General features: G+C 32.7%; 2 protein-coding genes across 2 annotated transcripts; both read right to left on the bottom strand.

The window, feature by feature from the left end:
• Positions 1 to 51,868: 51,868 nt before the first annotated feature.
• Positions 51,869 to 52,794, bottom strand: LOC108456130 (cyclin-dependent protein kinase inhibitor SMR6-like). The gene has a single exon (XM_017754727.2). It carries the CDS (start codon positions 52,568 to 52,570, stop codon positions 52,244 to 52,246), a length of 327 nt encoding a protein of 108 aa, XP_017610216.1. The 5' UTR covers positions 52,571 to 52,794; the 3' UTR covers positions 51,869 to 52,243.
• Positions 52,795 to 54,727: 1,933 nt separating this feature from the next.
• On the bottom strand, positions 54,728 to 55,560 carry LOC108455721 (40S ribosomal protein S17-like). Its single transcript, XM_017754259.2, has one exon. It carries the CDS (start codon positions 55,348 to 55,350, stop codon positions 54,925 to 54,927), a length of 426 nt encoding a protein of 141 aa, XP_017609748.1. The 5' UTR covers positions 55,351 to 55,560; the 3' UTR covers positions 54,728 to 54,924.
• Positions 55,561 to 72,089: the final 16,529 nt, after the last annotated feature.

The raw sequence follows: 72,089 nt of genomic DNA, 5'->3' as shown, positions 1-72,089 counted from the left end.
ACCAAAGTTCCGACAAGCGTGAAATCTCGGTTGAACTTTAGGAATAGATAGGATACAAATGTCATGACATTAGGGTTACTGAGATTACATGTAAGACCATATCTGGGATATGAAATCGATATGAGAATTCGTGTAAGACCATAGCTGGGCTATTGGCATCGATACGAGATTACATGTAAGACCATATCTGGGATATGACATTGGTACGATAATATGTGTACGAGATTCCTGAGTATCCTTTAGTCCAAGGGGTTCAACAAGTAATTTAATGAGTATGTCAAAGGTGAATTGCATGCAAATCCAATTCGAGATGACTCAAGTATGAACTTAAAACTAATATGTAATGAGCTCGATATGTGACAAACCCTCGGTAATGTTATAATTGAGTAAGTTATGGTTATAAGACCTTAGTAATATTTATGCCATTTATTGTATGTTAAATATTTGGATATGATGCTTATTATTTGCATGGGAACTTACTAAGCTATATAGCTTACTTCCCTTTCTTTTCCCTTGCCTTATAGTGTCACCAAGCTAGCTCGGGGATCAGAGACAGTCGGAGATCCACTCACATTATCAACTTATTATTTTGGGTACTAATGAATGCGACATTTTGAGTCATGGCATGTATAGGGGACTTGGTTATTTTGTTATGTGTCATAATTGAACTGGCCTCTATTGGTTGGTAATTCATCTTGTAAATGGCCATTTGAAATTGGCTAATATTGGTGTAAGTATATTCATATGATGATGTTTTTTCATGGATGTGGAAACTTGCATGATTTTAATTGATATGTATGAAAAGTTTGTGTATGATAAATGAGAGTATGTGAATGAGGTGTTAATGTCTTGGTTATGGCTAAATTGGTATATAAATGTTTGGATTGGTGTTATGTTGTGTTGTGTAGGCGTGTGCAACAAAGGGTGGCAAAATGGCTTGGTAAATAGCCTTATTTTTGTCCACAAGGGTAAGCACACAGGCGTGTGTCTAGGTCGTGTATGACACACGGCTCGCCCCACAGGCATGTGTTTAGGCCATGTGTCCCCTGCACCCTAATTTTTACAAAACAGAATGCTCAGATTTGAACACACGAGCAAAGATAGGGGCGTGTGTCTAAACCGAGTGGATGACACGGCCTCAGGCACGGGCTGTGTCCTAGGCGTGTGAATTCTGCACCTACTTTATGAAAAATCATAATTTTTAAATCGACCACAAGGCCTAGCACACAGCTGTGTGACTTGGCCATTTGTCTTTAATTTTTTCTTAGGTGACAAACAGAGAGTTACACGAGTTAGGGACACGGGCGTGTCTGACCACACGTGTGACAGCCCTAAATTGACCCTAGTCGGAAAGTGGTTTCGGGACCACTAAACCGAGTCATAAAAATAATTAGCTGTCATAGTGGGTGCTCATTATATGTACATATGCATGTGTGAAAATTTCATGTTTGAATTTTGTTAATTGTAAGTGAATTTTATCAAATAGGACTTATGTGAGAAAATTTAGAAATGTGCTAGGCAAATGTAAAGTGGCCTATTAATGCATGCTGTGAAAATGATGGGCTTGCATGTCAAATTTCCCTAAATTAAAGCCTAGTGGCCGGCCATGACAAAGGGTGATGGGCAAAACATGTCATAAAACATGTTGTGTAAATGGTTTATGCTGGAATAAATAAAATAAGGAGTATGGGTAATAAAGAAATGGAAAACGGAAAGAAGGTGTGTGATCCCCCCCTCCATTGCCGTGAGTTGAGGGAAAGGAAACAAAAAAAAAAAAGTGTGTTCATCCTTTTCATTTCTTTTGGCCGAAAATTCTAAGGAAGAAAGAGGAGTTCTTGCTCCATGTTTGGTTTAGAAGAGGATTAGGAGGAGGTTCGGCCATACTTGTATCAAGATTAAGGTATGTTTGATGTTGTGCCATGAGATTCATGCATGTTTTTAGTTGCTAGCTTGATGTTCTTAGTAGCCCATGGTTCAAATCTTTGCTATGTCATGGGGATGGTATTCGGCCAAGGTGGATTTTGTGTTGATATCATTGCATGCTAAATGTGAAGCTTGTTAATGATGCATGTGATGGTGGATTGATAACTCTTGAATCTCCTTTTAGCATCCTTGAGTGAGACATTAAGTTCCTTGTTCAACCATGACCAAAATTGAAATGGTAAGGTGTTGTGATGCATTCGGCCATGGTAGGATATAGAAGAGAAATAAGGTTGTTGTTAGATGAAGTAGAGTCTAACAAATGAGCTCGTATGTGCATTAATTGCTAGATGGAGAAGAATCGGCTAGCAAGTTGTGTGCTAAGGCCGAATGTAATTTGGTATATTATGGGTAATGCATGTGTTGAATTAGTGTAAAGGGAGAGGATGCTTTAATAGTGTATATATGTGTATTAGCCAAGTTTTGAACTTGAAACAAATGGTGTTTAGTCAACACAAGTGACCATACTTGTAGAATGTATTAAGTGTTGCAATCGGCCTTAGCATAGATGTGTATGTTCGGCCATTGGTAGCCTATTGATGGCTTTAGCTTGACTTAGAAAATTCGGCTAAGGGGAAATATTAGCTAGTATGTTGAATTCGATTCGTGATTCCGTTCATATGCGACTCTAATATCTAATGTATATATGGGCTAAGTACCTTGAGCTTCTCTTTTGATGTTCGAATGAATTGTATTAAATTGTTGATGTGATTAAAAATGCGTATGATCATTGTGTATTTGAGCTAAAAGGTGGCCATATGACCTATCAAACTCCTTGTCATATTCGGCCATAAGCTAGCAAAATGAGACTTTGATAAGTTAAATTTGTTTGAATTAGCTCAAGAGCTTAGGGGACCACAGTTGGATAAGGGAAAGGAAAAAGTGATCGAATAGCCGTTGAAGCCGTTCGACAACATCCGAGGTAAGTTTTTGAGCAATAGAACCTAGATTATGATTCAATTAGATTATGTCACAAACAAATCAAAATCATGCTCTTTGAATGTGGCTATTAAGCCGAAACTTGTAAGTGTGATAAGTGTCTTGTGTTTGAACTTTGGTAATGAAAATGAAACATGGATGTGTCATGATTTATTGATGTATGTGCATGGTTATTCGAATGATATCCGGGCTAAGTCCCGAAGGCTTTTGTGTTAAGTGACTATATCCGGACTAAGATCCGAAGGCATTTATGCGAGTTACTATATCCGGGCCAAAACCCGAAGGCATTTGTGCTAGCGACTATATCCGGGCTAAGTCCCAAAGGCATTTATGCTAGTGATCATATCCGGGCTAAGACCCGAAGGCCTTGTGCGAGTGGTTATATCCGGTTAAATCCCGAAGGTACGTGATTCGGGAATGAGCGATCTTGCTGTAAAAATTTCAGTTAATACGCTTGTAAAGTCCCAACAATGAGGTATGTTTCGTATGTGCATTGGAATAGTCGATCCCCTTCGAATAATATTCGCTCAGTCGAGTAATGAGCCTCCGGTATTTGGCTAAGATGATCCCTTATGTATGAATATAGGGGCTGGAATGTGAAGTAGGAATGATTTGAGAATATGTATATATGGAATTATCCGTTTAGTTATATGAATGCTATACTTCCGATGTGCTTAAACTCTTTGCTCAAAACTTACTAAGCATTAAATGCTTACTCCGTTTCTTTAATTCTCTGTTTTATAGATTTTGGTTCGTCAGCTATCGGACTCGGAATTTTGAAGTCGAAGTCGCCCACACTATCAAAGCTCCTTTTGGTATATTTTTGGTTGAACTTTGAAATGGCATGTATAGGACTACCCTTTTGTTGTAGGTCATGTACCTTTCGATTTTGTGTAAATTTGGATAGCCATGCGAAAATGGCTTAAGTATACTTTGGGCATGGTATTATAATCATTGTATGTTGTTCATTAAGAGGTATGGAAATGTTTGGAAACGATTAGCCATTGGGATGGTTAATCATGATCATATTTTGTACTATTTATGTTAAAGGGCTAGTTGAATCATGGAAACTATGAAATAGGTAAAGCCTACCTTAAAGACAGATCTTGACAATTGACAACAGCAAAGGACATGGATGTGAAAAATCACTAAAAATAGCAGGAATGGAATTAAATAGTGAATAAATTATGTAAATGAACCTTGACGAGTCTATTTTCATAGGAGAGTAACGAAACGATCATATAAACAGTATGTAAGAGATATTTAAGTTTTTGTGAGACAGGGCCAGAACGGTTTCTGGAGTCCCTGTTCCGACTTTGGAAATTCATTATAAATTGACCAGAGATAATTAGAAGTCATGCCATATATGTACAGATTCATTTTCGAGTCTAGTTTCTATAGAAACAAACGGCATCAGTATTGAAGCCATGTACAGGGAGATATCCAAATCGTAATGCATGAAGGTCAGTGTAGTCACACCCTGTAACAGGGGAGACTTTAACTAATAAACTGTACTAATTGGCCTGACCAAAAATTCTAGAAAAAAATATGTAGATGGACATCTCAGGGAAAAATTACGAAACTAATTTTCGAGTTTTGGAACTCAAGATATGATTTTTAAGGTGACAGTGACGCAGTTAGCCAACTGCCTGGAAATTTTAAATTGGACTGTGAAAGTAAGGGGATTAAGCCCGTTAACCCCCGTGTCCGACTCCGGCGATGGTCTCGGGTATGGGGTGTTACAATTTTATTGGTATCATAGCTACGGTTTAGTCAATTTTAGGACTACCGTATTGTGTTTGGGTCTAACTATACATGCCATTTTATGTGATTATTTGATAGTGTGGTGATTCTGACATTTGCAAATGTGTTTATTTATAGTAATGGATCCCGATCCTGACCGAAGCGGTAGTGATGATCTTGAGAGTGTAGCGCTTTGCTCCCAAGACAAGGGACAGCGCCAATGACTCTCAACCTAATGCTAGTAATCCGAATGAGGAAGCTAGACAAGCTTTCTATAGCGTGATGAATGATTGGTTCAACCAATACATTCGAACTAATATGGCATTCCACAACCTCCATTCCCGACAAACACAACCCCAAGACCTACAATACCTCCCAAGAATCGACCAAATAAGGTTAAATAAGCCCCAGTTGATGAATTCAAAACACAGTACTCTGAATTTAAGGCTACGGATAACGATGATGCCGAGCAAGTGAATTCGTTGGACAACACTATTCGGTACTCAATGAGCTATCTTGCACACCGATGAGTGCCTAAAGTGTACTATCTCCTTGCTACGTGATTACGCCTACTATTGGTGGAATACGTTGACTTCTATTGTGCCTAGAGAGCAAGTAACTTGGGAGTTCTTCCAAACCGAGTTTGAAAGAAGTATATCGATCGAGATTCATTGACCAAAAGCGGAAGGAATTTCTTGAACTCAAACAAGATTCCATGTCGATACCGACTATGAACGAAAATTTGTGAGGCTTAGCCAGACAAGACGAGAATGCATTTCCTCGAAGCCGTAATGTGTAACGTTTTGAGGATGGACTAAATGATGATATAAAGTTGTATGTTGGCATCTTGGAAATCCCAGAATTTGTGGTACTTGTTGAGCGAGCTTGCAAGGCCGAGGAGCTCAGTATGGAGAAAAGAAAAGCTGAGGTGGGAGCAAGGGAGTTTCAGAAGAGATCTTGGGAAGCCCTTCCCACACCATCGAAGAAATTTAGAGATGGCTTGGGCCGGTCTAGGGACACTTCGGGCTTATCTAGACGAGATCGCGATCGACCCCCTGTGAGTGCGCGAGTCACTTCGATCACCAGTGTTGGAAATGACCATCGAGACAGAGCGGAATGCCAGTATTGTGGTAAATGGCATTCGGGGAGTTGTAGGTTCCATGACCGCTCCTGTTACAAATGCGGGTCAGTTGACCACTTTATCAAAGATTGCCCGAGGTTGTCTGAACAGAATGCAAATCAGAGTGGGAAACCGGGTGCTACCACTGCTCGAGGTAGACCATCTAGAAATACGGGCAATGCTAGTGGTGGTCAGAGAGGATCTAGGGATGCTACAACCAGATCTAAGGCTCGTGCTCCAGCTAGGACTTATGTTATACGCGCACGCGAGGATGCTTCCTCGCCAGATGTTATTACCGGTACTTTTACTCTCTTTGATACTAATGTGATTGCTTTGATTGACCCTGGTTCTACTCATTCTTATATATGTGAAACCTTAGCCAACTGCCTGGAAATTTTTAAATTGGACTGTGAAAGTAAGGGGATTAAGCCCGTTAACCCCCGTGTCCGACTCCGGCGACGGTCTCGGGTACGGGGTGTTACAACACGGCCTGCCCACATGGGCGTGTCCCAAATCTACACGGGTGTGTGACCCCTATTTAGTGAAAAATTTTATAAGTGTTGTAAAAATTTCTAAAGTTTTCTGTTTAGCCCTAAATCACTTCCAATGCATGTTTTTTACCGCGTAGGCTCATATTAAGGACCTTATGATTGAATGCAAAAAGTTTTAAAATTGGATGAAAATTTATGGCTGGAAATGTCTGGTTGCTTGTGTTTAAGTCCGGTAATGCTTCGTACCCTGTTTCAATGTTGAATACGAGTAAGGGGTGTTACAACACGGGCAAAGAAATGGGCATGTCTCTCAGTCGTGTGTGACGCACGATTAAGTACACGGCCGTGTGCTAGGCCATGCCAAACCTGTAGGGTATACTGACTTATGCCACACGATCAAGTCACACGCCCTTGTGTGAGGCTGTGTGGAGCATACTGACTTGATTTCAATTTCAACACGGCCGTGTAACCCAAGTCAGAGAGTTACACGGGTTGGACACAGGCTGGGACACGGCCATATGCTCACATTTTGAATGTCCACATGGCCTGTGACACGGGCGTGTGTAATAGCCATGTAAGACACACGGCCTGGCTACACAGGCGTGTGTCCCGTATTTTAAGGAAAATTTTCTAAGTTTCGTAAAATTTTCATAAGTTATCGATTTAGTCCCGAACCACTCCCAAAGCATGTTTAGGGCCTCGCAGGCTCATTTTAGGGACAAATTGATTTATATTGAATAATGAATGGTTGAATTGAGAAAATGTATGCTAAATGAATATTTAATTGTATTGTAAGTCTGATAATGCTCCGTAACCCTATTCTGGTGTTGAATACGGCTGAGGGGTGTTACATAAGTTACATTCATATCAAGATCTCAACCATTTTTGAGCCTATTAACTCATTATTGCTTAGTTGGCCTAAAGTTAGTTCTCAATTCTATTTGCATGATCTTTCACATTTTGTCGTATACCACAATTCAATCACATTTCATCTCAAATATTGTGTATTTATAACCCTATTAACTAGACACGGACTCAAACCGGATACACGGGTTCATCACCCAAGGTTGCCTGGCAATGACGGCACTATACATGTATATAATACCACCTCAGGTTGCCCAGCAACGATGGTTTTCACAATCGGATTATTCTGTCACCCTGGTTTGCCCAAAAACGATGACTATCTATAAAATCTACCAACATGGGTTACCCAGAAATGATGGTTTTCAATCAATATTATGACCCTATGGCATGCCACCTAAATCCAACTCAATTCAAACAGCTAATAGGGTAACCAAAATCCCAATTCATTATATAGTTCAATTTACATTCCAATGTTCTTAATTCATCAACATTTCTCAATAGCATAACATTTATAACATGTTTCAACCCAATCTCATACCAATTATCACATATCAAGTAAGTCATGCAACTTTCTATTCTATTCTATCCAGTCTTTGTCTCAATATTCAATCTCAACCATAGCAATTCAATTCAAATAATCATTAAAAATTCACCTCAAAATTATATGAATATGAAGTAATTAAATTGGTCTTGAATCATAGAAATACAAACTGAATTTCGAGTCACTTGTTGACAACTTTCATTTTTTCTCTCCTTCTCGAAGATTCTATGTCGGCGTTAGCTAAATATAGTCACAAAACATATATCACCATCAATTTTCGTTCAAATTACCATCAATTAAAATATCAAACATTTTTTCTAATTTTTTCAATTTAGTCCCTAAACTCGAGACAAACATAACTTTCGATCTAGAGTTTCAGATTAAAATCAAATTTCACATATATTCAATAGGGACCTACTATTTTCTATTCTAACTAAAATTTTATAATAAAAATTTTGAATTTTATTCAATTTGGTCCCTAATGTATGAAATCAACAATTAAGCTTTACAATTTAGTCATTTTCTTAAACTAAGCTTAATTTCGATCAATTTCACACCTAATTCTTTAAGAAATCAACAATAGGAACTTCCTAAAACTTTAACAGATTTACAAATTAGTACATGGGCTAGCTAAATTAAGCTCTCATGAATCAATTTTCCTAAAAATCAAAGAAAAATGGCTAGGAGCTTACTTGAATTAAAGGTCAAATATCTTAAAATCTAAAAACGGTGTCCTCCCATTTGGTTTTTTTGCTTTGGTTAGTTGGAGAATATGATATTTCATTTCTCCTTCCACTAATTTCATATATATATATATATATGCACACACATATATTAAAGGTTAATTAACTTAATTAATTATGTTTTATCTTAATTAATCTTATTTTACTTAATTAATCAACATATATCATTATTGTCCACTATCTCATAATTATAAACAGTTTAATTATCATTTTAGACCTTTGGCTAATTGTAACTTAAGTTCCCAAGTCATTTCCTAATTAAAATTCTATAGCGATTCAAATTTTACAATTTAGTCCCTATGTCTTAATTAACTATAATTTCGACTAAATTACTTATCCAAGTTTCAATTCACCTATACACTAACTCTGTAAATATCCCTATTTAATATTTACTGACTCGATTTACAAAAATGGGGTTTTAAAATAGTATTTTTTATACCATTAGAAATTGAGTCGTTGCAAATAAGATATTTAGTAAAGTTAGGCCTAAAAAAATTGACAATTAATTGTACATTTTGTTATATGGGCTAACCATTTGTTGCAGGGTTTTGTAAAAATGCCAATGGGGAGATTGTTGGGGAAGTTGTTGTTGCTCGTTTCATGTCATGTTATAAAAAAATTGTTTCTCTACTTGAGCCATTGAGTCAGGCCTTGAATAGGTTTCGTTTATTCTAAATTTAGTCCACTTGAGTGTGGCATATTTGAAAAAATAGAAGCATGAATCGAATTGGGTCAACTATGATACTAAGTCTCTCAATCGAATACCTTGAGGTAGTTTGATAAGCATGAAAGTCTATTATCTCTTAGAGGTTGAAGTACTATTTTTTAATAATAAATGTCAGATTTATTCAGGGGAGTATTTCAAGCTGTTGGGGAACTTTTTTATAAAGACTATTATGAGATAAATATTGAAGATAACTAATGGATAAAATAACCTTTAAATGAGTGTTTCAAACCTATCAAAACACTGATTGTTGATCACATTGGAGAGCTTATAAATAGGTTGTTTATCGACACTATTCTTTAGCCTGTGTGGGGTGTCTTTAACGCGTCCTTGTGTAGGGATTTGTTTTGTAGAAAAGTTATGTAAAGTGAGGTATTTAGGGAAGAGTGATTTATACAATTAGGGTCAATATTAGTGTTGCAATTACTTCGTTGTATAAGATAAGGTTTAAGCCAATAGGTAATTTGGGCAATTGGTGAAGAAAATCATTCTCTAAGTGAGGCTCCACAAATGTAGGATTGGAAAATGCAAACTGCATTAACAAATATCGTGTATCGATTCTCTCTTATCTCTTTGACTCACTTGTGTTTTGGATTTATTTTGCAAACTCTCTTAATTCTGTCTAGATTCTATTCTAATAATAGTTGGAACAAAATTGTTTTTCAAATGATTGTTAACCAAGTTTTTCAGTTCCACCGTTAATCAGATTATCACAGTTTAAATGAAGTGCAAACCGAAATTTTTTCACTTTTTATTAAAAAAATAATATTAATGTGTAATAGTATACAAATTATTAGAAAATATAAGTTTCAACTTTCAAGTAGTTTGGGGATTGGAAATAGAATATTTTAAGTTCCGAAAATTGATTAAGATGATGATCGAAATTTCATTGGAGTTGCAATTTTACATTGTTTCTATGGTTTTCTATTTCCTCAAAATTGCTACAAATTTGAACTTGATTTGCATTTAATTTATTGTTTATTTATTTATATGTTATTATAGATTTTTATATTATATTATATGTTATATTCAATCTATTATTTTATTTAGTATTTTATATAATTTATTATAATTTTGTATTATATTATATGTTATTATATGTTATTCATTCTATTATATTATATGTTATATTCATTCTATTATTTTATTTAATATTTTATATAATTTTTATTATGTTAGTATAATATATTAATACAATGCTACTACATTCTTAATTTATATTTTAGTATGATATATTCCTCGTGTACATAATACTCATAATTTGCATTCCGTAAATTTATTTTGGAAAAGAATTTCATATTTTTTAAAAAAAATCGTACCTTTTAAGGCTCATTTATGTCGGACCATTGGAAGGAAAATAAGTCAACCAAGTGGACGTTTATGGAACCTGTTAAACAGGGTCCACCATGATCCTTTTGACGGTTCAGATTCAAAATCCAGTGGAGTCACTAATTCAGCCTACAAGTCAAAAAGTGGCAGCCATTAACCTTTTACAATAACCATTAATTTTTTGCATAATCACTTATTTGGCCCTTCAATTTTATAAAAGAATAATTTTAATCCTTTATTTAAATTTTCATATTTTTTAGCCATAAAACTTGCCTTTTCTCAGATCACCCGAAAATAATGGAAAAATTAACATTCTTTAACTTTATTGACTAGACTTAATCATGGATTGCACCACTCACCCAAGCCTAAGGGCTCGTTCGTAAAGTTGTAGGGTTTAGATAAAAATATAGGCTAAAAAAATGGACTTAGACAAAAAAAAAAGGCCGTTTTCTAAACCAATCAAGTCTCGAATAGGATTTTTTGGCCTAAGCTCGACTCGGCGTGAAGTAGTTGCTTTGCTGTTGTTTCACTACTATTTTGTTGTCATTTCACTACTGTTTTACTACAATTTCGCTGTTATATTGTTTCTATTTTATTGTTATTGTTTAGGTATTGTATAACTTTTTTTATTGTTAATTTTGCTACTATTTTAGAGGTACTGACTTGCTAAGTTACAACTAACTTAATGTTATTTAATTATAAAGATATTTTTTAATGCATTTTCAATTTTTTTGGGAACATCTATTTTAATGTTTTTAGTGTATTTAATGTATTATATTTTTAAATTTTATTAAAAAATAACATAAAAAATTAATATGGGTGGGCAGGTTGGGCTCGAGTTTAGTATTTTTAATCTAAGTTAGGCTTGGATAGAATTTTAGACTCATTTTTCGAGTCAGACCAAGCCGAGCCTAAAAAATGGGCCTAATATTTTTGCACCAGTCAAGCTCGATCCATGTTCAGGCCTATTATTGATGTGGCAAACACATGGATTCTCACATGAATGACATGTCAACATTTAATTAATTTTTAAAATTTTAAAATTCACTTTTTTTTAAATTAAACATCATTAAAATTATTTAAAAGTAAAAAAATTATAAAAAATATTTTTATTTTTAAAAAATAATAATTAAATGTTAACATATTATCCACGTGGCAATTCATGTGTATGCCACGTCTAACAAAGTTAACAAATGTTACATTTTCATCCATTTTAAAGTGATTTAACAAAAAAAATATAATCTAAAAGCTAAAAATTAAATTAAGGACTACAGTAAATTTTTTATAAAATTAGAGGGCCAAAAAATTTATTACGCCTTGATTTTGTTAATTATTTGGCGGGCAATAAACCCTAAACATTTGTAATTTTCAAAAGCAAATTTCCCGCCAATTAAAAAACCCCAAACAGGGCGGGGCGGCGGGGAAATCAAAACCGCGTCGAACCGTAAAACTAAAAGCCGATGATTGGTTTGTCAAAAAACTGGGTACCACATCTGTCACTGTAGATATTTATTTATTATCATGGGTTTAGAATCTTCTTGTTCTTTGGATTCCTTTATTCTTTATGCACATTGGATTCCTTCGTTTCCTTCAGACCAAAATTTTCTTCTTCTTTTTCCTTTTGTACATTAATTATCTCAATTTTATGAAGGGAAAATTTTCAATTTCTTGTAAACTGTGTCAACTAATTATGACGATGTAGAAATGCAATTAAAGCCAATAAAAAAAATAAAATAATTAGCTGACTTTTTTAGTTGATAATTTTTAAAATAGACTATTTTAAATTTTTGATATACTTAATCAGTTGTTTTTCTTGAATTTGATGAAGATAATGTATTTTTTTAAATAATTCGATTTATAGACACTAATTAAAGCTTATTTAATTAACAATTTTGTTTGTCCTAAATATATTAATTTAAGAAATTTTATATATACGATTTAAGTCTATAGTACTTTTCTTCTTTTTATGAAAAATTATTTTTTTAAAAATATTATAGGAGAGTTATTGATTATTTTTATTATTAATTTTTTAAAAATTATTTGTGAAAAAGTTTTGAATTTTTTCGAATGATATCTAAATACAATAAAATAAAATTTATTTTGTTAAAATAAATTCAAAAATTTAAATTTTAAAATTATTAAAAAATTGAGAACCAAATCAAATCATCACATATGATTTGAAAAATATAAAAGAATTTATCAAACCAAACTGAACACCCATATTAGTACTGGAAATTTGTTTAACTTCATAAGCAGATTAAACTGTTGTTATAAGTTCCATTTATTTTTAATTTAGTGTTTTATATACTTTCAATAAAAATATTTTAACCTTACAAGCAGGTTTCAAATACTACCGCATGTTATTTTTTAATACTTTAATTTAAAACATTTTTACTATCCTTTAAATAAAACGTGTCACTCGTCAAATTTAATTTGTGGAGTCTAAAACTTTATAATATGAAATGATTTTTCTTTATTTACTTTAAACTATCATTATGTACACAATTAATGGAAAAAAATCCATAAGCAGAGTTTAGATAATGACTATCTCTATTAAGTTACATTTAACCATATAAAATATAAATAAATGGAGAATATTTAATGTTTTGTGGATACATAAAGTCTTATGTTCTATTGATAAATAATAATATAACATTTCATCATTAAATAAAAGAAAAATAGCGGATAACCTATAAATAGATACTAATACATTTATTAGAACATAATTAGATAATAATTAATTATAAGTAAATGCTAAAACACTAAACCTAAAACTTGGAGTTTATGCCCAAGACTTAAGACCCTAAACCTAAAACCTAGACATTATGCCCAAGACCTAAGACCCTAAACCCTTAAGTTCAATATCCTAAATTCGATAGTTATTATTATTTATTTATAATAGTTACATTAAATAAAATTATTAGTATTTATTTCCAAGTTTTTCATTTTTTATTTAATTTAATGATTATGTGTCATGTTATTATTCATTAATGGTGCATGAAACTTATGCATCAACGGTGCATCAAATATTATTCCACAAATAAACACACATATTATCATTTCAACCTTTATTGGAATTTTTCTAGGCTAAATTAAAAGATTACCCTTAAACTATAGTCTCTTTTTTTATTACAAAATGATACTTAAAACTTTTTTTTAGTCAAATGTGATACTTGGACTAATATGTCGTTACTCATTTAATCCTAGATGTTTAACACTGTTTGGTAAAAAAATTGTCTAATTAGAAGCAGCCATGTCACTATGCAATTTTCCTTTTTTATATTTATAAAAAAATTAAAAATAGTGAAAAAAGAAATTATTTTTATTTATTTTATTACGGTAATTAATTGTGACGTGGATGATCAGTGTTGCCAACAACCTCCCTCTGTCGCCTATGAACAACCTGTACTGAACCAACTTGGAGGAGTAAACTCCCCTCACAAGCTTTTTCGACACGAACAAACCCATGAAAAGGATGCCCCAAGCGCAGCATCTATCATGCAAATGGGCAACCTTGAGGGGCTCATCGAACTTGACTTTATCGGCCAATTTGTTGCATCCTATCAAGACTGAGGCAATCGCGAAGTCACAAATGATGGTGACCCATAGTTCAAACATCGAACAACCTGAAACGATGGCGATGAAGCCATCGAGTAAGCCACTGCAAACATTGATCATCTTTCAATTCCCTATCAAGATCTTTTTCCCAAAAAAGTAGTCAACGCCACCGTGCATCCAGCTACAGTGAGTGGCCAATGTGTTCTTCCCATTGCACTTTAATGCCCAAAATAGCTTTCGAAAGTGTAAAAACTTGAGATTTTGTTAAATGAACTGGGGTTGAATCCATACCATACCAACCAAACCAAGAAATGAAAGTTCCAAGAAAAATGAACATCACGCTATTATTAGAATAACAGATTAGTTAGTTTGGTTTGTTTGTTAGGGTTGTTAGCAATTAAGTTAGTTAGTTTTGTTACTTTAGTATTTGTTAATGTCATGTATATAAACTCTAATCATCTTGTTTACATGTAGAGCTTTTATGATAAACATTTCTTCATATGCTTTCTTTTCTTTTTACTATTGTTAGCTATATTCAGACATGGTATCAGAGGTCTCTCTCCTCATGGTTTTGATCTTTTGAAAGACTATGGAGTGTTCATGGCTTTTTCTAGCAAGTCCGCTACTTCTATTGCTATACCAATAAAGGTTTTTGGTTTCAATGATGGTGTTTTTGATAGTTGCTTCTTTTCAATCAAGAAGATTAACATTATTATTAATGATTCCAATTATTTTTTGTGGCGACAACAAGTACTACTTGCCATCAAGACTCACAAACTTCAACATTTTCTTAATGGTCGTACAATCTCTACTCCAACGCTTGTTCCAAATAATGATGGTGTACTTTAAGAAAACCCTGACTTTGTTAGATATGTGCATCAAGACAGTGCTCTTGCCTTCTAGCTCTTGTCGTTTGTTAGTCAATGTGTGTTATCTCATATCATTGGCATGAATTCTAGTGCTCAAATCTAGAATACACTTGCTAATATCTATCGCAACCAGACCATATCTAGGTTGATGTTTTATAAACGTGCACTTCATTCTCAGCGCAAGGGTGATTTGTCGATGAAAGATTATTTTGATGAAAATCAAAGGCTATTTTGGTAATCTTGCCAGTTATGAAAAAGTCATCAGTAAACATAAGCACGTCACCACAATTCTAAGTGATCTCTCTCTTGAGTTTGAATCTATTATAACAGTTATCACTGCCAGTCAGGTGTCTTATAATGTTAAAGGCATTACTACCATGCTTCTTAATGCTGAAGTAAGGCTGTAAACTACAATGGTTGATGTGTCTAACTCAGGTAATGTTGTTACACTTCATCAAGTTAACTCTATTGTTGTAAGTGTGTCATCTCTTACTTATCGTCCTACCTCAACTTCTAGACATCCGCTTGATCATGGGCATGGTCGTTCATCTGGCTCACATATTCAGTATCAGATATATGGGAAAACAAGTCATCTTGTTGATCGATCTATCATCAGTTTGATGCTGCCTATAAAAGTATTGGTTATAGGCCTCCTCCCCAAGCGAATGCGTACATGTTTGGTAATAGGTCACCAATGTCATCATGGGTGACTCCATTTAGTTCGTCTATGCCTACTTTTCCCTCTGCTGCAAATTCACAAGGCAGTTAGGTTTTCTCACCCCCGTTAGCGCATAGTTGGTCAAATCTATTTCATGCATCCTCTTAGTCTGTAATTGCACCTACAACAACTCATACCTTGAGTTCCAATCCTTAGGCTTATATTGCTACTCCTGACATAGTTGGAGATAATGCATGGTATCTGGATTCTAGTGCAACACATCATCTCACACACTTTGTTGCCTCAATGGGAGAAAGTACCTCATACAGTGGTCTAGGTAAGGTATATGTGGGCAATAGTACTACCTTACTTGTTCTTCATACTGGTCAGTCGTCATTACTTACACATTCTCAGCCATTATACATGAGATCTCTTTTGTTTGTGCATGGTATAATTAAAATTTTATTGTCTATTTCCAAATTTTCAAAGGACAATCAGGCACTATTTGAGTTTTTTCCTGCTAGGTGTCAAGCTCATGATTTGAGAACTCAAGAGGTGCTTCTACAAGGATCGGTTCATAATGGACTCTACAAGTTTCACTTAAATGGTGTTGCCAAGACTCCTATGATTGTTGTTTCAGCCCAATGTTTTATTGTTGATAGATCCATTCCTTTAAGCACGTGGCATTTTAGATTAGGCCATCCGTGTATTGTTATGCTTAAAAAAGCATTGCATCATTATAATGTGTCATTTTATTTTGATAAAAGTGGTGTTGATTGTGTTTCTTGTCATTTGGGCAAAGAACATAAGTTGTTATTTTCTACTTATGTGTCTGAGTGTACCGATCCTCTTCAAATAGTGGTTGTTGATGTTTAGGGTCCAACTCCGGTCTATTCAAATGGTTTTTCTTATTATGTTACCTTTATAGATTCTTATACCCCATATACTTGGGTTTATTTCTTAAAGAAAAAATCAGTTGTTGTTACTATATTTCCTCAATTTCACCAACAAGTTGAAAGCATTCTTGGCTACAAGCTCAAGACTCTTCAAACGAATGGGGGAAGTGAGTTTCAAGCATTGAAGTGGTATTTTTCACAGAGGGGTATTATTTATAGGCTAACTTGTCCCTACACCTTCGAGTAAAATGGTCTAGTTGAGCGGAAGCACATCAGATTGTGGAATCTGGTCTCTCCATGCTTGCCCATGCATCGATGCCTTTAACTTATTAGTATGAAGCTTTTAGTAGTGCAGTGTACTTGATAAACCATTTACCTTCTCTACCTTTAGGTAATATCCCTCCCTATGAAAAGTTATTCCATGTGAGACCCAACTATCTGTCACATAGAGTTTTTGGTTGCTTGTGTTTCCTTAATCTTAGGCCCTATAATACTAACAAGTTGCAGTTTAGGTCAACCCACGTACCTTTTTAAGCTACTCTCCTTAACACAAAGGTTATAGATGTCGTGATCATTCAGGTAGAATTTATGTGTCTCGGCGTGTTACATTCTATGAAAATGTGTTTCCTTTTCAAGCTATTTTGAATACTTCCAAACTGTCTAGTCATTCCCCACCATGTTTAGCATCTAATTCCAAATTAGTTGTGTTATCATTCTACTCCCGTCACTAATTTGTTGCCAACTATATCCACTAACTCACCTTCACTACTGACCCACCAATTACTTCAAACTCTATAACACCTCCAAATATCACTTTACCTATTGACTCTATTTCTATCCCACTTGTACCTTCTATGTCATGTCAATCTTAAGCTCAACCATCTAATATAGTCTACACTCATCCTATGATCACTCGTAGCAAGGTAGGCATTTTTAAACCTAAGGCATATCTTAACAAGGTAACCAGTTTGTTTAATTCTACACCTGCTGATATTCATGAGTCAATTTTGTCATTTCACTGGCGAGATGCGGTACATAATGAGTTACAAGCTCTCCTAAAATACAACACTTGAAGTATTTGTTCTCTCCTTTCATCTAGAATATCCATTGGCTGTAAGTGGTTGTTTAAGGTGAAAAAGAAGCCTGATGGAACTGTGGACAGTTATAAAGCACGACTGGTTGCTAAAGGATTCTCTCAAAATATTGGGTCTAATTTTCATGATACATTTAGTCTGATAGTTTGTGTTGCCACTATTAGATTCATTCTTCTTATTGTTGTTATGAATGGATGGACACTAAGGTAAGTTGATGCTAATAATGCATTTCTTAATGGCACTTTGGCTGAAGAAATTTATATGGATCAACAACTAAATTTTAAAGCTCAATGTGACAATGGAGAAAAGCTCGTGTGCAAGTTGAATAAGGTATTATATGGGATTAGACAGGCAACTCGAGCCTGGTTTCATACTTTGCAGCAACATTTAGTTGAAAAACTTAGTTTCCATGCTTCAAAAGTTGATCCTTCATTATTCATTCAAACAAGTGTAGATGCTTCACTTTTTCTCATAGCCTATATTGATGATATAATCAATACAAGGAGCTCACTTGAGGAGGTTGATAAGGTTGTTCATTAGTTCCATAGCAAGTTCTCTCTCAAAGATATGGGTAATATTCATTTCCTCTTTGGAATTGAGGTTCATCACACATCTCACGGATTGTATCTCATTCAGAAAAAGTATGTTTCAGAATTGCTTCACAAGGCAGGAATGGTTAAAGCAACATCTACCCTTACATGTATGGTAGGCACTACAAGTTAACTGCATCAGATGGTAACTCATTTCCTGATGTTCATCTATATCGTAGCATTATTGGAACACTTCAATATATGTGTATTACACAGCCGTGTATTGTATTTTGTGTCAATAAATTAAGCTAGTACATGAATGCACCCCATGACACTCATTGGAAAATTGTTAAAGAAGTGTAGAGGTATCTTAATGGCATTATGAATCATGGCTTGTACTTCACAAAAAGTCAGTTTGATTTGGTTGGCTACTTCGATGTTGATTGGGTATCCACTGTTGAAGACAGACACTCGACCACAAGCTACGACATCTATCTTAGATCTAATCCAGTTGCATGGTGCTCCAAAAAGCAAGCTCTGTGTCCAGGTCCTCATTAGAAGTTGAGTATCGCAGCTTGGAGAATTGTGTTTCTGAGCTGCTAATTGAAGTTGGTGTGTCCATAAGGCAACCACCAATGGTGTGGTACGACAACACATCTATAGTGTCTATGGCTGCTAATCCTACTCATCATACTAAGGTGAAGCTTGTGGAAATTGATCATCATTTTGTTCATGAAAAAGTGCTCGACGATGTCTTGCAAGTTAATTTTGTTCCCTCAGCAAATCAAGCGGCTAATTTCCTCACAGAGCCAATCACACCAAAACAGTTTACTTCATTTTGAGATGCTTTGTGAGTTTTGTCCCTGATTGATGCTGTAAAAACTCAACAAAAGAAAAAAAAAACCAAGAGAATGTTAGAATAACAAATTAGTTAGTTTGGTTAGTCTGTTAGGGTTGTTAGTAGTTAAGTAGTTACTCTTAGCAGCCTTTAATGTCATGTATATAAACCTTAATCATCTTGTTTATATGCAGAGCTTTTATGATAAACATTTCTTCATCTGCTTTATTTTCTTTTTACTATTGTTAGCTATAGTCAAACAAGTATGACCACACAAGGCTACTGATCTACCCAAATGATCGAACCGTTTGATTCTTGGTCCTTTAATAAGCCCTTACACTGCTGACGATGTGAACAACATCGGAGCCAACAAAATCAATAAGCCAAAATAAAAAAAAAAGATTAATTTATTCATTTACAGTAATAAAAATAAAATTAATTTCTTTTTTCATTGGTTTTTGTGAACTTCTTGTAAATTTTTAAAAAAAGTTGTATAGTGACGTTGCAAGTCCTAAATAACTTTAGACGTTTGGGGTTATAAACAAGAGTAATTTATAAGATAATTTTTTAATTAAGCTTTTTTCTAGGGTAAATTTTAAAAAAAAAAATCGTTTTTCAAAAGTTAATTAGGGATTTAGAGCTTTTAAAGTGTTTTCTTTAATAATTTAAAAGTTTGACTTTTTAGTCAAATGGTTAAAAGTTAGTGATTTTATTCTTAAGTCTTGGGTTTGATTTCTCTCCAACTCACATTTGCACTTTTTATTTCATGATTAATTAAAAGCTTGAAAAATATATTTATTAATTAAAAATAAAAAAATTCAAAATAACATGAAATAAAAAATTTAAAAATATGAGTTGGAGAGGAATCGAACCAGGACTTAAAAATAAAACCACTAACATTTAGTCATCTAATAAAAAAGTTAATATTTTAAATTATTAAAGAAAATGCATTTTGTAGAACGTGTTTTCAGACACGTCAGTAAAAATCATTTTCTGCAGGGCGTATTTTCTATTTCTCCCTTTAAAATTGACCTATTTTCTTAAATATCGAAAAAAAACTTAAACCCTAATTATTTTCTAAAAACCAAATATATTATTAATTTATCCCTTTCTTCTATTCATTTACAGTGTAGCTAATAATAATTTGTTTGGTTTTTTACGTGAGAGTTTTCTATCTCCACTTGTTTTAAAAACGTACTAAATAATTAAACAATATCTAGTGACCCTAATTAAGAAGATATTTATAAAAATATAGAAAATCAAAGATTTCAATAAAATCATGCATTAAATAAAAAGCACATAGATTTTGCCATTGAAAGATCCTTCAAACCTGACAGCCTTGTAGGTCAAATAGATTTGAGACATAACACTCCATCTCTTCCTAATTCTACCAGGGCAATCAAATATTTAAATAACAATAAAAAAAAAATGACCATCACTGATGGTTTGGGTTAATTTTGACTTTATTTGAAAATTTTTGCAAAGATTGAAAAGAAAAAAAGTTAATGGCTGAAGTGAAAAAAAACCTCAAAACATTCAGGGTGAATTTTGCAATTATACCTTAATATAATTAGTATAATTGCATCCTTATTCAATTCTCCGATTTGTATATTGCACTCCTATATTTTATACATTATGTTATTATTTTCTTAGTCAATTACTGTTATTAACTGTACAAATCATATAATCAAATTTTCAATGCTATTTTTATGCTATTTAAGTACCATATACCTAATTTCCCAAATTTAAATCCTTAATATAGTACCATGACAAACGGGGACAAAACCAAAAGTGTATTTTTGAAAGTAAAATTAAATTATAAAATTTTAAAGAGATTAAAATATAATTTTTCGTTGTATATAATTATTTTATTTAGAATTTTAAAAAGATTAAATTAAAAATTTTCATATTTAAGACGATGAAACATAATTTTACTATTTATTTTTAAAAGTTATAATTTTGGGGCTTACCTGCACTCTTGGCTCTATCCCTGATGACAAATATGTAAAGAATTAATTCTGCCAACATATTACTTTGAATTAATATATATGATTTTATAATAAAAATAATAAATCTAAAATAGGCCTGGTTTTAGGGTGGTTTGAAGGTGTAGTTGCCCAATGTTCAAGGTTGAAAGATGTCTAAAATAGTATTTTTTAGTTTTTAGAGCTCAAAAAAATATATCAAAAAAAGACGAGATCCAAAATTATATATAATATACTACCATAATTTAAATCCCTAATGACAATTAGTGATTCCTTAAGAAAGCTAATATTCTTCCCTTTATCAAGGATAATGATTTTTGTTCCCTCCCTTTTTATATTCCCACCATTTATTATTTTTGTTTAGTGCTTTCTTTTACGCCAAAAGGTTTGCAAAATTTTATGATAACCCATGCTCTGTTTTATAGAGAGAAAAATAAAGAATCCTATATGGTTGTAATGAATCTATTAAATCCAACCTAATTACTAATTTTTCGTATTTTTAGATATATTAAAGTAAATATTAGCCAAGAGTTATTATTTTTTAAAACTATAGTTTTAATACATTAAAATCCTCTTTTGCATTATAAATATACTTTATTTTATATTGTATTCAAATCATATATATCATATAAGGTGAAAAGAGCCCTACATAAAGTTCATTCTAGTTTTTCAACTAAAAATTGCTCCAGATTAATTCTGGTACAATAAATATTTATGATAAATCATGAAATTATTATAATTTATCATTTTCAATTACCCATGATTTATCCCATAAAAACCTAACCATCCCCAAAAGTCCATGAATTTTAAGTTTGTATTCTTCAACCACACAGAAGTTAGAAAATATATAGATTTTTCGGGATAGTTAACTTTTTTGAGCTGTGTCATGAATATATTAATTGGATATGATATATTCCGTTTGAATTATGAGTAATTTAATTACAAATTATAATTATATAATGATTTGAATTAAATTTTAATATATAAAAATAATTTAAACTATCAGTAAACTTTGACTTATTATATTACAAGGTATATATTCAAAATGGTAACTCTCTTTAATCAACACCTCATCAATTATAATATTAAAATAATCAATGGGCCTATTCTTAATTACTAATATTTAACAATAAATATTTTAACATTAAAATTCATTTTAATTTTATATTTAACAATAATGTTAAAACCATTTTCCTTTCTTAAATACACTATCATTTAGTAAGAAAATAAATTCATATACCAGTAGGGAAAGAGATTAAATTAATTAACAAATTAATCTATTTTCTAAGACATTAATTATAAATTAAGCCAAAATTGGGGCTTTAAAAAACATGGCATAACCATTTATTCAATCTTCTAACTTCATTAAAAAGAGAGGTTATTTTAACTTTTCATTTAATTTTTCATTTCTTTTAATTGTTAAATTTACATTGTTTGTCAAATCACCCTTACATAAATGGAAAAGTTAATATCTATTAACTTTATTGATGTGACATCGACGTGAAAGTCTATGTGTATGACACCTCAATAATTAATTAATTTATTAAAAATTAAAATATTTTTCAAAATTTTAATAATTTTATATTTAAAAATTAATTAATTGCTAACATGACATCCATGGGTATGTCACGTTAGTAAAGTTAATAAATATTATTTTTTCATTCATTTTAGGATGATTTGATAATCAATGCAAGTATAGGGTTAAAAGAGATGAATAATTAAATGGAAGACTAAAATAATGTTTTTGTAAAATTGGAGGGACAAATAAGTTATTAGGCCCAAAACAACAATAATAGGAAGAATTGGATAATAATGGTCTAATTAGTGTAAAATTCTAATAATTGGCATTTATCTTTCTATATCATAATTAAAAAATAATAATACTCTTTACAAATTTTAAAACATATAAAATATTCTAATATTAAAATGTTTTAAAATAGTTTTTCAAAACTAAATTGAAAAACAGTTTCTGAAAAGCGTATTTTCAAGTATAAAAGTCTAATACATATTTTTTAAACATGTAGATTGAATTTAAATTTATAAATTTGAATACTAAAAATACTAAATTTTTAAAATTTTTCATTTTAAAATCCGTTAATTTTAAATTTAAATAATAAAAACAAATAATTAAATTATTTTAAAAATATTGAAAAAATGAGATTTAATTTCAATATATAAAGTTGGTATATTATACTTTACAAATTTTCACATTTATAATTAATGTTTAGTTTTTACATATAAATTAATTTAAAATAAAAACTAATTAAAATTATTTTGTGAATAAAACTAATGTGTAACTTAATGTATATATATATTTTTAAAAGAAACACAAAATGCAATGATAGAAAAGTAATATTAAACATAAGGTATAATAACTTATTTGATCCTCTAACTTTATATAAAAAATTATTTTATTTTTTATTTATTTTTTATCTTTTATTTTTAAAATTACATTATTTATCAAATCTCTCCGATAAAAAATTTAACATCTATTAATTCACTATGTCTAAACATAAATCGGTTTTCTTTTGAATAAATTTATTTGAGTGAAAATTAAATAATGATAACTTATTGGATATGATAAAAATATAAAAAGAAACATGTAAAGTAGTAAAATAATTCACTATTTTTTAAAATATTTGAACCTATCGTAATTAATGGAACAATAATTCTCCTATGGATGCTAAACAATTCAACTTCGAGACAAGCACCCATATTATTGGTGTCTTATCGGTTTTTAGTCAATTTTCAAACTTTGAATAATTAGCAATTATTTAACATTTTTTCTTTTGAATTTTTTAGAGGATAGTCTAGCACTATAATATTGTTACAATATTTAATTTTATCGCTACTACTACTTTTACGCTAACTATAAATAAACACACCATTCATTCAACTCATTCTAAATCTCATATTAAAAGTCCAAACATTTTACCAACAATAAATTGCATATAATTATTAGCATCAATAAACACGATTATATGGCGACAATGTAGCTCTATTATTGTGATTCATAAATGCAAAATTGGTTGCTAAATAATGTCATGGAAAATGTAAAAAAAAAAAGTTGTCAGTCTCTAAATTTAATCCCTTTGTTGTGACAATCTATTAAATTCGTAATGATTTTTTTATAAAATTACTATGATGGAATGAATGCATTGAAAATTTATATTAAAGTGTAAACAATTGGGTTAAAATGATTACATTAAAAAAATAAATTTGTATCTTTTAAATACAACAACTAGATTTAAAACTTCATTAAAAATACAACATATTTTGACCCATTAAAAATGTTAAAATTGTATCAACAAGTGGTTGGTTATAATCATAAGGCATATTACGCTCCTAATGAAAGAACATAAGTTCGAACCTTGGAGATAATATCGTTAGGAGGAATAGTCACGAACCTTGAATATGAACCGTAAAACGAACATACATTAATTAGATGCCATAATATTTCAAAAATATGTTATTATTTTTATACACATTCTATATAATTTAGTATAATTTTAGCATATTCAAAAATTGTTTGAAAAAATTATAATGAAAATGGGAATTACAATATTGTTATATATATTGTATTAATACTAATATTGAAATAATTACAATTGTGTTTCTATTTAATTTTAAATTTTAAATTTAATATGTAATGGCTTGATCTTTTCTTGTGTCGAGAAATTTAGCTTTGGGATTAGATTTCTTAAATTGACCATTCCAAAAAGTCTAACCAAGAGGTTTCTGAAAGTAAGCATGGTAGTGATCAATTAGAAGTTTATTAGTTAATAAATGGGTATTAATTAGGATATTCTCAATATTGAGAGTTTAGTAATTAAAGCATATGAATTAAATTGTAGGGTTACCAAATTTAATGGGGTCAATATGAGATTATTAGAATATGATTTAGGAAAGAAGAGCTCCTTAATTAGTAAATTGTCCAAGCCTATATAGCAAATATTCCATTTTGAAATTTTGTTGGGTGGAACGGTTTTCTCGCTAATTTTTGCTTCCCCCTAACAAATTTTCAAAATGGAATATTTGCTATCATAGATTTGGGCAATTTCTTTATTATGGACCTATTTTTTTCCTAAATCATATATTTTTAATATTTTTACATTGACCTCACTACTTTTGTTAATCTTACAATTTAATTTATAGGCATTAATTACTAACTCTCAATATTAAGCAAATAAAAATTTTAATTAATACCCATTTACTAATTAATAAATTTCTAATTCACTATTATGCCTACTCTTAGAAACCTCACAGTAACACTTCTCGGAATAGCTCGATTTAAGAAATTTGGTTGAAAATTTGAATTTCTCGACACAAAAAAAAAGGGTTGTTACATAATAACTTGCCAAGCATCTAGCCAAATGCATAGGATGGTTGGTCATTGAAGGGGGTAAGAAGATTAGAATAATTTTTTTCATACTTTGGCGTGAGATGAGAGAATATAACAAAGAAAATTAAGAGAAAGTCATACCACACATTTGGCAAACTAGATGGGGAGGGGGAAGGAAACTTGACTAAACCATGATAATTCTCACCCCTTTTTAATGAGTTTTAACTTTTACATTTAATGAATCTATCACTAGGCTTACCTAGTGTTGCTTGTCATTGGAAGAGAATGTAGAATTAAAAGGAATTAGGTAAAGAGGAGTTAACTTTTTATAGCTAAAGTGTCCAAAGGAAGTGAGGTAAGAATAGGATCAAACAAGTGATATATATTCAAGTCCTTATTAGTAGTTTTATGTTATGTATAATTGTTATGGTGGTGAGATAGTGATTTTTATGTGTATTGATGAAGAAAAAGATTAAGTAGAGGTTTAACTATGAGGAGAGAAAGGGGTTAGAAGTGTTTGAAAATTTGTAACTCATGTCCAATTTTTATTTTCAATATTTAGCACATATGCTAGTTTGAATAATTAGAGATTTGGAATTAAATTAAGCCTTAATTGTGTTACTTTGCAAGGTGATCAAGAGAAGGAAGTTGTTGGCACTCGCAAAGGAAAGGAAAAGCTAGTGGATTAAAGCTTGTGATGTTCAAAATTTAGTATGTTCTCATTGAATTCTAATTGCCTTGATTATGTGTTTGAACATGTTAAATATGCAAATTTAAACCTATTGATAATATGGCTAACTAATTGAATAAGTAGTCATATTGGCAACCAAGAACTATTATTGAAATTGACTGTAAATCTAAGTAAATATGGTACGTTGATTTACTAGGTAATACGCTTGTTTGAACATTAATAAATGAATCGTCAATAGAAGTACATAATGGTCTAATATGTCTATAATGAACTTATGAGAATCAAATTGGATAATTAGTAAAATGAATTGCTACCATGAATGAATTTAAAATGGTAAATTATAAGAAAAAGTTATATTGAGAATATAGACGATTAAAATGGTACGTGAATAAGTAAATTGTTAAACTAATAAAAAACTATGACACATGTTATATTGAGACTTAAGAACTACTTGATTGAAATCTATGTTTACATTTGTATGCAATTTAATTGAAATCAAGAAAGTATGACATTGAGCTATGAAATTGGGTGTTGTGCTAAGCATATCTATGGCTAAAAATTGATTAGAAATGCCCTAGTAAACAATAGGAACATATTTAGATATAGTTGGCATGCCAACGAGACCTTAGCAGTACTGCATATTTATAGTGTATGGGGATAAGAGAGTATACATGATACATGTTATGTATAAATTTAGAGTGATGGAGGACTTTGCATAAGCTTAGTGAATTAGTAGTGTGATGGTTGGGGCACTTAGTGCCATTTGTGTGATTTATGAATTGTTTTGGATATTTGGATTAACATTCCTTTGTTGTTTACCACGAGCTACATAACTAACCAAATTGGCATCACATGATACTAATATATTAATGCTATATTGATGCATAAAGAAAGTGAACATCCTTGTAAAATAGATGATAAAGAAAAGCTATCCTAAATATAGCATATAAAGCATAATGAAAAAGAAACTAATGAAATATATGTTTAATAGACTCTTAACCATAATTGAATAAATAAATAATGGTATTTGGGATTAAAAGTTAGTAATGTAATTAAGATAATAACATTGGCTATTGAAAAATAATTGTAAGCTAAATGAATAAGTGACTTGAAAAACAACAAAAGTTTATTTGAAATAAAAGTTAGTCAAAACAAAAGGACTTGCATACAAGTATAATTTAGTATACCTAATGGTAAAGAAAGTGCAATGAATTGGTAATTAGAATTGAATAAGAGTACTTTGTTTTTATGTAAAATTTGATAATGACAAGTGTAACACCCTATACCTGACTCGGTCACCAGGTTCCAGCTACAGGATATCACATTCGTTGTCGGGACAACTATGATAGACTACATTTCAAATTTACAGTTAATACATATTATTAATATTAAAATATCATTGCGACATGTTAAACAATCATATACGAACTTTATATGAGCTTATGAAAGCTTTTTAGGAAACTTGAGGTTGAATAAGAACCTAATTAGAAAATTTTCAAAATATCGGGTTGACGTCGCGACTTCAAGGATTCCAGGTCATGACACAGCTCATTGACTTGTCTTCATAACAATATTTTTGATGTCGTGACATGACTGTCTGATTTCAAAAGGGTCCAAATGGTACCAATTTATAACACCTAACAAGCAATTCAATATTTCAATACAACTATTTTAGCTAACAATACCATCCCCATATACTTTATTTCTAACCTTAAACACCATATATACATATACATTACACAAATGATCATTTCAACTTCAATAAATTTAGCAATTTCCACAATTTTCAACCATTCAAGCCATCTCAACTACTTATGATATTTTCATATATGTACATTTATAAAATTATAAACTTGACTCCAACCACATTGCCAATTTAGAATTCAAAATGACAGTTTCAATACAAAACCAACTCCAATCCTAGGTACATGCCATTTATTGAAAATGAAAAGAACTAAACAAACATTGCTGAGTCGTAGGCTGCAAGTTGGATGCTGAATCACTTTTTAAGGTTTCGAGAACAATTAATACCTACATACGGAATAAAAAAAACTGTACATTGAGCGATAAAGCTCAGCTATACTTCTACGATTCAAGTCAATAACATTAGCATTAATATGAACTAAACAATTCACTTCATAATTTAGTCATAACCATTTCATTTTAACCCATTCATGCCATATGCTTAAATTCACACGTTGCCACAATTAACAAATCTAAATGAATATATCATGTTAACATTTTACCTTCAATGATGCATATATTACCATTTCAATTCATATATTCATAACTCATATGATAATTCCATATACTATCTCAATTGATAACTCCAAGTATACATTTCATGCCATACTTTCTAACAACAAAATACAATCACTTCCATTTACAATTCATGTCAATTCAATTCATCATTCATGTATATAAGTATATGCCAATTTGCTATTCAACCTCATTTTACTCTTTTATTCTCTCTGGAGTCTCTTGACTCGTACATATTCAAATCGGCCTTCAGGGCTCGTTTTAAACCAGTTCGAATGATCTTTCACATTTTATCATTTTTCACATATCACATATGTACAAAGTATACCAAATTCAATCTCATTTCATTTCAATTATCATATAACCAATTTATGCTTTATAAACCCTATTAACCAGACCCAAACTCAAAACGAATATAATGATCTATTACTCTGTCATCTTGAATTGCCCAACAATGATGACTATTAACATATGTACATTCTACCACTCTGGGTTGCCCAAAAACAATGGTTTCTAATAATTATACTGACCCTATGTGTAACACCTCTCACTAGACCTTATTGCCAGGTCTGAGTTACGGAATGCTACAGTTGTTGTAGGAGCAACTACCATAAAAAATAGTGTAATTAAATCAATTAAACATTCAAATATTCCATACATGCAATCATTATATGCTAAACAAGTTTTACTGAGATTCAATTGAACTTATAAAAGCTCAATTACTAATTCGAACATGAAATAGACCAAATTGCAAAGTTTTCAAAGTTTACAGAATAGGTATCAATACCCCCATAAAGTATCGGTACCATTTTGGTTCTCGATGTTTCAAAACCAACCTTAAGGTACTGATACTTTACTTTCGTATCCATACCATTTTAAAGCTTGATGTTTGAAAAATTAAAGAAAAACCATTTAAGCATCAATATGTAACACCCTTAACCCATCTCCGTTGCCGGATTAGGGTTACGAGGTATTACAGTATAATTTAGAACATGTAACTTCATATAGAAACAATTATTCAAATTTAATACTAACATTCAATTACACATTTCATTTATAGCATAAATGTACATACAAGCCTTACACTGAGCCTATGGGGCCTTAAAAATAGTTTGGGAACATTCAGGGACTAATTTGAATGGAAAAAGTGAAAAATTTTGGAAACAGGTGTCACACAGCTGTGTGGCCTGGTCGTGTGACATAGCCCAGGTCATGTGGCTCAAAGACATGGCTGTAACTATGTACAATTCAAAATATGGGACATATGATTGTGTCCCAACCTGTGTGTCCGCCCGTGTGGGTATTCGAAATAGGGTCACACGGCCGTGTTGCAGGCCGTGTGTGTATTCGAAGTAAGGTCACATAGCTGTGTCACCAGGCAATGTAACTCTCTGTGACCATATGGTTCATCCTACACTTAAAATTTAAATGACACACGGCCGTGTGTGGCACAGGACCGTGTGACAGCTCGTACCTTAAGCCGTGTGCTTCCCAAATGACCCCTAATGCAAGTCAATTCAACCTCAATTACTTAGGCACCAAACCAAACTAGTTCCATACACATTCATATGAATTAAACACATTCAAACACACATGAAACATGCAAAATCATTCATCCTATGTTCCTAACCAATATGCCATCAATTGACACCACAATTTACATAACAAAATAATTCAATTTAATGTCACAAATCCATATATTAAACATACATGTCACACACCATTTAATCACTTCATTCACTTTTCATTATATCAAAAGCCATCTATTTTCACAAGGCATTTATAAGTGACCAAAATACATATATACACCAACATTTGCCAACTAACAACTAAGGATATATAAACACAAATAAGCTTAGCATAAACTCAAGCCATACCATATTGCCAAAATAACATTAAAGCTCCTATTACATGCCATTTATAACCATTACAAAATTAACCAAAAACTACCAAAATGACTGGCGGATTATGCTCTAACGAGATTCCAACTGGTCAAGCTTTTCGATGATCTACAGAAACGAGAAAGAAACAACTAACATAAGCAATTAGCTTAGTAAGCTCGTATAATGAAAGCTTAAACTTATTGATATATTAAGTTTAAAACAACCAAACATAATTTCATTAGATCATGAGCACACTTTTCTTTCTTATACACACCACTTCACAAGGTTAGTAGATGTATAAAGGAACATATAAATCCAAACATTCATGGAACATATCATAATAAGCATTTCAATAAATATATTTCAACCATCATACATTCAAATAACACCATTTTCACTTTAAGTACACATATCAACATTTTACATTTCATCTTTCAATATTATTGAACCAAATGGAATATCATCGAGTACTCGGGAAATGCTTACACACGCTGTGACTGTAACATGTAACCATATATGCTCACACAAGCTGTAGGTCGTGACGTTAAGCTACCCAATGCCGCTCACATGAGTTGTGGAGAATCCACAACAAATATAGGATCTCAATCATCAATATTACATCCAAGACCAACACGTGAAACTGTATAACCCCTAATGACATGTCATTTGTATCCTAAGTATTCACGATGTTTAAATGGGACCATTGTACCAATCTAAATATTTTAATTGCATTGCATTATACCATTTCAAACATACTTCGGTGAAATGCACATTTTTCAATTATAATATTCAATTTAATTAACATTATAATTTGATCCATAAGACTAAAACATCATACAACTATCAAACTAAACTATACTTAGCATAATATTTATTAACATTACATTCAAAACATCAATTAATAAATTTAATCCTTATACGAACTTACTCAACTAAAATGATTGCAAAAATAGAGTCGACAACTAGTCTAAAATTTTAGTTTTTCCTCGATTTAAATCCGGTTGATGCGTTTCTTGATCTAAATAGTAATTTAATTCAATTAATACCATTCCAACACTTAAATCGATAGTTTTATACAATTAAGCCCTTCCATCATCATTTTACAAATTTACCGCAACATTTTACTTTTTTATACAATTTAGCCCCTAAAACTAAAACTTGAAAATTTACCATTTTTAACCACCAACCATGCTAGCTGAATTTCTTAGAGGTTCTAATCAACCCATATTTTTCATCATTTCATAAAATTTACATGAACTTTTACTATTTTCACAAATAAGTCCCTAAACTTTAAAATTACCAAAATTCACTTAACAAAATATTTATATCTAACTATCAAGTTCATGAATCTATTATCAAAGTTCAAAAACACACTATAAACATCCATGGTAAATCCCTAACTTTTAATAGTTTCACAATTTAACCCCCGAGCTAGCTATATTAAGTTAATACAAACTCAAAAACATAAAATTTACCAAAAACGGGCCTAAAATTACTCACATGCAAGCTAGAATGTGAACTGAACAATTCCAAGTTTTGTTTCAATGGAGTTTCAGTCAAAATGGGTTAGAACAAAGAAGATGATCATCTAATTGTTTTGTTTAAGTTATTTTATTTACTATTTTATTTACTAAGTCCATAAATCTTCCTTTTCGTATCTATTTGACACATTTAACTAATAAACATAAACTTTTATAGCTTTTACAATTTAGTCCTTTTAAACATTAAAATTTCTTGACCAAAATTTAGTATGGCTTTAATAAATAATCGAAAATATTAAATTAATAATATTTACTGACTCGATTGTTGGAATTGTGGTCTTGAAATTATTGTTTCCAACACCACTGAAAATGGGCTGTTACACAATACCCCTATTAAGGTATTGATACATCAAAGGCAGAAGTGTCAAAACTTGCATTTTGGTACTCATTTCATGCCCAAACCAACTAAAACTTAAATGGTGCCTATAAACATACTTAGAACCTGCATAAGAACTGTAACCTCCCTAATTTGGCCCAGAAGTTATGGTCGGATTCTGAAGGCCACATTGGCCACTAAGATGGCTCAGTAAAAAAAATAATCAAATTCATATAGAATTTATTCTTAGAAATAATATTGCTTATATTTTTCAGGAAATCGGTAATGGGTTTCTCTTTATTTTATAAAAACATTAGTTTTTGCAAGTTTAATTAAAGTCTAATTAAAAAGTGGCTTATTAATTTTACAAACATACTTTATTATTAATTTATTATTCAGAGTTTCAAAAACCAGTTTTGCAATGGAAAAACTTGACGTGTTTAATTTGTTAGTAAATTAGTAATTTATAATTTAAACATGACCAATTATTAAATTAGTCCAATTGTTTAACGTCGAAGCATGAAAATACTAAAAATATCCTTAAATTGAATCTCATGCCACAATTTGTAAAATAAATTATTACAAAACCAAATAAATAAAAATATAAAATTAAAATACTTTATTTAGCAAATCCGAGATGATACCTTCAAATTGTTGAATCCGAGTTCTAACCTTGCGGATTACCTAAAAAGTGTTAAACTAATGGGATGAGCTTTATAGCTTAGTGTAAGTTTCAATAAAAAATAAACAGTGTATTAAGACCATAAAATCATGCTTATTCACATAGTCAACAACAATAGCAACCACCAATTACTATATTTAATAGAGATTATAGAATAATGAAATTCCAGAATAAAAATACATGATCATGAATGACAATGCAATTCCTACCCATCCATCCACTACACACCATATCAGGAGTCGTAGCTTATTGTGCTTTAAGCACCGGTAACAATATAATCGCAATTATACTGTCAGTCAGATTTTGTGGATAAACCACCATAATAGTGTTGCGAACGAACTGCCAAAACTCTAAATAAAATTCCTAAAAAAATGTGAATTTACTGTCAGAACGCCACAAATCTCCTCTATCTCCAAAAAACCCAACCCTGACGTAATACATAATGTCATTTTTTCAGAATAGCAAAATCAAATACAGTGCATTACAGAAGCAAGACATATCATGTGATCAGTAAATCAGAACAGTGGCATGCTTTACAGTCATGCTAACAGAAGATACAAAAAATAACAGCATGCTTATCAAGTATGCAATGAGGTAGAACAGTGGGCATGCATTCATATATTCATTAAAACATGTGATGTCATTATAACGACATACATTAACAGTTTGTGCATGTCCGAACATAGCCAACAAGCCAATAGACAATTTGGCCAACTTAGTAAAATACATACAAACATAGTCGGTCAACTATAGTTACTTGAGCATAATCAACCAACCATTGAAACAACCACACACACTCGGCATCCAAGTAAACACATCCCTCACTTCACACTTGGCTAATTAAGTAACCACCTTCGCATTCAGCCAAGCATCTAAAGATGGTCTTACGCATTTAAACCCTATTAAAGCAATTAACACATTCGACCATAGGCTAATTAGTCAATTAAGCGTTTGGCCATAAGCAAAAAGGAACATTAACACTCAACCATAAGCATAAGAAAGACACACACTTACACCATTCACATTAAATTAAATCCCACACCTCGTTTCCTTTAACGGAAGCACTAATGATTGATTGGAGCACAACTACAACTCAGGTTTGCCTCGATTCCTTCCCGATTCTACTAAAGATAAAAAATGATGCAACAATAGTGATTTTAGCAATCAATACATTTGGCCAAGGGAAAATAGGAGTAAAAATTCTAACAACAAATAAAATGAAGAAAATAAGGAGATGAGGGCTTCACTGGACGACAAAAAAAAGTGTGGAAAATAGTGTGCAGGGAGCAAGGAGAGAAAAACGACAAAGGTGGATAAATGGACAACAGAGAGGCGGAAAAGATAACCAAAAATGGCAGCAAGGTTTGGCTATTCAAAAAATAATTTTAATGGAAACAAGAAAGAAAAAGATGAGCAGAAGGATAGGATTTGCAGCACAATAGAGAAACAAAAAAGGAGTGAGCAGAGAAAGGTGATGTACGTCAATGGTGAAGCAAAAATTAGCAGTAGTTTTTCAGTAATGATGGAACAGAAATTAGCAGAAAAGATGAAGAAAGAATGAATGAGAGTAGCAACAATGGGTGAATAGAGGGGCAACACAAATGGAAAAAAAAATCTAGTGTTTAAGGGCTTCAACAATGGTCTAAAAGGAAGAAAAATGAGAGAAAATGAAAGGGAAAGTGAAAGGGATGGTAAAGAGAGGGAACGGAGTGAAAAAGAAAAAAAAAGAAAAGAAAACCTCAACAAAAATTTAGTTTAATGTTAGAGATTTTCAGCATTTGAGTTAGACTAAAATCTGAATAGATTGGCTAGAATATGGACAGCACAAAGCTCAACTGAAAAAGAAATGTGAGCGAGGGGAATTGAAGTTGAGTCTTAAAATCAATTACACTATCTCCTTACTCACTCTTAACCAATAAGCCAATTGCTCATTCTTGTTATAACATACCAACATAACCTTAAGAGTTAGGGCTTTACAACTTTCAATTCATTAACCCAATTTCTTCTAGCTTGATTTTTGGGATGTGACAAGAACTAACCAAATTCATACCAGCTTGAACATAAACCATTTATAACTCATCCATTTCAACAATTCAACCAATTTGGCATCCAATTTCTCATACCATCCTATACAAACTTCATTTTCAAAATCATACCATTTTACCTTTCATACTCTTCATATTAACCTTATCCACATTCAAATTTGCCACTCTTTCACATGCCAAATACATGTCATTTATCCAAATCTAAACATTGACTCCAACAATCCACAATTTACACCAAGTCACTTCAAACCTACTTGTACCATTTCAAGTTAAACAACCACAATTGACTCCAACATGGCATTCCCTTGGTATCCTTATGCATACGTATACGACTTCACAAAATCACCAATAGGTTAGTCCATTAATACAACAAGATCATAGTATTTAATTCATATACAAGTACAACCATATCATTTTATATTATGCTATTCAACTCTGCTCATTTTGTAAACATATCAATCTAATAACTTGATACAATTTAACTTGTCATAGCATTTTACAATAAGTTCAACGTATAACAAAGTAACATAGCATTATAACATGTAATATATTATTCAATATATTACCATACACATAAATTCTACAATATTATACCATTTGTATCATGTATTCATCACATAACCATTTGAGCGTGAGACTCATATCTTTTCACTGTCATTCTCCTTCCCGATAATCCTGTAGCTCAATGAACTACAATAATTAGGTTCAGATACAAGGGTAACTACACCATATCAGATTGCTCGTTAGAGCAATAACTACACCACACCAGGGCACCAAAGTGCAAAGCTCACAGGCATCTTATAATTTGTAACAATACATCACTCCACCATACCAGTATAACTCAGTAATCCACAACAAATGCTGGATTTTGGTATAACCTGTAATATTTCTATACAATATTTTGCTCTGTATCATCTTTTACACATATCTCGTTCCAACGCGCAATTAACCCTATCAATCATATCATATCCTTTAATACATCTACTCGGACACTTTTACCATATACGATTCATTCATTTAATTGTAATGTATTTAAACACATCATTCAAGTATATTAACATTCCATATCCATTCAATACATCGTATTCATTCATAATAATAATTCACATACTTTACGGTTTAGTTCATAGATGCCAAAATCATCAAATTATATTAAATCTATTAAAAGATATTATAATATAGATCAAACATAGCATAAACAATGTAGTAAGTTCCATGTGAACTTACCTGGCAAAAATAACAACAAACAATGTGTCGGGGACTAATATGTAATTTTTTCTTTTCCTTGATTATCTTTAGATTAATTCAATTCCTAATCTATAATAATTTATTTCAATTTATCAATTTCAAACATCATATAACAGTCTATCATAAACATATATAAATTCAATTTCATTATTTGGATTCCTTAAAGTTTTTCATTTGATTCAATTTAGTCCTTAAAACCAAAATTGCCATTACTATGAAATTTAAGCCTTGATTTCAAAATCTCTCTCAATTTCATCCTTCTACAACCCTTTATTATCTATAATTATAGAAATTTATCAACAATTTCAAAATATTTACACTTTAGCCCCTATGTTCACAATTAACAAATTTTACTTTATAAATTAGTCCATTTTCATATCTAAGCTCAAATTCTAACAAATTAATACCAATTTCATCAAGCATTCATCAATGTAAACTTTTAAAAAAACTTTAATAATTTTAAAAAATGATGCTTGAGTTAGTTAAATTGAGCTGTCACGATCTAAAAAATAAAATAAAAATAACAAGAAATGGACTAAAATGAACATACCATGGAAGAGATTAAAGTTGGCCGAAATTCTTAGTTCCTTAGCTATGGAGAAACGGTGGTGAAGAAGAATAAAAGTACCTCATCTTTCTTTTCACTTTGTTTCTTTTATTTTGTTTTACATTTTAACATTTTTAATTATAAATTCTAGTAAAATTAATGCCAAAAATGTGTTCTAACCGTCCATTATGTTATACTATGGCCTAATTTCCATTTAAACCTTAGTTTAATTACTAAATAAACCTTAGTTTAATTACTAAATAAACCTTTTAACAAATAAAAATCTATAGCGATTAACTTTTACAATTTAGTCATTATACCTTAATTAGTCACTAATTCGAAAAAATTACCCATCCAAAATTCAATTCACCTATATAATAACTTTGTAAATATTTAATATTTATAGGCTCGATTTACAGAAATGAGGTCCCAATACCTCATTTTTCGACACTACTGACTTTAGGGTCGTTACACTTGTACATTAGTTAACTATCCATTCAATAAAATTACTAGACTAAAATTCAATATAATACCATAATATACTCATAAATATTAAATAATAATATTTAAAGATCCGATCATCAAAAAATAGGGTTCCAAAACCATTGTCCTTGGTACCACTGAAAAACGGGCTGTTACATTATAGCATGCCAACTATATTTGACTTTTCTTGAAAAACTAATAGGGTAACCAATATTTCAATGAAATATTATAAACCAATTCATTATCATAATTCCATACCATTTCCATAAACGATTCATATCACATATCACATGTCATTTAGCAATTCTTATCATACTCGTTTCTGCTATGCTCAGACCAATTCACAATCTCAACATTCAATAATGTCGTCACATAATTCAATTCAAGACAAGTGGTAGTATTACCTTAACAGTTAATATGAAACAAACATGTAATTGTCGATATAATTGGAGTGAACTTCAATCATTAAAGTACAAATCTAATTCTCTCGTCAATAGCTCTCGCTTTTCCTTTCCCTCTCAAAGAATCGACATCGTCTTTAGCTATGTTCAGAAAATAAGTAAATAAAAATATATTAGATTTCATTCAATTCAAATTCAAATACAAACCCAAGCAAAATTTTCATTTTATTCAATTTAGTCTCTATACTCGGGATATACGTATTTTTCGATATCTAACGTCATATCAAAATCCGACTTCACATTCTTTCATTAGGGACCTTATACTTTCTATTCATAGCATAATTTCATGAAAGGTTTTCAATTTATTCAGTTTTTCCCCTAATGTTTCAAAATTATCTAACAAGCATAATTAGCTTTGCAATTTAGTCTTTATCATTATCTAAGCTTAATATCTATCAGTTTCAAGCCTAATTCATCAATTTCTCTACAATTTAAACTTTCTAAAAATTTAAATTTTGAAGAAATTAATAGATGGGCTAGCTAAATCAAGCTCTCATGATAATGAATCTATAAAAATTTCATGAATTTTAACTTTGTTACCTTGAAATTTTGGTATGGTCAAACCAAAGCTTAAGAATGGAGTTCCTCCCATTTTTTTCTTAAAGACGACGAAAGAAGATGAATGTTCATATTTCTTCCAGTATCTTAACTTTTATACTAAGATTATATGTTAATTAACTTTAATTAATTAGTTTAATTAAGCTTTATTATACTAATATATATTAGTTAAGCTAGTAGAAAAAACAATTAACATCCACTAAGTCATGATATAAAATGGTAAGATAACCATTTTAGTCCTTTGAATAATTGCTATTTAGGCCCTTAAGCCTTTTCCAAATAAAAACTCAATAACGGCTGGACTTTTACAATTTATTCTCAAAGTTTTAATTAACTATTTTCTTGGCTAAATTATTTAACCTAATTTCAATATATTTTCATATTAACTTCATAAATCTTTATATTTCATCCTTATAGGCTCAATTTATGGAATTGGGGTTTTGAAATTTCATTTTCTGACACCATGAAAAATTGGGTCATTATAACGAGTTAAATGGATACTAAAATATCTAAGGAAGTAAATTATACAAGACCTTAATAACATGTTATTGATGATCATATATATGTATTGAGTGTTTATAATGTATATATAGGGTAATATAGAATTTTCTTGATCACTGCCAAACATAGAGGTATTATTAGCACATGGAATTTATGTTTCCTCACACAGGTTATAGTTTATTTAGAACAGGGACCTCGAAGCTTCATTAAAAAAAGAGTCATCATTTTTGATGTAATAGTTGCCATGATTTTTAAATGTTTTTGTTTGTATTTATATATGGTACTCTAATATGGCATGTAAATAGGTTATAAGTGTAACAACTTGATTTTCTACGATGTCAAAACAGTGGTTAGGGGACCACAATTCTGATGATATACTCAGTGAATATTATTTAATAATATTTACGATTTCATTATATTATTTTATTGATGTTTAAATTGGAAAATTTGGTCAGCAGGTTAGAAATGAAAATGTACAGACTAAACCATAAGAATTAGTGAATTGCTTGTCAAATGAGTTTAATAAAATTTTGTTCAAGGTTCAAAGTGGTAAATAACCACTCTTGCATGGTAGTATCGGTTGTGTCAATGCTTAGTGGAAACACCTGTTAATTATCTGATACATGGTTTAGAGTTGGTTGTAGTTATCTTTGCTTTAAAGATATGGCGACACTATTTGTATGGTGACAAATTTCATGTATTCACTGATTATAAAAGTTTAAAATATCTAATGAATTAGAAGGAATTGAATTTGCAAGATCGAATATGGCTTGAGTTATTAAAACATTATGATTTGGTTATTGATTATCACACTGGGAAGGCTAATGTTGTTGCTAATGCTTTAAGTCACAAGTCTTTATTCGCCCTAAGAGCAATGAATGCTCAATTAAGATTGAGTTCAGATGGTTCTATTATTTCTGAGCTGAGAATTAAGCCGTTACTCTTTCAGAGAATTCAAGAGTTGCAAAAGAATGATCCAAAATTGATAGCTAAGGGGGAGCAAATTCGGAATAGTCTGATGTCAAATTTCAGTATTGATAGCGATGGGAGCTTATATTTCCTAAATCGAATATGTATGCCGAATGATTCTGAAATTAAAAGAGATATTTTACAGAAGGCTCATAGTAGTGTTTATTCAATTAATTCAGGTGGTAACAAGATGTATAATGATTTGAAATAGAACTATTAGTGGCTGGGAATGAATCGTGAAATCTCAAAGTTTGTCTCAAAATGACTGGTGTCTCAGCAAGTTAAAGCTGAACATAAAGTTCATCAGGTTTGTTACAACCAATGATGATTCCTAAGTGGAAATGGGAAAGAGTATCAATGAATTTAGTCTCAGGATCATCTATGTTTCAGAGAAAGAAAGATGTTATCTAGGTTGTGGTCAACAGATTGACGAAGTCAACCATTTTATCCCAGTAAGAAGTGATCACTCACTTAAGAACTTAACGAAATTGTATGTGGCTGAGATAGTGAGATTACATGGTATACCATCGTCTATTATCTCAAATCGTGATCCACATTTTTCTTTTAGATTTTGGGGTAAACTACATGAACCTTTAGTATCAAACTGAATTCATACATCATTTCATCCACAAAAAAAATGGCTACACAGAGCATGTAATTCAAATTTTAGAAAATATGTTACAATGTTGTGTTATAGAGTTTGAAGGTAGCTAAGAAAAATATCAACCCCTGATTGAGTTTACTTATAATAACAATTACCAGTCAAGTATCAAAATGGTGCTATATGAAGCTCTGTATGGAAGAAAATGTAGAACTCTGCTATATTGGTCTAAGTTAAGTGAAAGGAAGTTGGTAAAAACTGATTTAGTTTGTGAGGCAAAAGAAAAAGTTATGGTTATTAAGAACTGTTTGAAAGCTACCTTTGATTAACAAAAGTCATACACAGATTTAAAAAGGAAATAAATTAAATTCCAAATTGGTGAAAATGTATTCTTAAAGGTATCATCGGGGAAGAAAATGTTTCATTTCTACAAGAAAGGAAAGCTTAGGCAGAGAGTCATGGACCATACGAGATTCTGGAAAGAGTTGGGCCAGTAACATATAGAATAGCGTTGCCACCAAAACTTGAGAAAATTCACAATGTGTTTTATGTATTAATGTTGTGTCGTTGTCGATCTGATCATTCTCATGTAATTTCTTCTAATGAGATTGAGTTAAAACCAGATTTATCTTATGATGAAAACCAGTAAAAATTCTAGCTCGGGAAGTAAAAGAACTCTGCAACAAGCGTGTTCAATTAGTGAAAATTCTATAGAATCGTCATGGTTTAGAAGAGGCTACATAGGAAATAGAATAGTAAATGAAACCACAGTACTCAAACCTTTTTATAGGTAAAGTTTCGAGGACGAAATTCTCTAAGAGGGAGAGTTGTAACAGCCCAATTTTCTATAGTGTCGAAAATAGTGGTTAGGGGGGCACAATTCTAACTATAGAGTCGGTGAATATTATTTAATAACATTTATAATTTCGTAATATTGTTTTATTGATGTTTGAATTGAAAATTTTGGTCAACATGTTAGGAATAAATGTGTACGAAATTAAACCATAAGAGTTAGTGAATAGCTAGTCAAATGAGTTTAATAAAAATTGTTCAAGGTCCAAAGTGGTAAATAACCACCCTAGCATGGTAGTGTTAGTTGTGTCAATGTTTAGTGGAGACACCTGTTAATTTTCATGTAATGATGAAAATTAATATGTTAAGTGTTAGAGGTTGAAGTGTGTGGAAAGAGAGTCTTATTCTCGTATTCCTTCATCAAAAACATTGTTCTTTGTAGAAGAAAGAAAAGCTCTAAGCTTTCTTAATTAATCAGTTTTACGTATAAGTGTTTTCAAAGCCAATTCTTCATAAGTTTCATGTTTTTGAGATCCTTGTATCTCGATTTAGCTAACCTGCACGTCTAATTTCAAAACTATTAAAGTTTGATGTGTTATCATTGATGAATTGAATGCTATAGATCAAGACCTAAATCAACCTTTTGATAACAAAGGGAAGGGAAAAATCCTAGAATAGTCTTTTATATAATGTTCTTTTGTAGTACTAGGTAAGTTCATAGGGTGTTGTTATGTTTATTTATAATATGTTTGTATGTGAATGCAAATGGAAAATGTTAGTAAACTTGTATTAGTAAGGTGAGAAAAGGTGTTAAATGGTAAAAAGGAGAGTTTAGCTATGTGCCCAAATGAGCTCGAATGAACAAAGTATACAATTGACATGCCAATAACGGTATTTGCGCACTGTACGGGAAGAAGAGAGATGTGAAGAAGATGAAGGAAGTTATTGAAGTTTTTTGGAATCCTGCATTTGTTGTAGAATTTTCAATTTATTCTCTTCGAAGATATTGGCATGTCATCGGGGGAGAATATTTTAGCCTACGGGCTTTTCACTATGTGCATCTGGCGTGTAATCGGTTGGAAAGCTCTTATGAGCAAATTGGCATGTTGTCGAATGGTTACCCATGTATTCCTTATTGTTCATGTTGATTCATCAGGCTGAATGTTCCTGAATAGAAATGTTGACGATATGCTTTATATGAATTGAAGTAAGGTATGAATGAGTAACGAAATGTTGGGATATGTTATATGTTTGAATGTGATGCACTTACCTTGTACATGTGAAATATGTTAATAGAATCAATAATTTAGCTAAGTTATATGTGTGTTTAAATGTTTTACGAGGTAAGTTTAATGTTTTAAAAACTATGGAATTACTAGGCATATTTAATGCTTACCCCATTTAATTTTCCCCTTCTTTGTAGAGTTTTTGGAGGAACTAGGTAGGCGGATCGATCCACAACTCACACTATCTAGCTCTTGTTTAAGTAGAATCATTTTAACTCTACACCGAGCCAAGTGGCATGTATGTAGAGACTATTCGGTGAAATAGTACATGAAAGAATGATGATTTTTTGAACGTTGTGTATATATTTATGTAGATATTCTATTGTGAAACTTGTTCAATGTTGGCGTAGACTATTAGTATGCTTGAAATGAAAATAATTGCATGTGTTAAATATGTTAACTTATTTTGGATAACTGGCAGACTTATAAATGCGGGTTGTATTGGTGAATATTCATAAAGTTATAAGAAAGCTTGGCAAACAGTCATCTGGCATATAGACTTTAGGCAGACATTCGTTTTTTCTTTTCTTTCTGATGGTGTGTTTTGTTTAAAGATTTCCTATTGAAATATAATGACTTTAGAAATAGATTTCTTCGATGATTTTTTACGTGAATGTCTCTGTTTTATTGTAGCATCCCATAACTCATGTCTTGTGACCGGACCAAGTGATGGGTGTTACAATAAGTCTTTGGACATATTGTGATTAGAAGTAATGCTTGAGTTATCTAAATGGTATGGGTTGGCTAACATATTTAAGCACTAGATGAGGTATTATGCTTATTGAAAAGAATACATATGAGAACCCATGTTATATGTGATTTAAGTGGTTTGCTTGGCTTTTTTTATGCATGAAGAAAATGTTGGGTTATGTTTATTAACAGTTCGATAATGTTTTGGTGGATTAAATGGTTGATTCGGAAGCACTTTTAGACTACCCTATATCTAGGTATCGACACCCGTACAAGGGTATCAGCACCACCCTAAAATAGTAGCTAAATGGACTTTCCAAATAGGTGGTATATCGATACCATAACCCTTATTATCGATACCACTTGGCTTAAAGGTGCCAATATCCTCCCCTAAGTTATCAATACCTCAAGTTCTAAAGTGATGAAACGATGTTGTTTAAGGAACAAAAGTTCAAGATAAAATTTCTAGTTTATAATTGAGTAAATAAAGATCAATTAGATTTTTTCAATGGTTGAACTGAAGTTAGATTAGTCGGAGATGCCTTTGATCCTCAAATTTGACATTGCCTACCAAGGATAGTAGGCGATCCAAGTTAGGGGTATTACAAAAGTAACTTTTCTTTGTTCGTTTCAAACTTTACTCTTCATCACAATCTTTTGTTTGTTTATAATATAACTCATTTGGGCTTTTAATCTCATTTAATGGCTAACGCTTATAGGGATATTTTGTACCAAACTATTGGTTAGTATATTTATCTAATTTAATTCTATTTTGAACAAAGAAAAGTAAAATCTCTTGTACTTTGCCTTTTGGTTGGTAAGGATATATACATTCTTCATGTTGATCTATGAAGCCAACCGTTCCCTTAAGTAAGTGACTTATTGAGTCATGGTGGACTTTTGACGTGTGCTTTTGACACGTGCATTAATGGCACCCAAGGTTTTTATATAATTATTGTATTGCACAATGTGGTTGGTTGGATCTCTAATATTTTCATAAGTTTTTTGTTACAATTTGAAATTACAAGTTTTACGAAGAGATTGCTCCTCCTTTTTTAAAGTTTACATTTGATTTTTTTAGAGAAGTATTTGGTTGTTGTGGTAGCACCATTTGAGGATGATACTCCTCATGTTTGTTGGGATGTTATTGTTAACCATAGTGTGAAGAATATCTTCTTCTTGTGTTGTTGATTGTTGATTATGGGGGGCAGTTTTTATATCCTAGAAGTTCTTGAATGGTAATCTTTTTCTATTGTTGGTATAGTTGTTGCTGCTGCAATAGTTGGTCTTGCAAAGTTTTCATTCCATCTAACAACTAGTTAAACAGTTGGAAATTTTAATTAGGATTTGGGTGGCTTGTGCTTTAGGAGTGGTAAGAGTGAACCTCTAGTGGTGGTGGAAATGTTTGTTAGTTTGGAGATTGTAATCTCTAGGTAGTAGTAACTTTGATAGGCAAGATACTACTAGAAATAAATATTGTGGGGATTATATGAGTTGAAAGGTCGAAGATTATACTATTAGTAACATTGTTGGTTCTCAGTTGCTTAAGGCTAGAGATTTTGGCCTTGATGGTTATTCTCCTGATTTTGAGTTTGATTTATGGAAAAATATTCATTATAATGGGCCATCGTTATCCATTCTCATTGCACTAATTGTTGATACAAGTAATTTGGGTGGTTGAAGATGATTCACACGATGTATGTGTAAAGAGTTGTTAGGTTAGTTAAAGAAGGACTTAAAAGGATCATTGGCAAAGTAACAACATAGCCTCTGGTCTTTGTCTTTAGGTTGTTGAGCATGCATATAGATTCTTCATATGGATCCCATGAAGCTATTTGTCCCATTAAGTAAGGAGGTTTGCCAAGTTATGATAGGTCTTTGGCACATGCTTGAAAGCTATGGAGGGTGTTGTAACGCCCCAATTTTTGGGAATTCTGTGAATGTTGGCATAGGTTTAATTATGTTTGTGGGCCTCTAGAAGGCCCAAGTTTAAGATAGAACCCGGTAATTTTAGTTAATTTTTGTTCCATAAGAAAAAGGGAGTGAAATTATGAAATAGGACTTATGTGAAAATGTTTGAAAATGCTATAGGCTAAATTGAAGTGGCCAAATAAATAGGAGTGCAAAATAGGAGGATTTGCATGACAAACCTCCCATTTTACATGAAGTGGCTAGCCGTCATGTTGTTGTAGACAATATGAGTACTTGATATCCATAATTTATGGTACAAATTGATACAAATTGATAATAGGTTAGGTAAATGTTCCATGATAATAGGTTAGGTAAATGTTCCATGATAATAGGTTAGGTAAATGTTCCATGATAATGGGTTAGGTAAATGCTTCATGATAATAGGTTAGGTAAATGCTCTATGATAATGGGTTAGGTAAATGTTTCATGATAATGAGTTAGGTAAATGTTTCATGATAAGAATTTCATGTCTTTTGTATTAAAGAATTAAATGGATGAAATATGAAGTTTTATTAAAAGAAAAAGGGGTGAAAAGAACAAAGTTTTGTCCATCTTTGTTCATCATAGCTGAAAGTTAGAGAAGAGAAAGGAGAGGAGAAAGCTCTTGAGTATTCGGTCATTAGGAGGAGGAAAATTGAAGGTAAGTTCTTGGTACCTTGCTTCTATTTTGAGGTTCATGAGTTCTTCTTGATTCTACCTTAACTCTTGAAGTATATTTTGATTTTTAGTTGTGTTGTGAGCATTTAGTCATGAATTAAAATGAAGGAAATGGTTGTTGTTTCATGTTCTTTTGATGAAAAATGGAAGATAGGTGAAGTTGAGCCAAACAAATGAGCATGCATGTGCCTTAGATGTTAAAGGAAAAATCAGCTAACATGTTGTGCTTTAAAATGATGAAATGGAGATTATACTTAAGTAAAATCATAGATATGTGATGATTGATTGGTGATATACATGTTTAAATAACAAGCATGCAAGTTAGGTGTGAAAGAGTGATTTGGTAATAAATCTGCTTGGGACAGCAGCAGTAATGTGACTTTGGAAAATCACCATAAATTGTGGGAGAAGAATTAGAAGCTGAATAAATTATGTAATTAAAGCTTATTGAGTCTAGTTTCTAATGAAATAAACAAGAACATATTTTGAATTCTGTACAATGAGAAATTTGATTCGTAATGAAGGGTGGTCAGATTAGTCAAATAGTGAAACATGGGAAACTTTGAGAAAAATCTGGTATTGATTGGCTAAACCAAAAATTCTGAAAATTTTATGGATAGAAGATATATGAGTCTATTTTCAGGTAAAATTAACGGCACTTGATTTGGAGTTTCGTAGCTCCAGTTATAAATGATTTAGTGACTGTTGCTCAGGAAGACAGCTTGCAGTGAAATTATGATTATGTGGTAAACATTGACAAAAATTTGTTAATGAGTTGCTTATTGATTTCTTATAAGCTTACTATGATCTGTAGGTGTGGTTGGCCGAATATTGTAAGGGGTTAATCGTAGTTTGTATTTGAATAGTTAAATTAACGTGTTAGTAATCCAATTGTAGGCGGTTCGTGTGTGGATCTCACAAGATATCGTCATAAAGCAGTGTGTAACTAACACCCTCTTTCTTAGTCTAGATCGGCAAAAGTCGAAAAGCCGAAATGCCGAAAATCGGTATTTTGTAGATTTGCGAGTGTGCGAATGCTCGTGAGGTAAATCGATTAATGTTTTTGGTAAGTTACAATGTTTGGACTGCAAAGTGCATGATTTCTGTGCCCTCAATATTTTTGGGCTTAATGGGCCAAAATTGGAATGATGAATAGCAGCCCAATTCGGTAAGAACCCTCGGACGTGATTCTGTTAGTACGTGAAAAGTAAGAATATGCATGAAAAACCCTAAAATAGATAAATTACTGAAATACCTTTAAAAGTGAAAAATTTACAGTTTTACCCCTAGTAGATAAATTACCTAAATACCCCTAGGGTTAAATTGACCTAAATGCATGTTTGATTGTTGTTATTTCTGCATGCCATGTTGTTATTATCGATGCATGGGATGGGATATTGACGGAGGAAGTACTGAAAGTGGCTTGTCCATGTCTTGGAGGCTTTGCCTCAATTCTATCGATAATCGAAAGCAAGTGCAATTGTGGAGTGTTAAATTTGGGTGGGTTGAGCTATTCCCCACATGGAGTGTATGGTTGGTACGGTGGAGTGTAGTGGTTGGTGGGTGGAGTAGTCTCCCAAATGGGCTTGCATATGTTTCTTGATGTTGCATGTATTTTGAAATCTGAATAAGGGCTAGGGCCCGTTTATTGTAATTTGAAAGGGCTCGCCCAAGATTACTGTTGTTCTGAATGGGCTTAGGCCCAATAGGCTTGAGCTGACTTGGGCTTTGAATGGGTTTTCCTTACACACCGAGTTTCCCAAACTCACCCCTTTATTTTATCCACGCAGTAATCCCCAACCATAGTGGGCTTGGAGTCGTGAGGGAATTGAGATGGCCACCCGCTCGAAAGTTTGATTTTCTTTTGGTGAACTGGACATCCTTTTATTTACGTTTGAAGTTTTGGGTTTTTAAATGTAATAAGGCCGCTTAATTATTTTTGATGGTTTTAATATGTATTACTAAGATAGGTATTACTTATTTTAACTGTTGAAATTGGATAGCTTTAGGGCGCATTTTCAAAAAAACAACAATTGGTTTCAAAATAACACGACAACAAGCAAAGCTTCCGCAATGAAAGTATTTTCCAAAATTAATCACTTTTCTTAAAAATGACTTAATCAAATCGGTTTCCTAGAAATATCCATGACGTTAAGGTGTGGAAATGGCGGTATGCATGTCTAGGATTGGATCCGAAGGAGCTTGGTATAGCGCATCCGATGGACTCACCACCTCTTTTCCGGTTTCCTACCGGTGCACAGACTTCCATTCACTTTAACCCTTAATGAATTAATCTTTTGAACATCAAGTACGATTTTCTAGACTTACAATGGAATTTTTTTTTTAACGTTTTTAATGTGGCATGCCGGATCCGGCCATAACTTCTGGGCTGGGTTTGGGGTGCTACAGGTGTTGTCTCAGTAGGTTATTTTAGATTAGGTATTGATGTGACTAGGGGAGCCACGTGCTAAGCATGCAAGAGAAAGGTGTCGATAACATGTAAGGAGTGATGTAACCTCTTGGTGAGGTGTTTTTCGGTGAATAATCTTTTTAATCAAAATGGCTGAATTGACAAAGTCCTCCAGATAAGATGGAGATATATAACAAAAATATTCTTAATTCACTTAAAATTGACAAACATCACCTATGTATATCTAGAAATTTAATAATCGAAATAAACATACATAAAAGTACATAAAATTAGTCCATTTAAGATGAACGCCATGAGACAAGAACAGTTAGCTTAAACAACACCTTGATTGGTTTTCGGTTTGCATGATGAAACCCTATCTTTAAAAACAAATTCCTTTCCTTTTGATTTTCTGCTTGTCAAAAAGAGTAAAGACACACTTAAAAGGCCATTGATTCTACAGTTAGATTCAAGATTTTCAAAGATTTTTAACTGATTTTTTATTTTCCCTTTTTAATGTGGAAAGAGCAGTTAATTTCACTTGTATATAAGATCCCACAACTTCTATTTGAATATCTTCAAAATATTTTTATTTCAATATTTATGTATAAATATTGTCTATGAAGAATATGTTGTTTGTAATATAGGGTAAATCTCTAAACTACATATGAACTTTGATCTTGTATAATTTAAAATATGATTTTAGTTTGTTGCAATTATGTACATGAAACATTGGTTATTGTTTAAATGTATACATGAAATATTTTGATTCGATTGTACATATTTTTAAAAATAAATACATAAATTTATTTTATATTGAATAAATATATTTATTTATATATACAATAAATAAAAGTAAAATAATGCTGACAAAATTTTATTTATATTTCATTCACTCAAAGTCAAATAAATTGCTGCTTCACATGCAAGGACAAGAGGAAAAACCATGAGTATTAAAGTAAAAGAAACCTAATACAAACAACCTAAAATCATGCTATATCTATTTACAGGTTTAAGACCTTAAACTTTTTTTTTAGTGCAACTTTGATGAAAGGAAAGCTAATCCCTAGAAAAGCAAAGAAAACCAATTAAGATAAATTTTGAACTCCCAATCTTCATTATTTTATGTAAACGAATCCCTTTATCATGCACAAGATATCTTATCTACTCCAGTTGTAAACAAACATTAAGTTTTTATTTCAACCTTATTTTTTATACATTAAATTGTATTTTAATCTTTTAAAATTAATAATTGAGTTTATATTTTTTTAATAGAAAACTTTTAACTTTAACCCTAAAATTTATAATTTTTCTGGAATTCCTTATCACAATATTCCTAACTCCACTCATATAGATTATGTATATTAACTTTTTATATATATATATATATATTTTAAAGTCAGCTTATTAATTTTACTTGAATTTTAATTGAAAACTTTATGGACGGTGGACTGTTTTTCTTTTTATTTAAGTATAAAGATGTCTGAAATCTTATCCACTATTTACACATCAGCTTTGAAATAAATGAAAACCCTAAGTTCATGAGCTTGTACTACCCATCAGCTGCATGCTTTGAAAATTACTCATACTGTTTTAGACATTGCAAATTAAAGAAGCTAAATTATTTTAGTTTCGCTTATTTCAATCTTAAATTGAATATTTTTGAAATTATTGAAGGGAAATCAGCTAGTGAAATACTATGTTATCATCTTCCACTGACTTTTAAATTCTTTAAAATGTTGTATGATGGTCGGAATTTCTCCTCTGTGAATCATACACGGTATTCCGTGGAGAACAGGAATAAAACTCAACCATAGAAATTATATTTTCATTTGTTAATGATTCGGGTCGACTGTTCCGAGAATGACACTTCCAAGGCTTCTTCAGAAGGAGCCGATTCCCACGTCAACAATAATAGTGGCTCAATTGGTACTTTTTCGTAAATCATATATGGCTCTCCACAGAGGCTAGTGGACAAAATCCTAGTCACGAAGACAATACCTTTAATTGTCAAATGCGACATCTATTGATTGATAGATAACACTTTAAAAACTTCTCCTAAGAGAATCACCCTTTCAGCAGGATTCAAAATATTTCATACTATTTTGCATGACAACTTCAAGTCCAGCATTGGATTCCAAGGTGTCAACAAGATGGAAACATGAAAAAACACAAAATTTCCCACTATTAATATGCATTAGGAATATAATCAACAAAGTTGAAAGTTTGAATCGTGTTGGTTTAAAAGTTTTTTCCTGTGTTTGACAACAATTTCCATTACTTTATATCAATTTTTTGAAGTGTCAATATTTTATTAGATTGATATAATTAAAGTTTGAATGGTACTTGATATACTACTTCCAATATTAAGGCTCAAAAGAGTTTTTTTTTTTAAAAAAAAAAAAAGAGTTTCTTGTTGTCAGAAAAAAAAAATCCCCACATAGGATTCTAACTTACCACTCAATATTACTTTGTCTTTTTTTTATAATCAGATAAAGCAGAAGCACTTAGCACCAACTTGGGGTTCGCCATTGTTAGGCGTCGGACAAATATGAATAATCTTATTATGTTGGTATATTTATATATAAATAAATATATAAATTGTGTTTAAGTTATTATTTATTTATATTTATATTATTATAAAAGTTTTGGTCCATGTTAGTGTTATAAGTTGAGTGACACTAATTTATTTAATGATATTATAATTTTTCTTTTTATTTTGAAAAATTATAAAAATAAAGAATATATAATATTAGAAACTTTATCATTCGCATATGCATGTGAAAATTACATATCATTAAATAAAACATGGATTGTGTTTCAAAATAACACAATAAATAATAAAATGTATGGTTTGAAACTAATTAATAATAAAACATGAAATATGTATGAAATTAAAATAAAAATAGGTTAAATAGTAAGTAAAATGAAATTTAAACATATGAATAAATCAGGTAACACAATATTCTAAGAAAATAGTACATACTATCAAAATAAAGTTTTGATTAAGTGGTAAATTTAATATCTTATTAATCCAATTGGTGTGGTTTTAAATCTCACCATATACATATTTTATTGATTTTGTTAAAATAAAATGCTAAAATACCCTCAAATAATATAACTTAGTTTAATTATGGGATGATATTTCGTAATTTCCCTAACTGAATTAATGTTCAATTGACTCGTGATATCAACTCAACCAAAGATTTAAATACTAGTATAGATTAAACATAAAACTTAACATAGGTTTAGTAACAATAATTTATCCATTTTACTCAACTTACTTAAGGTGGGTATGAATGGGCGATGAGTACAGTGCAGTGCGTTTAACTTACTTATCTAATTTTATCATCACCGCTATTTTTATATTAACCGTAAGTAAAAAATCTGTCAATCCAAATTCATTCTTATTTTTATCGTTTCCACTTATTTTTCCTCATGTGAGAAGATTGATTATATAAATTCTAATATGTTAATAATCTGTATTATATAAATTAAACTTGTATCATGCTATATCGTTAATTATTATTACTTTTTTATATAATATGTAAACATAATGAAGAAATATTATGGGTCCAGTGAGTCCAGCGTCATTGATTTGCTCAGCCATGCAAAAGAAGGTTGCTTTACCATATTTTTATTGGGACAACTTTAAGACTGTGTGTATGAAAAAAGAAGAAACCCCTACTACTCTACACTCTACACGTGTGTATTTTTTGAATGTAGAGTCACAAAAAAAGAGAGAGAAAGTTGAAAGAAAATTGGAATAAGTGCAAAGATTGATTGAAATAAAGATTCTTTCTCATTTTCTTTTAATATTGCCATTTTTATAATTTTTAAATTCAATTTATATGATTAAATCAGGTGGTCAGGTTCATTTTTTTGCAACCATGATGAAATACGTATGGCAATCATTTACTGAGCCTGCACTGACCAGTGAATGCAGCGAAGAATTTGATGGACCAAACACTTTAGATATGTCAAATTTTGAAGGCAAACTATGGTGTCACTTTGCTCAGTGGCCAACTAAAACTTTAAAATACCAAAAAAATTGTCATTTGAATATCACCCAACAATCTCATAGTTTTCAAGCACTACAACCAAGTTACAAAAACCATTCCATTACACTATCAACTAGCTTCTAATATTGCAATACCTAAAGCAAGAAACTTTTATATATATCATAGTCAAAATAAAAAACTTTGAGGTAAAATGAAGTAAACAAAGCTACACTACTCATTTCATGGAAATATTATATCTTTGTACACCTTGACCTCTTCTTCTCCACTATTTGTCTTTGGCTTAGAGTTAGAGGAGTGACTATTGAACCCAAAAAAAAAGAAAAGAAGATAGCATAGGATCAGCTTCTAACCTAAAAAAAAAACCCCACTTCTTTTTAAGCATAAACTCAATTTGCTTTCTCAACATGGAGCTTGAACACTGATTCCAAATCAGGAGGGGTAAAGAACTCCCTAACCCCAGTGTAATGGCATCTCAATGGAGGCCTAGGCTTTCTTGGAGCTAAAGGGCATGCTAATTTGTCTGGTATTTTTGCTTCTTTTGAAGTTGGAGTTGTTGAACAAGCTTCCTCTTCTTCTGCTTCTTGGTTTTCTTTTGCTCTTGGTTTCGTGTTTATTGGCTTCAATGAAGTCCTTATAGCGATACCGGTGATTACCCATTTCTTCCCTTCATTGTCTAACACCCCATCTAGTTGTGGTTTTTTGGAGAGCCCCATTTTTTATCAGATAAAAACTAAAGGACCCAAGTTTGGAAATGGTTAGTTTTTGATGAAAATGGGCTAGAACAGAGCGAAAACAGAGTAATCCAAGTGAACGAGATAGCCAAAGTAAGGGGGGAAAAGGGTGGTTTGTTTGAATGAAATCAGCAAAAAGACGAGTTTTTTTTATCAAATGAAGAGAAGATGGAATAAAAGGAAAGGTTTTTTTTTTTTTGGGGGGGGGGGGGATAATAGTGAAGAAAAGGAGAGTGTTTTGAATTGAGGGAGAAATGAAGAAAGAGATGTTTATAACTTAGCTTTTGATTTCTTAAAGGGAAGAGAGAAAGAAGGGTAGGCTGCCCGGGAATTTACGGGCAGGGGGAAGGGGGAATTTTTGTTTTTGGCGCCAAGTTTTGGGTAGTCTAATGAGCAACGGCTCTTTTTCCCGCTGATATTTGGGAGAGTTTTCCGATTTTGCCCCTTTTTGTTTTCGACATTATATAATTGAATATTGATTTTCTAGGAAGTGATGCATTGTACCCAGTCAGGGGGCACAATCACCGGCGTAATGCCCAAAGGGGAACAATACGGCGACGTTACATATAAAAGTATGTATGAAATGGGCTGCTGGGCCTGACAAAGAGATTTTTTATATTAACCCATTTAGATAATAGGAATAGGATAAAAAGGGGGGAGGGGTGATGAAGCAAGAAATTATCGCTATTTTGCTGTAATCATGGATTTAAAAATTGACTGTTCATTGATACAAAAATCGATATAACAAATTTTTTTTTGATTAATTCTGGATTTTTACCAAAATAATCCATTTTAAATATTTTATTTCAATTTCATCCTTGAATATAATATAGGAAAAAAAAGTCTAATATAATATAGTAAAAAAAATGTCTAATCTGTTTATTATCTTCCCGTAATGGGTTTAATTAATTGAAGCGCCAAACATGAGGGTTCAAGTTTTTTCAACCATGTCCATAATTTCTTTAGAAGAAATAAAACCTTAAAAAGCCAGTCAATCAAACTATTTACTGCTCTCTCTCTTGATATTATATAATGTACAGACAGCTCTCCAGAATGAGATGGTTGCTCAAAATACAACTCTCTAGGATCCATGACAACCCACAATTGTTAGTGAAGAGGTAACACAGACCTTATTCTATGTGTCCAACTCCCATTTATTTAACAATTGTCAAGTTTTTCTATTATTTCTCATACCCATGGTAAGATCTACAACTTTAACAGTCGAAGCAACATAGATGTAACTATTGCCTAGAACGAAATGAAATAACTTCACCACCTAACCTTCCCAACCCAAAAAGAATCAGACTCAGATAACCCTAACCTCAAACAACCCAAAATGATCCGTACACAAACTGCAAGAGAAAAGAAAGAGAGAATCCAGGGGTTGAAATAACACAGGAACCTCCATTAGATGACTAAGCTAATCTATCATTGTCTGATCTACTCTAAAGAACCGCAAGAGATAAAATGCAAGTATTTGCAGGGAGAGAACAAACAAGAAATAAGGAAGAAGAAACTGCCGAAGCTCTACCGCTAATCTACAAACAGTTACATGAATGCATTATAAGGTTGTGAACTTTCCAAGAATTCTAATCATAGATGTATACACAAAATTGAGTTCATTAACGACTTCTAAAGACACATTCCAGTTCAAAACTTCCAATGTTACAAACTCAACCACTAATTAAAATAAGTGATAAATCTGCAAGCAGATGTGACAAACCAAATGTTTTTTCAGTTTTTATTCATGTTCAAATCCAACCATGATCAGGGAATACAAAGATAAAAGAAAGATATGAGCCCAAGGATTCTGCAAGTTGGCTTAATGAAAAACCCACCATTTCCATGGATGCCTTTCCCACAGCACAAAGAATACAACTTTAAAATTGAACCATACAATCTTTTAGTTTCTTGCTCACAATTGCCATTAAAAATTGCTGAACATGAACATGTGATTGAAAACAAAATAACCAGAATTGGGATTCTTTACCTCAACTTTTCACCTAATGAATAAAATCCCAAAATTGGAATCGAAAATGGGGCGTTATTCTCAAATTCACCATTTCAATCAATCAACATAATACCTCAGTATACAAAAATGAAATTCAAAGAAAAAATAAAATAAATGGCAATCAACAATCGCAGAAACTAAAAAGTTTCTCATTTTCAAATGCTTTTAAAAAGAAAGCGCACATCAAACTCAACAAATTCCAGTACCATTTAACATAAAAACTAATATTGTTCCAACAAGAACCACAAAATTTAAATACTACCCAAAAAATAAAACATAATGAACTTAAAATTAAGAACCCATCAAATAGACGGACACTAACCAATTAAAACCTCCTTCCGGGTCCACCACCACGGCCGAACCCGATTTGAGGAACAACGGCGACTGGATCAACCTTAACAAGCCCCGGAATATCAGACATCCCAAGAACCGAAAGCATATAAAGAGTTTCCTTATCAACTTCGATTTGGTCGACCTTGATGGCCGATTCATCGGGGACGAAATCCATGCGGCGCTCACGCTCTTCCTCTTGGAGCTTCAAGGAAATGCCGCGAACCGGACCCCTCTGGATCCGTTTCATCAAATGGGTCGAGAAGCCGGCGATCTTGTTGCGGAGCCTCTTGGATGGGATAATGGCAACTTCTTCGATGATCTTCTTGTTAGTGTGGAAATCGAGGGTCATGCGAGAGTAGTAGCGCTCGATGACCTGACGGGAGGATTTCTTCACTGTTTTGGTACGGACGCGGCCCATTGCTTGGATCTGTGGCGGTGGCGGTGGCGGTTGCGGTGGCGGTGGCGGCGGCGGAGAGTTGGGCGGGGATTTGCGGAGGTGGAAGAGCAATGAAGGGCTAGGGTTTTCAGAGTGCGAAAGTAGGGTTCATATATATATGGGTGATGAAATTTTTGACCTTTTTCTATAGTAGTGTAAAAGTGCAACGAATTTTCTTTTTCGTTTTTAGGGTAAACTCATTGTGACTCTAAAATATGGCTTTTGATTTTATTTTTTTTAATTTACCCACTCTAAATAAGAAATTTGTAAATTGGTCACTATGTTAAAATTTCTGTTTTCTAACGGATTGTTGATGTGGTACATTAGCACATTAAGTGACTAATACGTAATATTTTTTTATTGACTTTTGACTAAAATTTAGGGATCTCTCTATAATTAGTTTAAAAGTTTTTCCCAACTTTAGTCAAAAGTCAACAAAAAAGTACCAAATGTTAGACATTCAACGTGCTAATATGTCACATCAACATCCCCTTAGAAGAAAACAAAAGTTTTAACCGAAGTGATTAATTCACACAATTATCTTATTTAGAGTGACTAAATTAAGAAAAAAATTGGAGTCATTAAAATAAGATAGACCCTATTTTAGAATGACCATGGGCGTAATTTGCCCTTATTCTTATTATTAGTATACCCGAATTTGTTATAGTCCCCCTGTAATACTCTAACCGCCCCATGAATTGATTATTCCTAAGTGAGTCATAAAGGGTATAACAAACATACCTTGTCTCCACATTGGATCAAGAACGGGATCAGAGGGAACAAAAACAGCTAATTTATATAGAGCCATTGAGTCGGCCCAACCAGCAACCAGAGCCATATGCGTTATATGAATTAGTCGTTTTTGATCCCTTCGATCCCGTTCTTGATCTAATGTGGAGGCAATGTATGTTTGTTATACCCTTCATGACTTGTTTAGGAATAATCAATTCATGGGGCGGTTGGAGTATTATAGGGGGTTATTGAGTTAATTGCACTATGCATTCCCAAAGCATGACCCTTATTTTAAATTGGTCCCCAAACTTCAAATCATTCTAATTACATCTCAACCTATTGAGATTATATCAATTAGATCTCTTTGTTACTAAAATTGTTAATTTAACTATTATATTATATGTGAGATCGTATTTGACATAATTTAAAATGAAAATTTAAGAAAAATGAATATTGTAAAAATGAATCTTGTAAAAATATTTGTTAAGGTTTTCGAAACTTCTACAAAGGCTTTGTCATTCACTTTCTCTTTTTAAATTTTACTTTATTTCTAGTTTTTACTTTTAAAAGTTATGCGGCAATGTTTTTTCTAAAAAATTTCATTTTAAATTTAGCTACATATAATTTATCATGTCATTTAATGATGAATTAATGATTTTAATAATGAAAGAACCTAATTAATATAATATCAATAATTCAGAGATATAATTAGAATATTTTAAATTTAAAGACTAATTTAAAATAACGGTCAAAAGTTGAGAATGTCTACTTCAATTAATTCATTAATATTTAATTAAAATTTGTTAATTAATTGTACGGAGAAATGTGAGATTTAGCTCTATTTTTCTGCTGAATCCAAATTTCATTATTGTAATTGGACTCGTTCATAGATCTACACTTAAAAAAAAAAAATTCCTAAGTTTAAATTTGATTTATTTTTACTGTTTATATATTAATATTATATATTACATATTTTTATAATTAAATTTAAATAAAAATATTTTAAAGCTTAATATCTCTTTTGACCTCTATATTATAACTAAATTATCATTTTAATATTTTATATAAATTTTTTATTAATTTGACCTCTATACTATCATTTTGTATATTCTATTATCATTTTTTTACTATATGCATTGTAGACTTTTGCTTCTTTTTTTTTTTTGCATATTTATATCTTTTTAACGTAATTTTAGAAATCCACTTCATGATTGGATTTATATGTAATTGTTTTTAATTATACAAAGGTGGTATGTTTGGATAAACACTATATTTGGTGAGTCCCACCAAATTGAGTATAATTGAAGCACCCTAATTACACATTTCAATTCTAAGGCAAGGGTGACAATTGTAGTATTTACGTAGATAATTATACAAATATCTAATTTTAAAATTATATTATAAGTTTGAACATGTATGAGAGCTTGGGATGGTTATGGAAAAATTCTTATATTATAAATCATAAAAATTATATTATAAAAATAATGTGTATTTTGTAAAGTTATAACTACAAATTATATTATTTGAATCTTAAAAGATTTCTAAAGTTATGATAAAAAATTATTTTATGTTGTAAAAGTGTTATGATATATTTATTTTAAAAGGTTATGACCAAGAAGTATGGACACAGGCTCGACCTTAAGGGTAGTTTGAGTGTGCTGCTTGCCAGGGCAGTATGGAAGGGCCCAAAAATTCCAGCTTTTAACATGGATTAAAATTTTTAACCTTTTAAGTTTTTTTTGACGGATACTTCATTAGAGACCGGCAAAAAAAAAAAGTGCCCCATTTTTTTTATTTTATTACTAGTATATGTTTTTATTTTATTGTATTACATTTTATAATTTTTTTTAAAAAGAGCCATAATAATTTATTGTTTCGTCTAGGGCCCCCAAAATGTCAAGAATAAGCTTGTATGGACATAATTTATTTATATGTCCATACTATATATTATATAAATAACATAAATATTCATAAAAGAATCTTATAGTTTTTTTTTTTGGGTAGAGAAAAAACACTCCTATTAGCTAGGAATGGAGAAAAACAGTGTTTCCTTCATATAAGTGATCACGACTATCCTCTTCTAGCAGCCGTATAACATACTGTGGTGGAACTGAGAACAAGACTACTTAGTTTATCTTCCCTATTGCCGCCTTTGCCAAACAATCAATTACTTTATTACTTCCTCACCAAACATGCCAAACAAAGAATCTTATAGTTTTTATTATAATTTATTAATAAAATATAACTTTCAAAAGTTAAGAAAAATATATTATTTATAAGAAGCATTATGAAGGTTTTAGTCAATTCATATTTTTTATAAAAGTTATATATTATAAATTTTTATTTTTTACTTAATTTATGTATTATAAAAATATATAATTTAATATAAGTTTTTCTGTAAATTAAGTTTATATAAGTTTTTATAATTAAATGTACAAACTGTTTGGACTATAAACTCATATATTATAATGTTGATGCTAATTATGCAAATAAAAAAATATTTTCTTGTATCATATCGTGAGATATGATACAATTTGAGGGAATGGTGTCAAACACAAGCACTATGACAACTTGCAAACTATTTAATTTGGGACATTCAAGGTTTTGAAATGTAGTTGAGAAAATATTTGTTGCTAAAAAAAAATATATTTCGCATATTAACAACATTACCTGAGTCTTGCATAAAAAAACAAGGATCGTGTCAATATGTTGCATATTCCATAATTTCAATCATAAGTGGAATTGAAATGATCCATACTTCTTACAAACATGGAAGAAGGAGATCTTGATAATCTTAATGATGCAGATTCAAATTCAAATGATGATGAACTTAGTCAATGACCAATAAATGATAATAAGAAGCATGTTAAATATTAAAGAGGGAATAACCCAACAAATATGCACTAGAACAATTAGATAAAATTGCATATTATGTTTATTTTTCATGTTATTTTTATTAGTAATTGTATTATTGATTGCTTTTTAAACTAGCATAATACATATAATGATTTGATTTTAATTTTTGTTACTTATTTAGAAATTATTTTTATCATACTAATAATTTGTATAGTAATTAATATTTTTAAAAATATAAATTATATAAATGTGTAATTATAATTTGTACTACCAAACATGATATAGGACATTACAATGTAATTACACTTTGTCAGCCATGTCGAAACCATTTTTATTTTGAAAAACGGGGATCGACTTTAAAACAAAATATGGAGTCGCCACCAATCCCTTTTGTTTAGGTGTGATTGAATCACCTTATAAAATATTTTGTTTCATTAAAATATTAACTCTAGCCTACGATATTAATACCGGGTTTGGGAGTCGGTTACGTACGAAGAAGGATTAGCACCCTCATCACGCCCAAGATTGGTACCAGACTGATTAACTAATGTCCTAATGTTGAAAATTTGAAAAGTATTTAAAATACAATCCTTTTTAAAGCGTGTTTGAATAACTCGAGTTGGAATTTAAGACTCACTCGTTTCGAAGGAATAAAATACTACATCCAGTACGTTAGGATGCAATTTTAAGCCCTCAAAAACTGAAACCATCACATGATTTCCAAAGCATGCAATTAAAAGGATATTTAGTTATTTGGTCAAACGAAAAATCGAAACCCAGTACATTAAGGCACGATTTCTCGAATTTCCAAGCACGGAATATTGCCTTTATTTGAAAAATCTTTTTTTATGAGTTTGGGTAAAAAAAATAAAAAAATAAAAGATAAAATCAATGTAACATTTAAAGTAAAATATCAGTTAAAACGCGAAAATGGTCATACTTGGCGAATAATGATAATGCAAATACGATAATAATAACGAATAACGTAAATTTGTAGGTATCAAGACATAAATAAATAAATGAATAGGTACATAATAGGATAATATATAATAAGATAATAATAATGAGGACAAGAATAAAATAAAAACGAAATAAATAAAATAATAAATGAAATAACAAAGGAAATTCTAGCGAGAATTTAATTTAAATTAAAAGCGAACAAATAAACATACGAATTAGCAAAATATTGAGTGAAATGGTTTAAAAAATAATAATGATAATAAAATAATGATAATAAAAATAATAGCAATAATAATACTAATAATACTATAATAATAATGACGGTAGTGAAACAATAATAGTGATAATAACAATAATAATAATACTAATAAAAATAATAGTAACAATAATAATGAAATAATAATACTAAAAATAATAATAAATATAATAATAAACATAAACTCAAATTAATTAATTTAACAATAAAATAGCCCAAAATAATCGAAAAGGAACTAAATTGAATTGAAAATAGAAGTTTTGGGGCCAAATCAGAAATAAAAGAAAGGGGGAGGACCGAATTAAAACATGCGCAAAATAGGGAGGGACCAAAAAACAAATATCCCTTCTCACAAAATGCGCCGTTGCTAGGAGGACCAAATTGAAACCGCAGTAGAACCGTGGGGCAAATCTAGAAATAAAAATAACTTTAATTGAAAAATCATAAAAAGCGGAGGGGCTAAATGTGCAATTAGCCCCACCATAGAAAACACGTGGGTCCTCAGGTCGGGTTGGGGCGCGCACACGGGCTAGGCTAAAACGACGTCGTTTTGGCGCCTATGCTTCGACCCAAAACGGTGCTGTATTGGGAGGTCTATAAATACCATTTTTTTTTTGAAAATTTCATTTTCCTTTCCTTTTTAAAAAAACAAAAACCCCCTCCCTTTTTTCTCTGCAGGCTTGAAGTCCGGCCAGGTTCTAGTGTCGACCACCATTTACATGCCACGGCCATGACACCAGCGATGTCGAAGGTAAAATTTTCCCCTTCTTTTTTTATTTTTAATATGTAATATATGTAAATAATTTTATAAAATAAAAAACAATAATAATAAAAAGTTTCGAAAATAAAAAAAGAAAAGATAAGGAAAAAAACTCAAAAACCTTAGCTCGATTGTTGGTCTTCTATTCTTCAGGTGCTTGCTGCTGTTTTTTTTTTTTAGTAAAATATGTTTGAATCTCTCCTTATATTTCTCCTTCCTCCCCTTTTTACAAAATCTGTATATTGGCTTTTATAGCCGATCTTTACAACTTACTTTTGCATATTAACAAGTACGTGAGCGAACATGCCACTGACGTGGCGTGGTGGAGCAGCGTATGTCGCAGGATAGTGGCATCCAACTCGCGAGGGAGGAGTGGGTAGCAAACCTAGGTGCGGCGCACCTAGGGTTTTTCGTTTTTCCTAATGGTTGTGGGTTAGTGCTAAGTAGGCTAGGGTTTTGGTTGTGTTTAGGCCTAGGTCCTTGGTTTTTTTTTTTTGGGTATTTAATTTAGGTTATTGGAGTATTGAGTTGTAAAATAGGCTCGGGCTAATTGGGCTTGCTATAGCTGCCCCTCTTTACTCATTATCGTGTAACGAAAATGGAGCAAAGACTTTTAAGAAAGACCAATTTAGCCTGACCTGGCTGAGTCTCGCCTTCTTTTGGTGTTCCTCCTTTCTTCGTAGCTTCTTTCCAGTCCACTGCATCTTATTGCCTGTCATACTCCATTGCCGATTCAGAAATAGGACTTTTAATTTCAACATGCTCTCTGCAACTTTAGAGAGATAAGGTTTGCCATTTTCGATCTGCTCCGCTGCAACTTCAAGGAGATAAGATCTGCTATCTTCAGTCTGCTCCAACTGCAACTTCAGGGAGATGAGACCTGTAACTTAAACCTGCTCTCTGTAACTTCAGAGAGATATGGTTTGCTATCTTTGATCTGCTCCACTGCAACTCCAGGGAGATAAGATCTACTATTTTTAGTCTGCTCCATTGCCGCTAAATGGAGATAAGATTCACCGTCTTTGATCTGCTCTACTGCTACTTCAGGAAGATAAGATCTACCATATTCAGCCTGCTTCTTTGCTACTTTAAGGAGATAAGACTTGTGGCTTAAATCTACTCCCCTGCTACCTCGGGAAGATAAGATTTATTGTCTTTGATCTGCTCCACTGCTATTTTAGGGAGATAAGATCTACAATCTTCAGCCTGCTCCTTTGCTACCTTAAGGAGATAAGGCTGGTTGAAACTTGTAGCTTCAACCAATCTTGCTACATCGTCCTCTAGGGAACATACCTGTAGAATCGATTTCATGGGCCTATGCTTATGCCTAATGATTAGGATGCCATGATCAGAATGAGTCAAATGCTCTTAACTAGATGTATTATGAATGACATTTGTATGAATGTAAAATGTCACGAGGATGCCCTTTTTAACGTTTGGGCTATTATTGCTTGCTGTTTGTCTAGATTATATCATTGACGTATATCTTCTTGTTCAACTGCTATCTTCAACAGAAAATCTAAAGCAATAGTCATAATTTAGATTTTACTTCTCAAGTATTTCCAACCCTTAGGCTTGGTAAGTTCTAAATAATTGTCCTATTTCAAGTTCTTGCCCTATTTAGAAGCTTTCAGAGTAATATAGAAAACTCCTTTTGTGAAAATGCTATTAGTTCATTAATCCTTATTTCAATATGAGTGCTTGAAAAAAATTATAAAGATGGAAAAAACTAAAATTTATTAGGAACAAAATCCGAAAGGAATGAATTAATCAAAGAAAGCAACGTTGCCAGAATAAAAAAAAATAGGTAAAGGAAAAAAAAAGTGCCCCAGATATCGCATCCTGAGCTTCTCCGTACGAGCTTTTGGAGGACCATTTTGAGCTTAACATGTGCCTAGGAGATCTAGAGTACTTTATCGATGCCCCAAGATGTATCATACTTCCTCTTCACTAATTCAAACATAGCAAGACTACCACATGCCTCACATTCGATTGAAATTTGAATTGTCCTTTTCTGGTTTTCAATTCAAAACCCTTTTTGGTTTCAAGGCGCCCTTTGCGGGTTTTCACCTTAGCCTCTCCTTTTAAGAGAAGTACCTTTTGACTGAATCCGAATTTACTAGGTTAGGAAGGCTCTTACCGTCCATCTCAGTTAATATCAGCGCTTCTCCAGAAAAAGCCTTCTTTACCACATAAGGTCCTTCCAAGTTTGACATCCATTTCCCTCTGAAATCTTTTTTCATAGGGAGGATCCTTTTCAATACCAAATCCCCCTCATGGAATACTCTGGGGTGAACCTTTTTGTTGTAAGCTCACATCATTTTCTTCTAGTACATTTGACTATGAGGAATAGCCTTTAGCCTCTTTTCTTCAATCACGTTCAGCTGATCATACCAGGATTGGATCCATTCTGCTGCGTCTAGCTTCAACTCTGATAAAACCCGGAGAGAAAGAATTTCGACTTCAATGGGCAAAACTGCCTCTATCCCATAAACCAATGAGTAGGGTGTTGCCCCAATAGAAGCTCTGACAGATGTTCGATATGCATAGAGAGCAAATGGTAACTTTTCATGCCAATCCTTGCAGGACTCATCCATTTTCCCCATGATCTTCTTGATATTTTTATTAACTGCCTCAACTACACCATTCATTTTCGGGTGATATGGTGACGAGTTGTGGTGCTTAATTTTGAACTGACTGTAGACCTCCACTATCACACTATTATTCAAATTCAACGCGTTGTTAGATATGATCCTTTCTGGCATGTCATATTATATATGATCTCCTTCTTCAAGAACTTGCTGACTGACGACTTTGTGACATTGGCGTATGAAGCAGCCTCTACCCATTTGGTAAAGTAATCGATGACCACAAAAATGAATCAATGTCTATTAGAAGCTTTTACTGAGATCAGCCCAATGATATCCAGGGAGAAGTCATAACATGAAGAGGTGAAGGAGGTATACGAATCTTGTCTCCATAGATTTAGCACTTATGGCACTTCTTGGTGTAACTGATACAATCTTCTTCCATCGTGGACCAGTAATACCCGAATCTCATGATTTGCCTGGCCATTATGAAACCATTGGCATGCGTCCTGCAAACACCCTCATGGACTTCTTCCAAGATTTTCTTAGCTTCAACAACGTCTACACATATTAGCAACACCTAATCCTTTCTCTTTTTATACAAAATCTCTCCGTCTAAGACATAGTCACTAGCCAACCTCCTCAACATTCTTTTATCATTTTCTTTGCCTGATCAGGGTATTCACGATTCTTCACATACCGTAGAATATCAATGTACCAATGATAGTCATCTTTCTCTTCCTCTTTATCGATGTTGTAGCAATGAGTTAGGGCCTCATAAATACGCATTTGGATAAACTTCATATCCTTTCACTTACTTACTCTGATCATAGAAGCTAACGTAGCCAAGGCATCAGCCATCTGGTTTTCGTCTTATGGGAGATAATAGAAAGTGATATCATCAAATCCCTCAATTAACTCTAGGACCAGCTTCCGGTAACTAATTAGCTTGGGGTCCCTTGTTTCCCATTCACCCTTAAGCTAATAGATTACTAGTGCAGAATCCCCACACACCTCTAGCACTTTGACTTTTTGCTCAATGGCTGCACGGATTTCCATGATACATGCTTCATATTCTGCCATATTATTTGTACAGTCAAAATCCAATTTGCAAGTGAATGGATAATGATCTCCACTTAGGGATATCAGGATTGCCCTAATTCTATTACCAATGGCGTTTGATGCTCCGTCAAAATTCAGTTTCCAAGGATAATCTTTTGGAGTGTCTTCTTCAGTAGTTGCCACATACATTAGATCTTCATTAGGAAAATCAAAGTTCAAAGGCTCATAATCTTCTAAAGCTCTACTGGCTAGAAAATCTGCTATTGCACTCCCCTTCATAACCTTCTGGTTCACATAAACTATGTCGAATTTGGAGAGCAAAATTTTCCATCGGGCCATCCTTTCATTTAGAGTCGTTGACTCCATCGTGTACTTAAGAGGGTCTAATTTCGAGATTAACCAAGTCGTATGGTACAACATGTACTGCCTCAATCTTCGAGTTGTCCAAACCAAAGCGCAACATAGTTCTCAATTGGCGAGTATCTCATTTCACATTCAGTGAATTTCTTACTGAGGTAGTATATCGCCCTTTCTTTCCTACCTATCTTGTCATGTTAGCCCAGCACACATCCCATTGAATTGTCAAATACTGTCAAATACAAAATCAGTGGCGATGTAATTTAATCTTCCTAGGAAACCTCAAACTTCTTTTTGAGTGTGCGACGGAGGCAATTTTTGTATAGCCTTAACTTTGTCGGGGTCTACCTCAATTCCCTTTTTGTTGACTACAAAACCGAGCAGCTTTCTTGACTTAGCCTTGAAAGTACATTTTGTTGGATTGAACTTTAGCTGAAACTTTCACAACCTTAAGAACAATTTCCTCAAAACTGTACATGCTCCTTTTTTGTTTGGGATTTTACGATCTTATCGTCGTCAAAAACCTCAATTTCCTTGTGCATCATGTCGTGAAAGAAGGTTACCATGGCTCTTTGATACGTTGCTCCCGCATTTTTTAACCCGAATGGCATCATCTTATAGCAAAATATTCCCCACAAGGTTATGAATGTGGTTTTTTCCATGTCTTCAGGATGCATTTTTATCTGATTGTATCTAGAGAAACCATCCATAGAGGAGAACAGTGAGTAACCTGCTGTGTTATCCACCAAAGTGTCGATGTGAGGCAGTGGGAAGTTGTCCTTTGGGCTGGCTCTGTTTAAGTCTCTATAATCTACACACATCCGCACTTTTCCATCTTTCTTAGGGACGGGAACAACATTGGCTACCCATTTTGAGTAATTAACCACTTGTAAGAACCTAGCATCAAATTGCTTCTTGACCTCTTCTCTTATTTTTACTGCAACATCGGGTCTCATCCTTCAGAACTTCTGTTGAACTGGCTTGCACTCTTCTTTTATGAGGATACGATGCACCGTAATATCAGCACTTAACCCAGGCATATCCTAATACGACCATGCGAAGACATTTTTGAACTCCTGTAATAATTCAATGAGGTCTTGTCTTGTTTCCTCGGTTATGCAAGTTCCAATGTTCACCTCTTTCCCTTCTTCCAATATCATATTCTCAATTGTCTCTTTATGGGGTAGAATCTGTTTCTCTTCCCGTTCTACCATCCTTAACAAATCTGAAGATAATCCACAGTCTTTGTCATTTTCAAAATCCTGAGATTTCTTTAAACACATATCTCACTCAAAAGGAGATTTTGGATCCATGGAAGCATCGCTCGTGTCGTTGATATCTGGAGACCTATTGTAGACACGGCTGACATAACCAAAGAATGAATCTAAGAGTGGCTTATTTGTATGGCATGGTTATGAATGAAATGAGAGAATAAAAGAACATTTTCCCAGAATAAGACACAAAAGTGCATTTTTTATTGAAAATAAAGATGTTTAAACATGAGCCTATTTCACAAAAGATTTTTATTATTTCTAGGCTTAAAACAACAAGTGTGTTTTGAACATTACTTTGTATTAGCTCTAAGAACTACAGGAATTTCCTCCATAGTCCAGTTATTTAGAATACTTCCAAGCTCATAAGGGCGAATGCTCGATAAGTTTTCTTCTATCACTCCCTCTTCAAATATGGCGTTGATGCTAAAATTTTCCATCATCTCTTAAGCTGTTCCTTCTATTGTCATCTTCGGTTCAAGATGGATTCAGACACGAACGTTCTGGATATATAAGGGAAGGTTATCAGCTCCCATCTGACCTCTGCCCCATTCAATCTTGCTTTCTATCTCTCTTGCTTCCTTTCCAACTCCTTTCTCCTTTGCTTTGCGTCTAGCCTATACTTTAAACCAAAGCGATCCCGTTTGTCAGCCAAGATTGACACTTCAACCCGTCTATGGAGATATTTCCCCAGTCCCCTTCTAGGCAATGCTCTTTTTCCTACTGTCAGTTGTAGGCTCATCCTTGTAGCCTTGGATATTTTGGGCATTGGGATTTTGCCTCTTTCGATGATGAAGGTTGCATTCACAAATTCTAATGACCGGAAAGAACATTCTATTGCTTCACTATCATTTTCAACGTATGGCGCATCACTGGTAACGGATGCAATAATGTCCTCTTCTGCGTTTATTGTTACCAGCCAACCCTCTGTCACCAATTTTAGCTTTTGGTGTAATAATGATGGTACTACCCCTGCTGAATGAATCCAAGGCCTCCCTAATAAACAATTATAAGACGGTCTGATGTCCATCACTAGGAAGTCTACCTAGTACGTCTTTGGTCCGATCAGAAGAGGTACCTCAATCCTTCCCATTACTTTTTTTCGGTGCCATCAAATGTCCTCACTATGTTCTGGCATGTCTTCATATGAGAGCTGTCTATAAGCAACCTATTCAATGTGAACAGGGGCAAGACATTCAACGCCGATCTATTGTCAATTAGTACCCCCGGTAATGTATACCCTTTATAGCGAGTAGTGATGTGCAAAGCCTTGGTGGATCCGATACCCCTGGCAGTATTTCATCATCACTAAAAGAGATGAAGTTGTCGGTGCTTATGTTTCTGACAAGGCAGTCTAGCTTGTTTACTGAAATGCCATCAGTGACATAGGTTTCGTTCAACACCTTCATCAGCGCGTTACGGTGTACCTCTGAGTTTAAGAGTAAAACCAGTACCTATATGCGTGTCGACTGCTTGTGTAATTGTTCCACAACACTATACTCGCCGTGTTTTAGGAATTTCAAAAACTCATTGGTTTCATTCTCCATTATCGGTTCATTAACCAGTGGTTCTGACCTTTCTCCCCCTTGTTCAATCACCAAGGATTTCTTTTTTACAGGTTTGGCTTTTGTGTTTGGTGTCTTACTTGGACATTCCTTTCCCGAGACTGTCACATTGCAGTTATAATTCCAGGGCAACCTTTTGCTATCCTTATAATGAAAAGCAACGGGTTTCTGAATTACAACTATTGGTGTCATTTTTGCCCCGGCTTCATTGATTCTTGGTCGTGAGATGATCACCACCGGGTGATTAACTTTCGGGATCTTCTCTATCGACCCCCTTGAGGTGCATACATCTTTTCCTTCAGTGAATTCAAAGAACTCTAGCTCTTTGTTGTCCATTAGACCCTGTACTAGGGCCTTGAATTCACTGCATCTCTGAATCTCATGGTTCTCCTCCCCGTAGAACTCACAATATTTCCTCGCTTGTCGGGATTTTCTCCCCAATCCTGCGTGATTAACCCTCTTTCCACCATTTTCCTCTAAACCTCTCTCAACGGGGTTCTTACTTCTGCAACATTCAACTTGATTCTCTTCCCCATATTCTCGATTATTGCGTTTACCCCATTATCAGTATGATTGGGTAATGGATTTCCTACACCAGGTGTATCATCGAATTTCACAACACCCGTTTTGATGAGCCTTTCGACTAACCTTTTAAAAGAGGTGCAATTCTCTATCGAGTGTCCTGTGATTCCCGCATGGTATTCACATTGAGCACTTGCGTCGTACCACTTGGGGTATAGGGGTTGCATCAATTATAAGTAGAAAAGGGATACAACGTGTGCATCAATAGACTTTTGTACAGCTCTCGATATGTTATTAGAATGAGAATAAACTGGAGCTTCTCGGTTGGTTGATCGTGATTGGTTTTGCATAACCCGTGCTCACATTGTTAACTTCATTTTCTCTTTTCTTCGGGGCTGACCTCTTGGCGCTTTCCCTAACCTCTATCTTTCCACACTTTATAACATTCTCTATCATTTCATCGGACATCACTATGTCCGCGAAACTCTTAGTTGCGTTTCCTAGCATGTGATTAATAACAGGTGCTTTCAAGATATTAATGAAGAGCATGGTTGTTTCTTTTTCCAGCTATGGCGGTTGAACTTGTGTAGCGACTTCCCTCCACCTCTGAACATACTGTTGAAACTTTCACTCGACTTTTTCTCCATTTTCTGTAACATGATCCCGTCAAGCGCTATGTTTGTCACATGGCCATATTGCTTCATGAAAGCTTGTGCTAAGTCCTTCAATGATTTAAATTTGGTACGACACAACTAATTGTACTATTTGGCCGCAACCCTAGTCAAACTGTCCTGAAAACAGTGAATTAACAACTGATCATTGTTGACATATCCCGTCATCCTCTGACAGAACATTGTAATGCGGACCTCAGGGCAATTAGTCCCATTATATTTTTCAAACTCCGGTATTTTGAACTTTGGAGGGAGTTCCAAATCTGGGACTAGGCTCAACTCCTTAGCATCCACTCCACAATGATAATCAGCGTTTTCCAACGCCTTGAATTTTTCCTCTAGCCATTTGTATCGGTCCTCTAGTTGCTTTGGGAGTTCCGCTCTTGCCCTTCCCACTTCTGCTACATCATCAAGCTCAGAGACTACAGGATTTACCTGATTGTCTTCGGGGTTGGAACTCGAGCCCGTTGGGAAAGTTATTGGTGCTGAAGTACTAGTTTGATATTGGGGCCTGATATTGACGGACACACTTTGTGATGGTGCTTGGGTATTCGTTGGGGTGAAACCTAGAGGGTATGCAAGGTCCTCATTATCATCCCCAGTATTGATCATGGGGCTCTTCCCTTTTTCTGGCCCTCTAATCAGTAACTGGGTCAATTGGTTTATCATGTTCTTTTGTGATTCAAACATCTGATCCTTCATATCCTACTGAATCTTGGCCAGTTGCTTTTGCATCTGTATTTGCAGCTGATCTTGCATTTTCTTTTTTGTGTTTGTTCCAATTTTTCCAACCTTTGATCCATAGCTTTGGTTTTTCTCCATGTATAATAGTGATGTTCCAGGGTAACTATAATACGATTTCTAATTAAATAGGGTTCTTTTATGAAATTTAATTCACATGATGCGATGTAATGAAAATACATGAGATGAATGCAAAACTAAAAAGGCATCAATTCTAATCCAATTCGATTTAGAATAACTTTATTAGAAAATAAAATCATTTACATAAAATAGGTCATATATATGGCTTTCCCTTGATGCTCAAAAATTTAACTTTTTTAAAAAGCCAAGCCAGCTCACGACCCCGATCTAACTCATATTTCACACTTAGCACGTCAGCCTGAATTGCTAAGGTCTGTAAATGATCAACTACCTCTCGTATCTGAGATACAATTTCACCCATAAAGTAATCCCTATCCCTGACCTAGTCTTGAGATCGATGAATCTGTTCTTTCCATTGCTCATTTTCTGCTTCAAGTAGTTCAACACGGAGCTGACAGCCTCGTAACATAGTCTCAAGCTCCTCTATCCCCTCTTTCAATTCTTCAATTTTGTTTCGGCTCCCCTTCAGCTCTATTTTTGATTTGCGACTACGATACTGATGAAGAGTCCTCTCGTGTTTGAGTATCGTGGAACCTCTTCTTCCACTGATCGATTTTAGCCCTTTCCTCTTGGATCTCCTGTCGCCACTGCTTTGATGTTTTTCCCAATCCGACGATTCTTATTGACATACACATTTTCTTATAATCAGTTTTCAAACTGTCCAAGTCTTCTTCGGCCTTTTTTTCTCCTTTTTCTCAACTTCTAGGCCTCAAGTTTCTGAACATTGACATCTAACCTCAAATGCATCTTTTCCTCCTCCAATTGTTCTATCTTCTTTCCTAACTCTGAATTTCTCTCTTCGAAGTCCTGTTTTATGATTTCTAGCTCGGAGGGGATTAATTGCAAGTATTCTTCCATCGATCGAACATCCTTTAAAATCGGCCCAATGATATCATCATTGATCCTTTTACTCAACCACTCCTTGTACTCAGGAGTCGTCATTGAACCTACAATAGATCTCTTCATCCGGCGTGTCTGTTTTCAAGCATAAAAAATCTATCGAACCTTCTTCTTATAATTGCCCCTATACGAGAACTCACATGAGCTAGCCCATGTGTCATCGGTATAAACTGCCTTGATCTGTATTGTTTTAAAACGAGCAAAGGGGCATATCCAGCGGCTCCCCAAATTTCAGGCAGATGTACCCAGTCAAAACTCCCACACTGATAGAGGATCTTGTCAGAAACCATCCAAAGGGCTCTCCACTCAACATCTTCCTCTTGGATATTTTGAAGAATTGGCATCCACCTTTCCTTTGATATGTCGTCCCTCATTGGCATAGCTGCTACTTCCTTTAATGAGGAATAATCTTTAGTGAAGACTCAGAAAGAAACTTTGTCGACCTTCCAGAAATGACCATGGAACCAAACCAACAATAATTGCACGCATCTAATGAATCTACCTTTACTTGGCCTCCGACATGCACTCAAAGATCTAAACGTCTCGGCTAGAATTGGTGGTACCGGTGTGACCCGTTTGTCAAGTCGATCAAATAAGTCGGCAACTGCTTCATCTATATGCCTTAAAGTTTTGGGGAAAATTACCAAGCCATAAATACTCAAGGCGATGATGTCAACTTTCTTCTTTATATCTGGATGTACTACGATCAGGTCCCTTAAATTCACCCAAAGAATGCATTTACCACCACCTTTTTGCTGAATTCGGGCTGTAACCCACTGCTCACTCATTCCGGTGGTACTCATTAATTTCTTTACAAAAGTTGGGATATTAGGAGCCCTAGAATAAGTTTTGTCGACTTGAACCTTTGGACAACGAAGCAAGGCTGTATACTCCTCCAGAGTAGGCACTAAGTCCACCTTTGTGAAAGTGAAACAACTATATACGGGGTTCCAAAACTGAGCCATAGCCCAAAACAAGTGCTTGTCCACCTTGATGTCGAGCAGGTAGGGTAGGTCACCATAATTATGATAGAACAACTGCTTAGTCTCATCATCCGAACGGCCCATATATCCCTTAATTTCTAGAACACATTTTGTGTCACACTGAATCGGGTGAAGTCCCACAACTCCGACGTATATCCCTCAACTAGGCTATCCTCTTTCTCAAGTTGCATATTCTCTGACCATATACGGACAAACGCATTATCCTTCACTTTATCAAGAAGTTCGTTTTCCATGACAAGCCTTCTAATTTAGTGTAACTGAGCAGGAATTGACACCTCTTAAATATGAAATGACATGCAATCATAGCCACAAAAAAACACAATGAGTCAATATCT

This window comes from Gossypium arboreum, chromosome 9, assembly GCF_025698485.1.
Source record: "Gossypium arboreum isolate Shixiya-1 chromosome 9, ASM2569848v2, whole genome shotgun sequence".
Taxonomy (NCBI): Eukaryota; Viridiplantae; Streptophyta; class Magnoliopsida; order Malvales; family Malvaceae; genus Gossypium; species Gossypium arboreum.
The sequence above is the reverse complement of the archived record's forward strand: the minus strand, read 5'-3'. Positions and strand labels throughout refer to the sequence as shown.

What these genes read in the sequence shown, in the direction of transcription:
- LOC108456130 (XM_017754727.2), bottom strand. Translation starts at nt 52,570, where the DNA reads ATGGGGCTCTCCAAAAAACCACAACTAGATGGGGTGTTAGACAATGAA.
- LOC108455721 (XM_017754259.2), bottom strand. Translation starts at nt 55,350, where the DNA reads ATGGGCCGCGTCCGTACCAAAACAGTGAAGAAATCCTCCCGTCAGGTC.